Raw genomic sequence first — 71,279 nt, forward strand, 5'->3', positions numbered from 1 at the left:
TTTTGAAATATGAGAAGGACATGAGATTTGGGAGAGACCAGAGGTGGAACAGTATGGTTTGAATCTGTGTCCCCACCCAAATCTCATGTTGAATTGGAATCCCCAGTGTTGGAGGTAGGGCCTAGTGGAAAGTGATCGGATCATGGGGCGGTTTCTCATTAATGGTTTAGCACTATCCCTTTAGTGCTGTTCTTGTGATAGAGTTTGCATGACATCTGGTTGTTTAAAAGTGTGTAGCACCTCCACCCCACACTTCCTCCTGCTCCAGCCATGTAAGACATGCCTATGGCTGGGCGCGGCGGCTCACACTTGTAATCCCAGCACTTTAGGAGGCTGAGGTGGGCGGATCACGAGGTCAGGAGATCGAGACTATCCTGGCTAACACGGTGAAACCCTGTCTCTACTAAAAATACAAAAAATTAGCCGAGCACGGTGGCGGGCGCCTGTAGTCCCAGCTACTTGGGAGGCTGAGGCAGGAGAATGGCGTGAACCTGGGAGGCGGAGCTTGCAGTGAGCCGAGATTGCGCCACTGCACTCCAGCCTGGGCAACAGAGCGAGACTCCATCTCAAAAAATAAATAAATAAAGACTTGCCTGCTACCTTTTTTCACCTTCCACCATGATTGAAAGTTTCCTGAGGCCTCTCCAGAAGCCGAATAGATACCAGCATCGTGCTTCCTGTACAGCCTTTAGAACCATGAGCCAATTAAACCTCTTTTCTTTATAAATTTCCCAGTCTCAGGTTTTTTTTATGGCAATGCAAGAACACACTAATATAGCTGAGTTATTGGGGCCACATCAGTGGAACCTATTCAGTGGAGTCATGTGGGACCTGGTCATGTGGGACCTGGTCAGCAGGGCCTGGTGAATAGGTCCTTGTGAGTGGGGGTCTGGTCGGTGCTGACCTGGTCAGCAGCAGCCTGGTCAATAGCACCTGGTCAGTGGGGGCCTGGTCAATGGGGACACAATCATTGGAGACCTAGTCAGAGGAAGCCTGGTGAGCAGGTGCCTGGTCAGTGAGGACCTGGTCTGAGGGGGCCTGGTCAGAGGGGACTGGTAAGAGGGCCTGGTCACTTGGTGCTACACCAGTGTGTCCTGGTCAGCATGGGCCTGGTCAGCTGACATCTGGTCAGTGGGGGCCTGGCGAGTGTGACCTGGTTACTGGGGTCCTGGTCGGTGGAAACCTGCTCACTGAGCCCCAGTCAGTGGAAATCTGGCAGTGGTGGCCCAGTCAGTGGGGGTCTGTTCAGTAGGGACCTGGTCAGTGGGGACCTGGCTACTGGGGTCCTGGGTAGTGGGGCCTAGCCAGTAAAGGTCTGGTCATTAAGGACCTGGTCAGTGGGAACCTCATCAGTCAGTGGAGGGACCTGGTCAGTGGGGAGCTTGGCAGTGGGGTCTGGAATTGGGGGGCCTATCAGTGGGGCCTGGCTAGTGGGGCCTACTCAGTGGAGGTCTGGTCAGTGGGGTCCTAGTAAGTTGAGGCCTCATCAGTTGGGGCCTGGTCAATGGGGACCTGGTGAGTGAGGGACTTGTCAGTGGGGCCTAGTCAGTGAAACGTGGCCACTGGGAGCATAATCAACTGTGGTCTTGTCAGTGGGGGCCTCATTAGTTGAGGCCCAGTCAGTGGGGGCCTGGCCTTTGGAGTCCTCATTAGTGGGGCCTGGTCAGTAAAGGTCTGTTCAGTAAGGACCTGGTCAGTCAGAACCTCGTCATTTAAGGCCCAGTCAGTGGAGACGTTGACAGAGGGGGCCTTGTCAATTGGGCCCAGTCAGTGGGGGCCTGGCAGTGGAAGCCTCATCCATGGGTCCTGGACAGTGAGGCCTGGTCACTGGAGGTCTGATTGGGGGTTTTGTCAGTATGGCCAGTCAGTGGTGGCCTAGAAGTGGAGGCCTCATCAGGGGGTCCTGGCTAGTGGGGTCTAGTCAGTGGTGGTCTGGGGTCCTGGTAAGTTGAGGCTTCGTCAATTGAGGCCTGGTCAGTGGGGCCTGATCATTGGGGTCCTGGCTAGTGGGGCCTGGTCAGTAAAGTTCTGGGTCATTGGGGTCCTGGTTAATGGGTCAGTAAAGATCTGGTTATTAAAGCCCTGGCCAGTCAGAACCTCGTCAGTTAAGGACCTGGTCAGTTGGGACCTCATCAGTGAAGGACTTGGGCAGGTGGAACCTTGTCAGTTAAGGACATGGTCAGTTGGGGCCTCATCAGTGAAGGAAGTGGTCAGTTGGAATCTTATCAGTTGGGCCCAGTCAGCCTGGCAGTGAAAGCCTCATCCGTGGGTTCTGGATAGTGAGGCCTGGTCACTGGAGGCCTGCCTGTGGAACCTGGTCAGTGAGGGACCTGTTCAGTGGGGTCCTGGTTAGTAGGGGCTGGTCAGTAAAGGTCTGGTCACTAGGACTGGGGGGGGGAGGGGCTGGTCAGTAAAGGTCTGGTCACTAAGGACCTGGTCATTGGAACCTCATCAGTTAAGGACCTGGACAGTGAGGGCCTCATCAGTTGGGCCCAGTCAGTGGGGGCCTGGCAGTGGAAGCCTCATGAGTGTGTCTTGGATAGTGAGGCCTGGTCACTTGAGGCCTTACAGTGAGACCTAGTCAGTGAGGGTCTGGTCACTGGATACTGAGCTGTGAGGCCTATTCAGTAAAGTCTGGTCAGTAAAAACATGGTCAGTTGGAACCTTGTTAGTTGGTCCCTGTCGGTGGGGCCCTTGTCAGTTGGGCCCAGTCAGTGGAGGTCTCTCTGGTCAGTGGGTTCTTGGTAAGTCAGGCCTCATCTCTTGAGGCCTGGTCAGTGTGGACGTGGTCAGTGGAAGCCTCGGCACTGGGGGCCTTGTCAGTTGGGACAGTTAATGGGGGTCTGGTGACTTGGGACCTGGTTAGTGGGGGCTTGGTAATTGGGGTCCTGGGTAGTGGGGCCTAGTCAATAAATGACCTAGTCTGGTCATTAAGGGCCTGGTCAGTCAGAATCTCATCAGTTGGAGCCCAGTGAGTGAAGGCCTGGTCAGTGGGTCTTGGTTATTGGGGCCTAGTCTGTAGAGGTCTGGTCAGTGGGGTCCTGGTAACTCAGGGTCTCATCTATGGGGACCTGGTCGGTGGCGACCTGGCCAGTGGGACCTGGTCAACGAAGGTTTTGCCCATTGAACCTAATCATCAGGGCCTGGTCAGCTGAGACATAGTCATTGTGGCCTAGTCAGTGGGGGCCTGACAGTGGGGGCCTGTTCCATGGGGACCTTGTCAGCAGCAGCTGCTCAGTGATGGGCCTGGTCACTGGGGCCTAGTCCTTTTGGGCCTGGTCAGTGGAAACACGATCAGTGGGGACCTGATCATGGATGATCTGGTTAGGACTGACCTAGTCAGCGAACACCTTTCAGCAGGTTCTTGGCAGCAGAAACCTGGTCAGAGGGGGCCTGGCCAGTGGGGCCTAGTTCTTAGAGTCTGGCAGTGGGACCTAGTCGGTGAAAACCTGGCCAGGATATCCGGTCAGTGGGACTTGGATGTGAGGGCCTAGTCAGCGCGGGGAATAGACACTGGGGGCCTGTTCAAGTGTGGGCCTGTTCAGGCAGGAGGGACGTGGCCCAAGGGGACATGATGACTAGCAGCCCGGACAGTGGAGGCATGACTAGCAAAGACATTATCAGTGAAAGTCTCATTCATGAGGCCTAGTTAGTGGAGTCCGGGCAGTGAGGGCGTGTCACAAAGACCTAGTCAGTGGGGTCTTGTGCCCGGTCAGTGCGAACCTGGTTTTCAGGAGCTTGGTTAATAAGTAACTGAGCGGCGGGGACCTGGTCGGTGCAGCTCTGGCCACTGGCTGACTGATCACTGGACCCAATCAGTGGGGGCCTGGCTTGGCTGGGGGGTGGAGCAGCTGTCAGTGGGGCCTGATCAGTGACAACCTGGTCAGCCGGGGCCTAGTCAGGGGGAGCCCAGTCAGTAAGGCCTGGTCAGTGGGGCCTCATCAGGGGGGACTCTTCAGTGGGGATCTGATCATCAGGGCCCATTCAGTGAGGGCCAGGTCATGGCAGAGGCCCAGTCCATGGGGCCCTGGTCAGCAGGGGCCTGGTCAGTTGGACCCAGTCATCCCAGGACTGGTCCTCAAGGGCCACTCTGACTTCACGGGCTCCCCTGACCGTGCCAGTCCTCCAGCCTATAGCCAATGGTGTCCTTTATATCTCTCCCGGCACAGGCCCAGGACGTGGGGATGCCCGATGCTGGGAGGAGGCACAGGCAGCAGGAAGGAGAGAAGGAAGGAACTTCCATAGTATGGATGCCTACGAAGTTACAGCACGTGGTTCCATCACCATGTTCTCTGTTTATTTCCCACATAATTCTCTATTCTAAACTGGCCTCAGTTGAACACAAAACCATCTTTGTACTACCACAAATAGTTGGCCATGGCTCTTTGATAGCAGTTTTTATTCTGCTGTAGAAATTATCCTTGAACTGGAAAAAGTCCCCAATCCAACATCCAGTCACTCAACACTCTCATCTTTATAAAGAGCTGCTTCCAAATTCTAGATTGATTTTTGGAAAAAAATATATTGCACTCGTAAAAATTGCTGCATCTGTGATCTCAAATCTCTCCCTCGAATTGGATGGAGATGGTGAATTTCAGCCAAAGTGGCCAAAGAACTCGTGTCCCGCGCTCCTGAACGCCATCAGCCCCCGCACCTCCATCATTCCTCCTCCCACGAATCTTCTGCTCCCCGTGACTTTGGTAAGAGCTCCTCTGTGAAAGTGGAGGATGTCTGGGAATTTGATGCGTTGCCACTTGGACAGCAGTAACAGGTCCGAGACAGAATCCAGGTCCTGCCTGGGCCAGTCTGGGAAGAGCTTGATGATGGTATCGTAGGCACCTCTGGTGAAGGTGATGGGCTGGTTCAGGCCCACCCAGAAGGCCTGCTGGGCCCACTCCAAAGCCTGGCTGAGGCCACGGGAGGGCTGGCCCCTGCTGATGCTGCTTCTCAAAGCCCCCCACCTGCTTGCTGTGAACTCCGTGCCCTGTGGCTGAGCAGCAGCACCGTCATCCACCTTCTTGAGAAAGCCTATGAAGCTGTCAATCATGCTCTCCACCTCCTGCAGGTCGAGGGCGGTGGTGGTGGAGTGCTCAGTGTCAGGAACGAGCTGGCACCCACCACGTCACCTTTCTCGCACCACCCACCTCCCATGACCAGGCCATGTATCCAGTGTTCATCTTCGATACCCACATCCACTCGCCCAAGTGATGCCCACCTTCTCGCTGACCTGCTCTGCTTGGATCAGAGGCAGTTTTCTTATTTTCTTTCCTCAAGAGGTGCTGCGCCATACAGAAGGCCTTCTTGCCTTGTTTCCAGGCCTTCTCTTGGTGCCGCTGAGGCACATCAGGAAGTGCTGCAGGACGTGGCACTGCGCCAGCACTGGGCGGCGGGCCGTGTAGCTCATCCCGCAGATCGTGCTCTTCCTGTGCTTGGAGATGAAGTCCTCCTGGAAGCAGCCCGTGGCCCACTTCTCAGGTAGGTGGGGCACAGACATAGCCAGGAATGTCAGCAGACACGCATCCAGCCGGTCCAAGTGCTTGTTGCGTCATGCACTGGGACCTGCCTGTGCACAGTCACCAGCTTGCAGGAGAGGACGCTATTCATGCCCTTGAACTTGTTCTACTGAGCGGTGTTGCTGGTAGTGCACTGGAAGGAGTAGGGGTTCTCCTGCCACTTGAGGCCATAGAGCCACAGAGCCACGCACACCTTGTCCCCATCCTTCACGGAGCCCAGCGCCTCGCCAAGCACAAGACCTCCCTGCCTGACTTGACAGGTGGGGAAGCGGTTGAGACTGCGCCTCATGGTGGCCAAGCTGTTGCCACCACGGGGGCCCAGGGAGCCACTGAGGACCAGGTGTGAACCGCCACTAGGCTCATCCACCGTCATGGAGCTGCCATCCCACTTGTCGTCCTAGGCGTCATCACCATCACTGCCCTGACTGTCCTGGTTGCCATGAAAGAGCTGCTGAGGCCATGGCTGTCGGGCACGCCTGCCGTCTGAAGCCTGCACCGGCTGCTGAAAGGTATTCAGTGGTGGCACGTGCTGCGGCTGTAGCACTGGCTGGAAAGTGTCAGGAAGGGGTCTCAAGGAGGTGGGCAGCATACCGGGCATGGCCTCAAAGCCTCCCGACAGCATGTTGGCAGCGTGGCTGAGATGCTGGGGCCACCATCACCTGCCAGTCCCAGCTTGGAGTCATAGATCACCTGCCCGGCACAGACGAGGCTGAGAAGAGGCCACAGTCACTGTAGCCATGGATGCTCTTGAAGAGCCGTTGATGTCCTGCTCCCGCACAGGCTTAGCACCTCGTGTTCCTGCAGCAAGTTCTTGCCGGGGTTCTCTGACCTGAAATGGTACAACAACCGGGTGAGGTGTGCCATGTCCCCTGCGTGGCCATCCGTGCTGCAACTAAAGGCCCATGGCACCCCTGGTGCCTTCCCCTACCAAGTAGAGCTGGGGTTGAGGCCGGGCCCATCTGGACCTAGGACTTGTGCCCTGGGAGGGGACTCTGTCCAACAAGTCAAATCAGAGGCCATAGGGCATGCTCCTGGCTGGCCAGGGCTGGGAGGACACCACGTTCACCCCTCTCTCTGGCAGCCTGAAAGGGACCAGCTTCCCTGTTGAGAAGGACTTCATAATGCCCAGGAGCCATCTGGGGCTGCAGAGCAACTGGCTGGGAGCTGCCCTGGCTCCTTCCATGCCATGCTAGTCATTGCCCACCAAGAGGGGTCCAATGCAAGTGCCCCCATGCAAGGGACTTATCTCTGGACCTGCCTCTCAGTTTTCACGGGGCCCAGCAGGGCCTAGTGTTGTGGCCAAGATGGGGTTGCAGGGCTGGGCCCCACTGATGGTCCTGGGGCTGTGTAGGGTGGATGTGGAAGGGACAGAGCACAGCATCCCTGTTCAAAATTTTACAAACGGAAGCACGGATCTCTGACAGCCAAGTCTCTGGGCAGCTTCGGGAGGGAGTTCAGAAAATGCATGGGTCCATTCTGAATCCTCAGGATCCCCAGAGAGCAACCTGCTGTCCTGAGCTTTCTGGAAGCTCCTTCGTGCCCCTGGGCCTCAGTCTTGGAGACTGCCAGCCAGGTCAGTGTGGGAGAGGACCAGGCTTGCATTCCGGGGTAAGGGGCTGGCTGCATGGGCCCCTGGGGCTAAGCTGGTAGGCAGCGGCGGGCCAGCCCATCTCCCTTGCAGAGGGGCTATGCTCACAGAGGCCTGGATACCAAGGACTCTCGATCGGGTTTGGCTGAAAAAATAGCAGATGCGAGTGGTCAGCTTCTCCCCCAAGTCCATTAAGTCCTCACAAGGCTGGGCCCCACAGACCTGAGTTTCTGGTGTCCTTGGCATTCCTGCGTGGCTTCTTGAGTCTGACTCTGAGGACACCCCTGCAGGCTGCTGATCACAGAGCAAGGGGTGTGTGGATCCCTCAGGGCAAGGGGAGCCATTGGGGCACCTCATGTCACTCCTGGGGCAGTGGCTTAGGATTCAGGCTGGCTCCAGACTTCCTCCTTCACCTCCTCATCCCAGGGCTGTGAGGCCTGGGTAGCAGCCCTGATTCAGAACCAGGTGGGAGAGGCCTTGGCTGTCACCTAGCCCCCTTGCCACCTCACACGAGACACTGTCTCCACAGTGGGTGAGATGGTCCCAGGCACGGGGCCCCCTTTGCCCTCCAGGACCATCCACGCCATGCCTGGACTGGACCATTCCCACACCTGGCTGAACTCTTGGATCTGGCTCTGGCCAGGGCTCCTACCCGTGTCCTCTCCCCGAATCCTCTGGGTCAGTGACACTGATTCTCTTGTTCCCCTGGCTCAAGGCTTATTGCCCTGACATCCTTGGAGGGGCACTCTGGAGTGAGCGGCCCCTGCTCCTCTCGGCATCTGTTGATGTTGGGATGGTGGTTCAGGGAGCTCGCACCTCTCAGGTGAGAGGTCCTGAGCATCCTCTCAGGAGGGAGGATGTAAAAAGCATAGGGGGCATTGAGGGGTCTTTCTCTAGCCCCTGCCTGTCTGAGCAGCATGTCCAGTACATATGCGCTCAGCACCTGCCCAGAAGCTGCTTAGTGTAGAGGAGGAAAAGGCAGAAAAAGAGGTGCAGGAGGAAGGGCCAGGTAGTAGGGCTGGTGGGGCTGGGGCCCTCTCCACTATCGAATGCTCCAGAGGATGACTTTGGAGGGGACCTGGTGCTGGAGCCCACCAGGGGGTGGCAGGTCCCAGCACTGGCTCATCAGTTCCCCCACAAAGGCCTCAGAGTGCCTGAGCACTGTGGCATCCTCCAGGGCCCAGGCCTGGGAGAACTGGTCCTGAAAGAACTCCCTCCCACAGGCTGGACTGGGACAGGTTCATGGTCACTCAAAGGACAAGAAGGGCATCAGGCCGGGAGGGGTTCCTGGGAGGGGTTGGTGTCCACACCCCATTTCCAACAATGCCATCTCCCACTGGGCAGCACTGGGTCCTTCTGTGGCCACCCCTGGGGTCCAGCTGTGCACAGGAGGCCATGGCCTGGGGAGGCCCGGGCAGGGAGGTGCCCACCACACTCCCACCTTTCACATGGATCACTCATTTCAAGGGTGGGCTCAGGGTCTGGGAGAACTCACTATGCCCTGCCCAGTCCTACAGGCCAGGCCTGGCCATCCCTTCTGATGAAAGCAGAAGGTCATGGGGACAGTGGCCTCAGGCCAGCCAGGCTCTGTCCCGTAAGGTCCCCAGGAAACCTCAGACACAGGGGGACTTGCTTCTGTGAACCTTGAAGGCCATGGGCGCCATTGCCATTACTGCATCCTTCATCTTCAGGCTGAACCCGAAGGGGATCTGTGGGGACAGCAGGTGTGAGAGGACCTGGCCCTTCCAGGCTGGGAGCTGGTGGCCTAAGCAGGGCCCACTGTGGTTTCAGTCCCCTGGAGTGCCAGGAAGCCCTCCCCATGGGATGAGCTGCCACCGTGAGGCTGGGTCAGAAGAGATCTTGCAGCTCCCCACGGAGGGGACTCATCTCAGCAGGGATGTGGCTCCTGGAGGGAGGGGCTCCCCAGGGCCTTGGAGTTCCCTGGGCTCTTCCGAGTTTAGAACTGGCCCTGGCCTCTGCTGTGGGATGCCCCCTCTCGGGTGTTGCCTGGCTTGTGCACCCTGTGGGGACCCGCCTGTGCCTCCTGCTGGGTGGGGGTGAGCCAGGTCCTCCTGGGGAAGCCGGACCCCTGGGCTGGGGGAGCCAGGCAGCGCGGGGCAGGAGGGTCCCTGGGCTGGGAGCTTCCAGTGCCTTATTACCCCCATTTAAAGCACCAGAGGAGCCAGTGTAAACATGGAATTCTGGGCAGGCAGCTCATCCTTGTCCTGATGGGAGGAGCAGAGGCCCTCAGGGCCCCTTGGGCTGCCGCCAAAACATCCCTATTTCAGGCCCCTCTGCAGCCCTTCCCTGAGGGGCAGAACACTGGGCGGTCCCCAGGGAGCCCCGCCACACCTGCCCCCCGCATGGACCTTCGGTGGACACACTTCCCTTAGCCCATCTCAGCCAGAGCCCAGTCCCCGTCCCAGAGCCTCTGCCTGCTCCAGAGCAGAAAAAGGAAACCCAACTACAATCCCACAGAGAACTCCATATCCCAGGTCTGGCCCCTGCTGGGACTCGACCTCCTACCCCGCCATGAGGAGGAGCCAGAACCTCCCTCTACCCTTGATCCCCAAGCCTCTGGGGAAGAGCCGAGGGGACCGTCTCCTCACCAAGTCCTCATAAGCTTCGGGGATGATGTGCATAGCACATGTCCCAGGTGGGCTTAGAGTCTCTGGAGCCTGGCACAATTTGAATCGCAGAATCCTGAGAGCCCGCAACCTATCACAAAATCAAAGCCTGCTCCCAAGATGTGGATCCGTCAGCTGGAAGAGCTGGTACTGGCAGGGGTCCTCAGACCCCCAGGCCTCCCACCCTCCCATTTGGCCACTCCAGCATGCAGCCTTGGCCCAGGGCGGGGAGGGGCAGGAATGTCCCCTGGATCCTGGCGGGAGGAGCTGCCCAGTGGGGCCCTGAGCTGAGGTATTAGGAGGAGAGGTCTGCCGTGGAGGCCGAGAGGGAGGAACGTGGCAGGCAGGGGCCAGCAGGGTGAGCGGGGTGGGTGCTGGGGGTGCATTACTGTCTTCTGGACATTCGTGGAGTCAGGCTAGGGGACATGCGATGAGGAAGCATTACTGTCTGGGTTTCATCTGCCTGTCCAAGGGTGGCGAGGACGGCTAGGAGCACAGGCAGCCACCAGGAGGCAGGAGGACCCTCAGGGAGGTAAGCGTCGCCTGCGCAAAGTCGGGGCTGGAGGACTGAGGCTCCGGGATACAGAAGGCAGCCGCAGGGAGGCTGCGATGCCCTCTGCTGATGGGGATGAGAGGCATCTAACTCAGGGTGTGGGGGTCCCTATCCAGTCCCAGGCTCCTGCATGACCCACAGCAGGCAACATCCTAGAGGCTCCAAATGAGCTGGGGACACAAGGAAGTCTCCTTGCCTGGAAGCTGGGATAACCTAGCCAGGGTGACCGTCCCCAGGCCTGGCTGTGTGAGTCCCCGTGGGCAGCTGTCCACCTACCCTGTGAGGAGTGCCTCTCACCAGCCAGCAGCTGGGCCAGCACTCAGAAGATGTCTTTTCCGGGCAGATAGAGGAGAGTGGCAGCAATGCGCCTCATGGCCCTGCAGTAGCCCAGCTCCTGCAAGAGCCAGAGTCACCATGGAAGCATGTCACCTGGGAGCGCTGAGGTCACCTGAGAGGACTGATGTCATTGGGGAGGCCTGCCACAGGCCCTGGGGGATTTGGGGTGCAGCCTCTTCACCCCTCTCCTGACACTGGGTGTCAGGACTGAGCAGGTCATGCACGTCTCAGTTGACAAGGAGTCCAGAGAGACTCCTGTAGCGAGCGTCCAAGCTCACGTGGCTCGAGACGACATAGGAGAGGACCATGGATGTCCCTCCTCCTCAGATGCCAGGCCAGGGAGGCCACCGTGCCAGGCTTGGGACAGCATCTGTGAGCTAGGCTGGCCAACAGGGCGGGCTGGGGGCCCACTGCATACAGGGTCCTGGGAAGACCCAGAGGCTGCCTGCCAGGTATGAGAGGGAGGCTGGGTCCAGACCCTGTGTGTGCAGCCCATGGAGCCAGCTCAGTGGCTGTCCCTCCAGGAGTGATCTGGAAACTGGGGCACAGTGGGAGCAGGCACTTCGGGAACCCCCTCCCTGTCTGCTGTGCTCCAGTGGGGTTTGGGCGGAGGGGATATTGGATCCCTGCCAGTTTTCCAATGAAGAAACAGCTTCCGCGGGATCCACACTCATTTCGTGACAAGAGCGACGTCCATCAAGTACTTTGGGAACTTGTCAAAAATGCCTCCTGGGAGGACCATTCTGGGACACTGTCCAGCTCCTGGGCCTTGGGGCAAGCCCAGGAGGAGGGTGTCATTTCTTGTTCTGAGATTGGGGGTCAGGCTCAGGTTAGACCAGGAGTCTGTGCCTGAGCCCTCTCCATCTCAGCATGACCCCTCTGAGACCCTCCCTCTCTGCCTTGCTTGAATGTTCAAGCCAGCAGCGAGCTTGAGTCCTACCCGCTGCGTCTTCGTAGGTGTCAGATACTGAATTTTAAAGAAGCAATGGCACCCCCCGACCCAAGACACCCATGCCTATGAATATGGGAATGTGACCCGGGAATATTGTTGCCTGGGAATACTCACGGGATTAGATGCAGAATACGCCACCAGGACAAGAAAGACATGCTGCAGCCTAGAAAAGAGAGAAAAGAGGGCTTGAGTTCACACGGATGCTGCTTTGTTCTACCGTGTTCCAACAAAGAATCCAATTCCAGGTCCAGATGACATGCAGAATAAGCAGTGAGCTCTTCAGGGTCACTGAGTTTTATGAAATGTTTTGGTAAAAGTGGATTTTACTATTCCCGTGTTGAAGATTGTCTTGGTGGCCTTCAACTGTGAGTGACCGTGAATCAAGCTGTGGACGTGGCATGCAGGTTTTACATGGCCATCAGTTTTCAAATCAGTGGGATCAGTCTCTGAGACTCTTCTGGGACATGTGGCGCGAGTCCACTGAGTTTCGTGAAGAGCCGCCCAACGGGCTCCCAAAGGGGCTGTGCCCTGTCGCATTCCCACCTGGCAGGGACAAGGGTCCCCGGGGCCCCACATCGTCCTGGCATTTGGTGTTGTCAGTGTTGCTTGGGAAGGCTCCCGAGCCCCTCATCCTGCCGCCCTCCCGTAGGTCACCGAACTTTCCACCATTTCTCATGATTTTGTTCATTGCTCTCGGTCTGCTCGGGAGCCACTTGGGCTCTGGCCCCACATATCCCAGCCAGGCCCAGGGCTTGCAGCCAGGAAGGCACTCAGTCCATTGTGCTAGCTGCTCCCTGGGCCTGGAAAGCTTTTGGTGGCTCTGTCACCCCTCCTGGGTGACCCCTGCCTCTGCTCTGGTGAAGCTCCCATCCCTCTGGTTCACCCCATCTCCCCAGGAACTCTCCAGCCCTGCAAGCCTTACTTGACACTGTATTGTGGCCAGAACACCATGTGGTTTCGTAGTGTATGGCTGACATCCAGGTTGATCTGGTGAAAGTTCCCGGGGGGACCTCTTTCCCTTCATCTTCGTGACCTCCAGCGCAGGGCCAAGAAGAGGAAGCAGCCTCTGAACAGAGAGAAGACTCGCTGCCCCACACGGCAGTCGTCCACAGGCAGCCCTTAAGGAAGGAAGGAAGGAAGGTTGGTTGGTTTCCTTCTGCAGAAAGCTCCTCCTCTGGCTTGGTTCCTTACAATCCAACTAGTCCTGGAGCTCAGCTCACCTTTGGTGCTGGCATCACCGTCTCTGCCCAGGATGTCCATCTGACCACGCCCCCTCCACCTTCAACCCAGGCTCTGCGTTCCCTCCAGCTGGAGGCTTGGGCTCCCAACACAGCCTTGCCTGTTTGTCCTGCTCTGGCTGACTTCGGAAGGGTCATACCTCGTATTTCCACCAGTTCTCTGCCTTCACCTTCTCGACGTCCAGGAAGTGTGACCACACTTGGCCCCACATCTACGGAGAATGCCTTTATACACGCTGTCTGTCAACTTGGGACAGAACACTCTGGAGAAACAGGCTCTGGGGCAGCCCCAGGGAGGATGGGAGCCTGAGGATTCTGGAAGTCTCCAGCCTTTGACTTGATGGTTTTTCAGGAGAGGTGTGGTCTACCTAGGACCAGGCCTCCCTCCCACGATTCAGTTATGAATTCTCATCTCGACCTATTCCTTCAGTTCGCCAGGGAGTGTCCCTATTGCTGAGCTAGTGCTGGCTCATGCCCTGGCATCACACTGTCTCCTGCAAGTTGAGGTTTGCAGGGACAAACAGGAAAGCTGGTGACCAGACCTGCTGTCCCGGGTGAGGACAGTGTGTCACCCACCCTCTGAGAGGCAGGCAGTGCCAGGACCCAGCCATGGGAGCCCATCCTCCTGACTCTGTAGAGAGTGGCCATGGGGGCCCTCCCTCCCCATGTCACCTCCTTGCCGCTCCTATATCCCTGCCCGTCTTGAAGCATCTGGAGCCATTTCTCTGTGCCTCTCATCTCCTGACGTCTTTGCTGTCAACTATCACCACAATTTAGAGGAGCTGCCAAGGCTTCCTGGAGCAGACTTTGGAAGCTGTATCGTGGGCTCCAAGGCCCTGACGGGACTGAACCACAAAAAGAACCAGGAAAGGGCAGGCCCCGGGGACTGAGACCCTCTGACTGAACAGGCGTCCATGACCTGGCCTCATGACCTGGGACATGCCATCCTCAGGCCACAGACACCTGACTTTGGTCAAGTACCAGCCTCCAGGTGGGGTCCTGGTGCAAGCAGACAGCAACCCCTGAACCGTGACTGCAGTTCTCAGTTTGGAGTTTGGTCAAACCACCAATGGTGACAGAGTCTTGGAGTCAGGTACAGTAGGAACTGCCACCCCTCACAGGGACAGCCTGTCACTCCCACTCACCATCGCTGGTGCCCACAGGCTGCTGACCACCTGCCAAGTCCTCCTGCCCCTGGACCAGCCTCTCAGGCAGCAGGTCTTACCTTTGCCTCCAGGGCACTGATGGATGGCAGCTTTGTCTCACCGTAAGGCAACCCAGACAGAGCTGAGGGCCTGTGCTGGGCCGAGAGCTGTCCTCCTCCTCCCCTAGCGGTCCTAGGGAAGGACCAGCCATGTCTCTTCCCGCCCCACCCCTGGTCTCAGCCCAGGAGACACACAGGGAAGGTAGGAAGAGGGTCTCCCTGTGGGCTGACGCCTGTGAAGGGACAGGACCTGGGAGAAGAGGGGTGTGTGGGTGGGGCAGGGACCACTAGGGTCCTGTAGAGCATGGGCTTGGGCTACACAACGGGGCTGCCCCTCCTGGGCTAGAGGCAGTGCCCTCTGCGGGAGCTGAGAATGTCCAGTCCTGAGAAAGGACGTGTATGGCCCAGGGTGGGTGACTGGGCCCCAACAGCAGTCCTCGAGGGAGTGACCACATTACCAGGCCAGGATCCTGAGACCTGCCCAGTGCACTGAGGGTGCACCTGGGGCCTGTCCCACCTGATGTCCCCAAGTGCCCTGCAAGGTCTGATCTCCCAGCCTCCATCTACCTCCCCCGGGGGGTGGGGGCTTGCTTTAAGTTGTCTCCACCTTTCTGGATGGAACTAATATACTTCTTACATATATTGATTGACGTCTCATGTCTCCTTAAAATGTATAAAAGCAAGCTGTGGGCCAGGCGCAGTGGCTCACGCCTGTAATCCCAACACTGTGGGAGGCCGAGGCTGGTGGATCACGAGGTCAGGAGATTGAGACCATCCTGGCTAACACAGAGAAACCCCGTCTCTACTAAAAAATACAAAAAATTAGCCAGGGGTGGTGGGGGGCGCCTATAGTCCCAGCTACCTGGGAGGCTGAGGCAGGAGAATGGCGTGAACCCAGGAGGTGGAGCTTGCAGTGAGCTGAGATGGCACCACTGCACTCCAGCCTGGGCAACAGAGCAAGACTCTGTCTCAAAAAAAAAAAAAGACACAAAAAATTATCTGGGCATGGTGGCGGGTGCCTGTAATCCCAGCTTCTCAGGAGGCTGAGGCATGAGAATTGCTTGAACCTGGGAGGCAGAGGTTGCAGTGAGCAGAGATCGTGCCACTGCACTGCAGCCCAGGTGACAGTGTGAGACTCCGTCTCAAAAAAAAAAAAAAAGCAAGCTGTGTCCCAACCACCTTGGGCACATGTCATCAGGACTTCCTGAGACCATCACGGGCACATCCTCAACCTTGGGAAAATAAACTTTCTAAATTAACTGAGACCTGTTGCAGATTTTCCGGGTTCACCTCTCAAAGGGTAAAGAGTCATGCAAATAAGACAAGTGGCATTGGTTCCCTGACCAGGAATCGAACCTGGGCTGAAGTCGTAAAAGCCCAGCATATTAGCCCCTGTACCACAGGGTGGAGTGTAAGTTCAATAGGAACCCAAAGCAGGCAGTTTGAGCATTTAAAGGACTTTAACAGAGGAGGAGTTTCTACGCTAGAAAGGAGGTTGGCACGAGCTGGGGAGATGTGTCCTGCCTCAGTGAGGCCTTTCTAAAACCAAAACCCAGCCGGGCGCGGTGGCTCAAGCCTGTAATCCCAGCACTTTGGGAGGCCGAGGCGGGCGGATCACGAGGTCAGGAGATCGAGACCATCCAGGCTAACACGGTGAAACCCCGTCTCTACTAAAAATACAAAAAAATTAGCCGGGCGTGTTGGCGGGCGCCTGTAGTCCCAGCTACTTGGGAGGCTGAGGCAGGAGAATGGCTTGAACCTGGGAGGCGGAGCTTGCAGTGAGCCGAGATCGTGCCACTGCACTCCACCCTGGGGGACAGAGCAAGACTCCGTCTCAAAAAAAAAAAATAAAAATAAAAAAAATAAAAAAATAAAATAAAATAAAATAAAACCAAAACCCATCCCTGGGTGGTGAGAGTGGGAACAGAGGACTCACTGCGGAATCCCAAGGTGATCGGTGACTTTGTAGCTGTCAATATCCTCAGGCCCCGCGTCTGCAGGCACCTCCACTCAGCATCCCTGTGACCCAGAGGGGATTCAGGGTGAGGGGGCCAAGGTGAGGGGTGTGGGGGCATGAAGTTCCCAGCAGCTGGTCCTGGTCCTGCATCCAGAGGGAGCCCAGGACACTCCAACCAGGATACAGCTGGAGACGGGTGGCCTCGCCTCCCTCGAGGGACAGCCCGACCCGGACCTCCTCACACTTGTCAATGATGTCCCGCTCCTGCGCGGGCAGAGCAGCTGTAATCCTTTTCCGTGTCCATCCTGCGAGACAACATTGTCCAAAGGCCACACTGCACCTGGGTGCTTCAGAGAACACCCAAACCGCTTCCACCCAACTCTGAGACGCCGCTGGCCAGATGAACCCCATGCCACCACCGCTCTGGGTGAAAAGGGGCCAGACCTAGGGTCCCCATGCCTGCTGGGGTCTCTGAAGTCCCTGCCCCAGCCAGAGGTGGGCTTCTTCCTGAGGATTTGAGAACAGGGGGACCTGGACACAGAGGCCCATTGTCCCCAAATGCCCTGAATCAGGCACATACGGGAGGAACGGTGTCCATCTGCCGAGGGTGAGGGGCCTGTGGTGCGCTATTTCAGACACCTGCAGGTAGACTGGGGTCAGGGATCAGAGAGCTCCATAAGCTCAGCCTCCTGGGATCACGCAGGGACCATGAAGATGCCCAGTTTCTTACAGGGAACAAGACACCTCGTGATTGCTCCATTTCATCCCCATCTCCACTCCCTCTGGCCAGTGGTGCTGTTTCAAGAATAACACCAGCCAAACGGGAGAGTGCTTGGTTTGGGGTCAACGCAGCCTCTCTGCTCATGAAGATGTCTCAGGTGGAGGGACAGTGGATCCCAAGTTCTGAGCTGTCAATACAGGAAGGAGCCTCATGTTCTGGGGTCACAGAGAAAGAACGAGAACTCTGAGGACTTGGTCCTGGAGAACCCCAGAGGGCCCCATCCCGTGAACATTCGGAACAAAGAAAGGGCGAGGCCTGTAGAGGAACAGACAGAGGAAGGGCCATGTGGGGAAGAGCCCTAGTCCACGGTGAAGAGGAGGAATGATCATCACCCTCCAGCCAACCCTCCGGGGCGCCCTCATTTTCCACAACTGCCCAAGGACAGAGGGCTCCCCACCCCACTCCCAGACAGAAGACCCCATATGTCCAGTGGGTCCCACAGCGACCCCCACTGACTGCACCCGAAGTCTGGGTTGATGAGATCTTCTCTTGCAGGGACCCACCTTAGGACACAGACCTGGATGGAAGACCACCCTCCACCCCACCCACAGGGGTTCTTCCAAGGCCAGGCTCTGTCCTATTGCTGTCGAAAATTTTAGAAAGATTTGGGATCAAGGGCATAAGGGGCACCGCGTAAGGGAGTGAGTCCTACACAGCACAGGGCAGGGGTGAGAGCATGGCCCAGGGTCACATCTGGGTTCCTGGACCAGTGACCGCCCCTATAACCTCAGATGTCTCACCCGTCGCATGGGTATACTTGGGGACAGCACCCACCCCCTGGAGTCACCATGAGGATGAATAAGACAACTGTGTACATGGTCAGCACAGAACAGGCACTGGTGAGTGCCCAGGAATGACCCTCTTTGGCAGCTGCCCAGAGACCAGCATCACCCACCAGGTAGTGACTGTCCCCAAGTCAGCAGGGAAGGAAGAGAGCAGGTCATGCTCTTGAGTCAGATCTGGCAGCTGTTCGGAGATGTGCCTCTCGCCTAGAAAAGAGCCCTACATGCCCAACACTCACAGACACCGATGTGCCTCTGACTGCTGCATGACACAGCGGCAGGCAGGTGGGCGTTTGGCATGGTGATGTTTTGGGGTCACAGTACCCACAAAGGGCCGAGAGTCAGCATTCTCCACCCCCTGAACTGTCAACCTGAGTATGTGTGATGTGTCTGTGCATGTGAGCATCCCGCGTGGGTGAACACATGTGTGAGTGTGTGTGTCGCACTCACGTGCACACCCACGTCCTCATCACTGTCACCCTAGGGCCCATGGTCAGCATCAGAGCATCCATGGGCGCTCCTCAGTCTCTGCCCTCTCCACATGGGTCTGTCCTGGGGATGCAAGACAGAGTGGGGGCAGAGAGCTGAGGGCAGAGAGCTGAGGGCAGAGGGCTGAGGGCAGAGGGCAGAGAGCTGGCCCCTCCCTTGGGGGACTCAGGTAGTATGTAAAGTGCTAGGTCTGAGGGGCAGGCCTGGATTCAACTCACCTTCTCACCTCTTCCTCCCAGTAGACCTCTGGGGGGCTGTGACTCAGGGATGGAGGCAAGGAGGCATCAGGGATAAACTGTTTACCTGAGGTCACCCAGCCGCCAGCTGACCAGGCCCCACTGACCCAGTCCCTGCTGACCAGGTACCACTGACCAGTTCCCCAATGACAAGGCCCCACTGACCAGGCCTTGGATGACCAAGTCCCTGTTGACCAATCCTCCCTGACCAGGTTCCTATTTTTTTTTTTTCTTTGGACTTTACTTTTTTTTTTTTGAGACCAGGGCTCACTCTGTCGCCCAGGCTGGAGTGCAGTGGCACAATCTTGGCTAACTGCAGAGCTGACCTCCTGGGCTCAAGCAATTCTCCCACCTCCACCTCCTGAGTAGCTGGGACTATAGGTGCACACCACCACACTCAGCTACTCTTTGTATTTTTAGTAGAGAAGGGGTTTCACCATGTTGCCCAGGCTGGTCTAGAACTCCCGAGCTCAAGCGATCCTTCCGCTTAGGCCTCCCAAAGTGCTGGGATTACAGGCATGAGTCACCACACCCATCCCCTGACCAGGTTCCTAATGACAAGGCCCCCGCTGATCAGACCACTGACACGCAGTGCCCAAAGTCCTCTACCAGTGCCCCCCCTACTCAGCCCACAGACCCTCCCCTTCCTGTGGCTGCACCCGCAGGCCAGCCCGTGGGGGTCTTCTCAGGACAGGGCTCCTCATCCAGGACGCAGGGAGGGACAGTCAGCCTCAGGCTCCAGGTGCCCCCACAAGGCTCTCTGGGCCCATCTCCAAGGGGACAGTGAGGGGTCCTGGCACCACCTGGACATGTCACCTGGCCCTATTCCTGAGCCTTGGAGCCAGAGGAACAGAGAGATGTTTGTCAGACCAGTCTCCCCCTTCTGCTGGGCCTCCCAGGGCTCTTCCAGCAGAGCCTGGATCTAGAGACACAGTAGAGGCAGCATGGTAGCCAGCCCAAGACCCCCCAGGCTGGGCTGAGGACCACATACAGAGACTCTCCCCAGGCAGCCAGGAGACCTTTTGCTAGTTTCACCACACCTGAGCAGATGGGCGGCAGTTCTTCCCACTGGGGCCTAGTGAAGGTGCACGGCGGGAGGATGCTCTCCACCCCTGCTTCTAAGAAAAATGGCCGGTTCCAGGGCTGGAGCAGAGAAAATACAAGATAAGCTTGGAACATCTTATGTTAGGCCAGAAAGTAGGGAAGTGCTCAAAGGAAACCAGTGACAGATCAAAAACACATTAAGTCAGCTTGACATGATCACCACATCTGGGGGCATTTGAGCAGCAAATTAACATGCTTTCCTTCCCTTCTCCCCTCTTTGTTGGTTTTGTTTTGTTTTAGTTCTTTACCCACGTTGAAGGAATGAAAGAATAAGAAAGCCATCATTTGGGGCCAGGTAAAGTGGCTCATGCCTGTAATCCCAGAACTTTGGGAGGCAGAGGCGGGGGGATCACTTGAGGCCGGGAGTTTGAGACCAGCCTGGCCAACACAGCAGACCCCATCTCTACAAAAATGAAAAAATTAGCCAGGCATGGGAGCATGGGCCTGTGGCCCCAGCTACTCAGGAGGCTGAGGCAGGAGGACCGCTTGAGGCGAGGTTGCAATGAGCTACGATCACAATGCTGCACCCCAGCCCGGGTGACAGAGGGAGACCCTTTCTAAAAATAAAAAAAAATAAAAAAAATAAAAAAAAAAAGAGTGAAAGAAGAAAGAAGAATTGGGAGAAGTGGGGAGATTATCTCACACTTTAAAAAGATAAAACCACTACTGGGCATCTGGCTGAGAATATAAAATGAAGTAGAGACTAGAGAAATTATATAGATCACATAACTGATATAATAAACAAATTTATTAAACTCTTATTTATGTGTTATTAGCATAACTATTATGATAGTTTGATTTGAATTAAAATACACAATAGACAGGCACGGCCATGGTGATACAAACAGGCATATTTTTAGTTGAGAAGAAAGGCAACTCGGCTGGGCGCAGTGGCTCATGCCTATAATCCCAACACTTCGGGAGGCCGAAGTGGGTGGCTCATCTGAGGTCAGGGGTTCGAGACCAGCCTGGCCCACATGGTGAAACCTCGTCTCTACTAAAAATACAAAAATTAGCTGGGCATAGTGGTGCGTGGCTGTAATCCCAGCTATTAGGGAGGCTGAGGCAGGAGAATCACTTGAACCGGGGAGGTGGAGGTTGCAGTGAGCCGAGATTGCAGCACTACACTCCAGGCTGGGCAACAGAGTGAGACTCCATCTCAAAAAAACAAAGAAAGGCAACTCAATATTCTGCTGAGACACAACGTTCCATTACTTAAAAAGTTAAAGGCTTAGGAATATTATTTTAGCTTTGAGGTATCTGTATTACCACATTTAGAAAGAGTTCCTAAATTGGCTGGGCATGGTGGCTTACACCTGTACTCTATCCCAGCACTTTGGGAGGCTGAGGCACGTGGATCACTTGAGGCCAGGAGTTCAAGACCAGCCTGGGCAACATGGTGAAACCCCATCTCTACTAAAAATACAAAAATTAGCCAGGCGTGGTGGTGCATGCCTATAATCCCAGCTACTCGGGAGGCTGAGGCAGGAGGATCGCTTGAACCTGGGAGGCAGAGGTTGCAGTGAGCCGAGATCACACCACTGCACTCCAGCCTGGGTGACAGAGCAAGACTCTGCCTCAAGAAGAAAAAAAAAAAATGACAATACAAAAATGCTTTATTTAAACATTTTTTAAAGAGTTCCTAAATCGGCCAGGCGCGATGGCTCATGCCTGTAATCCCAGCACTTTGGGAGGCCTTGGCAGGAGAATCACTTGAGGTCAGGAGTTCGAGATCAGCCTGGCCAACACAGGGAAACCCCGTCTCTACTAAAAATACAAAAATAAGCCAGGCGTGGTGGCACGTGCCTGTGATCCCAGCTACTTGGGAAGCTGAGGCAGGAGAATTGCTTAAACCCGGGAGGTAGAGGTTGCAGTGAGCCAAGATCGCATCACTGCACTCCAGCCTGGGCAACAGAGCGAGACTCTGTCAAAAAAAAAAAGGAGAGAGAGAAATTGGTGAGGAGGGCATGACCAGCAGTTCAGTAATGGCAGAGAGAAAGGCAAACAGGGAAAAGGGCTAAAGTTGGAGAGCTAGCCTTACCTCACTCGAAGAGTTGGCTAACCTCACTCTAAGTCTCAGCCCAGGCATAATCTCAGAGCGTGATCCTTCTCAAAAAATAAAACGATAAAACAATAAATAAAATATCAATGCCTAGTATAGAATGAATCTTTTTTTGTGTGTGTGAGAGAGGGTCTTGCGCTGTCACCCGGGCTGGAGTGCAGTGGTACAATCATGGCTCACTGCAGCCTCAACCCTCCAGCCCCCAGTGATCCTCCTGCCTCTGCCTCCTGAGTAGCTGGGACTACAGGTGCGCGCCACCACACTCAACTAATTTTTTTATTTTTTGTAGAGACAGGGTCTCGGAATGTTGGCCTGGGCTGGTCTCAAACTTCTGGCCTCAACCAATCCTCCTGCCTCAGCCTCCCAAAGTACTGGGATTACAAGCGTGAACCACCATGCCCAGCAAAATTGTTAACTTTTGTGTTTCAAAGGACACCATCAAAAAAGTGAGAACACCTTTTGAGGTCCTTGTGCACTGTTGGTGGGAATGGAAAATGCTATGGCTGCTAGGAAAAAGTGTGGCCATTCCTTAAATAAATAATAAATACAAAGTAATCATATGATCCAGGAAGTCCGCTTCTGAGCATACCCTAAAAAACCGAAAGCAGCAACTCACATATTTGTTCACCCATGTTCATAGACATATTATTTACCACAGCCAAAGGTAGAAGCAACCTAGGTGTCCACGAAAGGATAAACAAGGCCAGGCGAGGTGGCTCATGCCTGTAATCCCAGCACTTTGGGAGGCCAAGGTGGGCAGATCTCTTGACCCCAGGAGTTTGAGACCAGCCTGGGCAACATGGTGAAACCCCATCTCTGCTAAAATTACAAAAATTAGCTGGGCATATTGGCACACACCTGTAACCCCAGCTACTCTGGAGGCTGAGGCATGAGGATTGCTTGAGCCCAGGAGGTGGAGTGCAGTGAGCCGAGATCACGCCATTGTGCTCCAGTCTGAGCAACAGAACAAGACTCTGTCTCAAAAAAAAAAAAAAAAAAAAAGAAAAAAGATAAATAGATCCAGAAAAATCCAGAAATGTGATATCTACATACAATAGAATATAATTCAGCATTAAAAAGGAGTAAATTGGGGACAGGAGAGGTGGCTCACACTCCCAGCACTTTGGGAGGCCAAAGAGGGCGGATCACCTGAGGTCAGGAGTTTGAGACCAGCCTGGCCAACATGGTGAAACTCTATCTCTACTAAAATACAAAAATTAGCTGAGAGTAGTGGTGGGCACCTGTAATCCCAGCTACTCAGGAAGCTGAGGCAGGAGAGTCACTTGAACCTGGGAGGCAGAGGTTGCGGTGGCTGAGCGCCACTGCACTCCAGCCTGGGCAACAAGAGCGAAACTCCATCTCCAAAGAAAAAAAAAAGAAGTAAATTGGCCGGTGGCAGTGGCTCACACCTGTAATCCCAGCACTTTCAGAGGTCAAGGCAGGAGGATCGCTTGAAACTAGGAGTTCAAGACCAGCCTGGGCAACAGGAGACGCACATCTCTACAAAAAATTAAAATTAAAATTAAAATAATTAGCCAGGCCTGGTGGTGCATGCCTGTGGTCCCAGATACTTAGGAGGCTCAGGATGGAGGCTTGCTTGAATCCAGGAGTTGAAGACTGCAGTGAGCAATGATCACACCACTGCACTTCAGCCTGGGCTACAGAGGAAAACCCTGTCTCTTAAAAAAAAAAAAAAAGAGGCCAGGCGCGGTGGCTCACACCTGTAATCCCAACGCTTTGGGAGCCTGAGGCGGGCGGATCACAAGGTCAGGAGATTGAGACCTTCCTAGCTAACACAGTGAAACCCCGTCTCTACTAAAAAAAAAAAAAATACAAAAAATTAGCCGGGCGTGGTGGCGGGCGCCTGTATTCCCAGCTACTCGTGAGGCTGAGGCAGGAGAATGGCGTGAACCCAAGAGGCGGAGCTTGCAGTGAGCCGAGATGCACCACCGCACTACAGCCTGGGCGACAGAGCGAGACTCTGTCTCAAAAAAAAAAAAAAAAAACGAAAGAAATCCTAACACATACTACAAGGTGAAGCTCGAGGACATTATGCTAAGTGAAATAAGCACGTCAGAAAAGTACAAATACTTTATGATGCCATTTACATGAGATTCCCACAGTCAAATTCACGAACTCAGACAGTGGAATGGAGGTTGCAAAAGACCCTGAGGGAAGAGGTGCACGGGGAGTTGTGCAACGAGACAGACTTCAGTGTTGCAAGATGAAAACAATTCTGGAAATTGGCTTCACAATGTGAATGTATTTAACAGTACTGAAGAGAACACTTAAAATGGATGGGAGGCAAAGAATACATTCGGTTTAAAGGCAAAACTCCTGGCAGGGAAAACCTGGACTGAAGCCAGGCCAGCTCAACCACGCCCCTTCCTGCTCCGCTGTCACTCAGTGATAAAGAGGCGGGGCCATTGGATCTGTCCAATCAGGACCTCAGCTGAAATGATGTGAGCGGGGCCACGCTGCGCCTGCGCAATGCGGACGTCGCCATTCCTGTCCCATGGCAAGATTGCGTTTCACCTGCTCCTGAAGGCCGAAGGTGGCTCTAGCGCATCCTTTGTCGCGCCGTGACCTGCAGGTACTGACAGATCCGTGGGGAGGACACCGTGACTTCCCGGATGCTGGGAAATGGTGAGTGTGCGGGGCCAGTGTCCGAGGGGAGGTTTCTGGTTGGAACCGTCTGTGGCCGAGGCCGGGGACCTCCTTGCAGTCAACTCCGGGGTCTGCAGACCCGGGGGCCACGGCGGGCGCAGTTTGGCCCTCGGTCCTCTCCGTGGGAGCTGGACCGGCAGCCGGGAGCCCCAGCGTCCTGTCCAGTCCCCGCGGGGCGACCTCGGCCCCCGGCCCTGGAGCCCTCTGTGGGCAGCTCTGCGCCCGCAGCCCCGCGTCTCCCCGGATTGTTCGGTGACAGCGGGAGGGTCCTGGGGAGATCCCATCTCGGTCTGTGGGGTTTGTGCGTTTAAGAATCCACTTGGCTGGAAACCTTACGATGAATCCACGGGCGCGTTTCCTCACTTGTGAGAACCGAAGCCTGGGCAGGTCCTTGCAGCCGGGGTCAGGTTCCTGTGGCTGTTCAAACGCCCCTGTCCTCATCATCAGGGACTGACCCCCTCTAGTGCTCCCAGCACTCAAGCCTGGGGATGTTTTTGACCTTCTGAATGTGGGCTTTCTTTTCGAACTGCGGGGAAGGGGACCCCTTATCTTAACTGATCAGAAAGTTTGTGTTTCTTCCCTTTGGACTCCTTGATCAAATATTAATTCTAGCCACCCTGAATTTCAGTTTCCCTTCGCTCTGGGTAATTTTGTTCCCTTGCGTGAATGTGTGCGATTTTTAGTTTCTTTGGCTTCTGGATGGAATTTATTGTGAGCTTGTTCAAGTTCTTTTAAATTTTCTTGTTTGTGTGTGTTTATCTGTGTGGTTTCTACCCAAGAGATTTCGCCTATGTTGCAGTGCCATGATGATGCAAAATCTCTGTATGTCATTTGTTCCATATAAGTGGTAAGCATTTTGTGTGTGTGTGTGTGTGTGTGTGACGGAGTCTCGCTCTGTCGCCCAGGATGGAGTGCAGTGGCGCAATCTCGGCTCACTGCAAGCTCCGCCTCCCAGGTTCAAGCCATTCTCCTGCCTCAGCCTTCCCAGTAGCTGGGACTACAGGCGCCCGCCACCACGCCCAGCTAATTTTTTGTATTTTTAGTAGAGACGGGGTTTCACCTTGTTAGCCAGGGTGGTCTCGATCTCCTGACCTTGTGATCCGCCCGCCTCGGCCTCCCAAAGTGCTGGGATTGCAGGCGTGAGCCACCGCGCCTGGCTAAGTGGTAAGCTTTGAGGTGTTTGTGAGAGTGATGTTTATGACATACACCACTTTGATACATTCTGATTGTAAGTGTATGTTGTGATTGTAATAGGTCAGTGTGTTTTTCTCTGAGCAATTATCTAGTGGAAGATTCCTAAGTCTAGAGTCATTGTGGGTAGTTTTTTTTTTTCTTTTTTTTTGAGATGGAATCTCACTCTGTCACCCAGGCTGGAGTGCAATGGCGTGATCACAGCTCACTGCAACTTCTGCCTCCCTGGTTCAAGCAATTCTGCTTCAGCCTCCTGAATAGCTGGGATTACAGGCGCCCACCACCACGCCCGGCTAATTCTTTTATTTTTTAGCAGAGATGGGGTTTCACCATGTTGGCCAGGCTGGTCTTGAACTCCTGACCTCAGGTGATCTGCCTGCCTCAACCTCCCAAAGTGCTGGGATTACAGGCATGAGCCACCATACCTGGCTGATTGTGGGTATTCTTTTGATGCTGATTTGTCAGTTTGGGTACCATATCTAGTTTGGGTACCATATCCTGAAAGGTATAGTATATAGTTTTTCAGAATGGGAATACTAATTATTTTTGTATAAAATAATCATCAATAGATAATGGTTTTTCTAAGGCGGTTATTTGTAGAATATGTCTTTTATCTGTCTGTGTACTTGGGTCAGAAGCTAGTAGTGAGTCTCCTTAATTCAAGTAGGCGTAATATATGTTACCTTGAATCTTCACATCCTGATGAGCATCCAGTTGAACTACAGCTGCTTTATGCCAGTGTTTTGTAAATAATTTTCCTGATTGTATTGGGTTTCTTTTTTTATATTTTCTTTCTTTTTTTTTTTTTTTTGAGATGGAGTTTCGCTCTTGTTGCCCTGGCTGGAGTGCAATGGCATGATCTTGGCTTACTGCAACTTCCGCCTCCCAGGTTCAAGCGATTCTCCTTCCTCAGCCTCCCTAGTAGCTGGGATTACAGGCATGTGCCACCACAAAATACTAAAATTTTGTATTTTTAGTAGAGACAGGGTTTCTCCATGTTGGTCAAGCTGGTCTCGAACTCCCAACCTCGGGTGATCTGCCCGCCTTAGCTTCCCAAAGTGCTGGGATTACAGGCATGAGCCACCGCACCCAGCCTGTATTGGGTTTCTTATGTTATTCCAAGTCTGAGTTAGTAAAGTACTTCACTTAGTACATTGGGTTTGCAGTCAGTCTTTCACCGTCAAGTTTCTTAATGTAAATAGATTGGTTTTTAAGGTGCCTACCTTGTAATTGATATTGTAATTAAACACCTTTTGATATTCTGTGAGGTCATTTATATGAGTTATCATTGATTGTATTTCATTGTCTGTGAGATAGAGGAGAGTATGAAAGTGGTAGTTGACATTTGGGAGTTAAGTTTGTGTTTAAAATCAAACCCTGCTCCTAAGAAATAAAACTGCGGGCTGGGCATGGTGGGTCATGCCTGTAATCCCAACACCTTGGGAGGCCGAGGCGGGCGGATCACCTGAGATCAGGAGTTCAAGACCACCCTGACCAACATAGCGAAATCTGTCTGTACTAAAAATACAAAAAAAAATTAGCCGAGAATGGTGGCGCACACCTGTAATCTCAGCTACTCAGGAGGTTGAGGCAGGAGAATTAGAATTGCTTAAACCCAGGAGGCGGAGGTTGCAGTGAGCTAATGCCACTGCACTCTAGCCTTGAGACTCTGTCTCAAAAAAAACTAAATAAATAAAGGTAGTTTGCATATATTGTAGCCAAGTTTGCCACGAATGTGAATTTAGTATGTGTTGAATTATGTCAGATTCTGAATGGTGCTGTGTCTGTTCATTCAGTTTGATTTGTAAAGCTTGTTGGTCTAGGTATGTGTAGCCGTTTTAGTAAATTATATTGAAAAATGGGTGAGGGTAAGGTTTTTCACCTGTAGGATGATGAAATATAGCTCTAATATATGTTAAAGTGGAAGCATATTAATGTTGTTTGTCCCTTAAAATATATGTCTCATTGGGTGGTGTTGATTCAGTACATTTTTTTTATAAGTTTCTCAGTTGTGGTGTTTAATTGGTACCCTTGAAAACAAGTACATTTAGGACAACTCTGTCTACATAATCTTCTGTTGTTGTAGCATGTGTTTCAGAAGTCGTGTGTGTAGGCCAGGCGTGGTGGCTCATGCCTGTAATCCCAGCACTTTGAGAAACCGAGGTGAGTGAATCACCTGAGTCAGGAGTTCGAGACCAGCCTGGCCAACATGGTGAAACTCTGTCTCTCCTGAAAATACAAAAAATTAGCTGGATGTGGTGGCAGGCGCCTGTAATTCCAGCTACTCGGGAGGCTGAGGCAGGAGAATTGCTTGAACCCAGGAGGCTGAGGTTGCAGCGAGCCGAGATTGCGCCATTGCACTCCAGCCTGGATGACAGAGCAAGACTCTGTCTCAAAAAAAAAAAAAAAAAAAAAAAGTTGTGTGTGTAAAGTGATCAGGATCAGTTAAGATTATTGGGTGGGCCAGGCACAATGGCTCACACATGTAATCCCAGCACTTTGGGAGGCCAAGGTGGGTGGATCACGAGGTTAGGAGTTCCAGACCAGCCTGGCCAACATGGTAAAACCCTGTCTCTACTAAAAAATACAAAAATTAGCTGGGTGTGGTGGCGGGTGCCTTTAATCCCAGCTACTTGGGAGGCTGAGGCAGGAGAATCGCTTGAACCTGGGAGGCAGAGGTTGCGGCGAGCTGAGATCGCGCCACTGTACTCCAGCCTGGGCAACAGAGCACGACTCCGTCTTGTTGGGGGGAAAAAGATTACTGAGTGTAATCTTTGTTTCCAATCTAATTCTACTAATGAGGATTTTTTTAGTTCTGTCAAAGAATTGTGGTTCTGTCAAATAAGTTTGACTTTTGGCATAATTATAACAAGGCTGGGGAAGGCAAACTTTCCCAAAAGTGGAAAGTTAAAGAATCATTATAGTATGTCTTATCCTATTCTATTATATATCACAGTCCAGTGGGTATCCCAGTGGCATTGGCATTTTTTCCCGTGGAGGTCTGAAAGTTGGGTATATGTAATATGAATGATTGGTGTGATAGCTGTGTCTGGTGTTGTACCATCTTTTAGATCTGCTTTGTAATCATAATCTTTACTTCCTTCAAGTCTGGGTTGGTACCAGAATTCATATCAAGTATCAACAAATGACTCGTAGGAGTATATATCATATTTAAGCTTGTCATGTTAGTTCTTCCAGTATATGTTTGTTTTTGTTTTTTTTTTTAGATGGAGTTTCACTCTTTCGCACAGTCTGCAGTGCAGTGGCTTGATCTTGGCTCACTGCAACCTTGCCTTCCAGTTTCAAATGATTCTCCTGCCTCAGCCTCCTGAGTAGCTGGGATTACAGGTGCCTGCCACCATGCCCAGCTAATTTTTGTATTTTTAGTAGAGTCAGGATTTCACCATGTTGGCCAGGCTGGTCTTGAACTCCTGACCTTGTGATCCACCTACCACGGCCTCTCAAAGTGCTGGGATTACAGGCGTGAGCCACTGCGCCTGGCCCCAGTATATGGTTTGACTGTGGTACTGGGATTAGTGTTTGGTCTGACAGATTGCTTTTATCTAATGATCTGTTTTGTTTTGTTGTTGTGTTTTTTTGTTTGTTTGTTTTGTTTTGTTTTGTTTGAGACAGAGTCTCACTGTGTTGCCCAGGCTGGAGTGCAGTGGTGCGATCTCGGCTCACTGCAACCTCCACATCCCGGGTTCAAGCGATTCTCCTGCCTCAGCCTCCCGAGTAGCTGGGATTATAGGCATGAGCCACCATGCCAGCTAATTTTTGTATTTTTAGTAGAGACGAAGTTTCACCATGATGGCCAGGCTGGGTAATGATCTGTTTTGATTGGCATGTCTGTTTCTGGTAACATTTTTCTATTATTATGTTTGCTGTCCATTGGTTTGAGATGTTATTGAATGCTTGATTATAGCTACATACATTGGTTGAGTCGCATTTATGTGGTCTAAGGGGTGTGTGGGAATACATGCCAAGCGTCTATAAAGGTGCATTGATTGGATGTGTGTGTAGAAACTCTTTAGGCATTCATTTCAAATGGTCTGAGACTACATATTATTAGTCCCTTGATTTTTCTGGCAGTTGTTCAAAAAATAATATATTTTCATCAAGTACATGTGGAGTGTGTTCTGGTAATCGTGTGATTTTAGGTGTGAGTTGGCATTGTTGGATATCTATGTATTCGAGGCTCAGGAATTTTTATGGTGGCTTTAGTAGGAGTGGTAGGAACAGAAGAAGTAGTAGTAGTAGTTGTCGTATCTGTTATATCCCTTTTATATTCTAAAATATTTTAGGCTGCGTGCATTCCCTCACACCTATAATCCCCGCATTTTGGGAGGTCGAGGAGGGAGGATGGCTTGAGACCAGCAACATAGGGAGACCCCATCACTACAAAAAAGAAAAAAATTAACTATTTTAGTCTATTTGTGTCAATCCTTTGTTTTGTATTAATTATTGGATATGTAATATGTATCTGATTAAATATAACACTGTAACAACTAAGATATAACAGTACTCGGCCTTGAGGTTCTAAGATGGCCAAATAGGAACAGCTGCAGTCTACAGCTCCCAGCATGAGCAATGCAGAAGACGGGTGATTTCTGCATTTCCAACTGAAGTACCGGGTTCATCTCACTGGGGCTTGGCGGACAGTGGGTGCAGCCCATGGAGCAGGGCAGGGCATCGCCTCACCTGGGAAGTGCAAGGGGTTGGGGAATTCCCTTTCCTAGTCAAGGGAAGCTGAGACAGATGGTATCTGGAAAATCGGGACACTCCCACCCTAATACTGCACTTTTCCAACAGTCTTAGCAAACAGCACACCAGGCACTCCCGTGCCTGGCTCGGAGGGTCCCACGCCCACAGAGCCTCTCTCACTGCTAGCACAGCAGTCTGAGATCGAACTGCAAGGCGGCAGCAAGGCTGGGGGAGGGGCGTCCACCATTGCTAAGGCTTGAGTAGGTAAACAAAGTGGCCGGGAAGCTCGAACTGAGTGGAGCTCACCCCAGCTCAAGGAAGCCTGCCTGCCTCTGTAGACTCCACCTCTGGGGGCAGGGCATAGCTGAACAAAAGGCAGCAGAAACTTCTGCAGACTTAAACGTCCCTGTCTGACAGCTTTGAAGAGAGTAGTGGTTCTCCCAGCATGGATTTTGAGATCTGAGAACAGACAGACTGCCTCCTCAAATGGGTCCCTGACCCCTGAGTAGCCTAACTGGGAGACACCTCCCATTAGGGGCCAACTGACACCTCATACAGCCAGGTGCCCCTCTGAGACGAAGCTTCCAGAGGAAGGATCAGGCAGCAACATTTGCCGTTCTGCAATATTTGCTGTTCTGCAGCCTCTGCTGGTGATATCCAGGCAAACAGGGTCTGGAGTGGACCTCCAGCAAACTCCAACCGACCTGCAGCTGAGGGTCCTGACTGTTAGGAGGAAAACTAACAAACAGAAAGGACATCCACACCAAAACCCCATCTGTACGTCACCATCATCAAAGACCAGAGGTAGATAAAACCACAAAGGTGGGAAGAAACCAGAGCAGAAAAGCTGAAAATTCTAAAAATCAGAGCGCCTCTTCTCCTCCAAAGGAACACAGTTCTTCACCAGCAATGGAACAAAGCTGGACGAAGAGAATTACTTTGATGAGTTGAGAGAAGAAGGCTTCAGATGACTGGTAATAACAAACTTCTCTGAGCTAAAGGAGGATGTTCGAACCCACCACAAAGAAGCTAAAAACCTTGAAAAAGGATTAGACAAATGGCTAACTAGAATAAACAGTGTAGAGAAGACCTTAAATGACCTGATGGAGCTGAAAACCATGGCACGAGAACTCCTTGATGCATGCACAAGCCTCAGTAGCTGACTTGATCAAGTGGAAGAAAGGGTATCAGTGATTGAAGATCAAACGAATGAAATGAAGTGAGAAGAGAAGTTTAAAGAAAAAAGAGTAAAAAGAAATTAACAAAGCCTCCAAGAAATATGGGACTATGTGAAAATACAAATCTACATCTGCTTGGTATACCTGAAAGTGACGGGGAGAATGGAACCAAGTTGGAAAACACTCTTCAGGATGCTATCCAGGAGAACTTCCCCAACCTAGCAAGGCAGGCCAACATTCAAATTCAGGAAATACAGAGAATGCCACAAAGATACTCCTCGAGAAGAGCAGCTCCAAGATACATAATTGTCAGATTCACCAAAGTTGAAATGAAGGAAAAAATCTTAAGGGCAGCGAGAGAGAAAGGTCGGGTTACCCACGAAGGGAAGCCCATCAGACTAACAGCAGATCTCTCGGCAGAAACTCTACAAGCCAGAAGAGAGTGGGGGCCAATATTCAACATTCTTAAAGAAAAGAATTTTCAACCCAGAATTTCATATCCAGTGAAACTAAGCTTCATAAGTGAAGGAGAAATAAAATCCTTTACAAACAAATGCTGAGAGATTTTGTCTCCACCAGGCCTGCCTTACAAGAGCTCCTGAAGGTAGCACTAAACATGGAAAGGAACAACTGGTACCAGCCACTGCAAAAACATGCCAAATTGTAAAGACCATTGATGCTAGGAAGAAACTGCATCAACTAACAAGCAAAATAACCAGGTAACATCATACTGACAGGATCAGATTCACACATAACAATATTAACCTTAAATGTAAATGGGCTAAATGCTCCAATTAAAAGACACAGACTGGCAAATTGGACAAAGAGTCAAGAGCCATCAGTGTGCTGTATTCAGGAGACCCATCTCATGTGCAGAGACACACATAGACTCAAAATAAAGGGATAGAGGAAGATCTACCAACCAAATGGAAAACAAAAAAAAGTAGAGCTTGCAATCCTAGTCTCTGATAAAACAGACTTTAAACCAACAAAGATCAAAAGAGACAAAGAAGGCCATTACATAATGGTAAAGGGATCAATTCAACAAGAAGAACTATCCTAAATATATCTGCACCCAATACAGGAGCACCCAGATTCATAAAACAAACCCTTAGAGACCTACAAAGAGACTTAGACTCCCACACAATAATAATGAGAGACTTTAACACCCCACTGTCAACACTAGACAGATCAACGAGACAGAAAGTTAACAAGGATATCTAGGAATTGAACTCAGCTCTGCACCAAGCAGACCTAATAGACATCTACAGAACTCTCTACCCCAAATCAACAGAATATACATTCTTCTCAGCATCACATCGCACTTATTCCAAAATTGACCACATAGTTGGAAGTAAAGCACTCCTCAGCAAATGTAAAAGAACAGAAATTATAACAAACTGTCTCTCAGACCACAGTGCAATCAAACTAGAACTCAGGATTAAGAAACTCACTCAAAACTGCTCAACTGCATGGAAACTGAACAACCTGCTCCTGAATGACTACTGGGTACATAACGAAATGAAGGCGGAAATAAACATGTTCTTTGAAACCAATGAGAACAAAGATACAACATACCAGAATCTCTGGGACACATTTAAAGCAGTGTGTAGAGGGAAATTTATAGCACTAAATGCCCACAAGAGAAAGCAGGGAAGATCTAAAATTGACACCCTAATATCACAATTAAAAGAACTAGAGAAGCAAGAGCAAACACATTCAAAAGCTAGCAGAAAGCAAGAAATAACTAAGATCAGAGCAGAACTGAAGGAGATAGGGACACAAAAAACTCTTCAAAAAATCAATGAATCCAGGAGCTGGTTTTTTGAAAAGATCAACAAAATTGATAGACCGATAGCAAGACTAATAAGAAAGAGAAGAATCAAATAGATGCAATAAAAAATGATAAAGGGGATATCACCACTGATCCCACAGAAATACAAACTACCATCAGAGAATACTACAAACACCTCTACTCAAATAAACTAGGAAATCTAGAAGAAATGGATAAATTCCTGGACATACACCCTCCCAAGACTAAACCAGGAAGAAGTTGAATCCCTGAATAGACCAATAACAGGCTCTGAAATTGAGGCAACAATTAATAGTCTACCAACCAAAAAAAGTCCAGGACCAGGACCAGACGGATTCACAGCCAAATTCTACCAGAGGTACAAAGAGGAGCTGATACCATTCCTTCTGAAACTATTCCAATCAATAGAAAAAGAGGGAATCCTCCCTAACTCATTTTATGAGGCCAACATCATCCTGATACCAAAGCCTGGCAGAGACACAACAAAAAAAAGAGAATTTTAGACCAATATCCCTGACGAATAGCGAATCAAAAATCCTAAATAAAATACTGGCAAACTGAATCCAGCAGCACATCAAAAAGCTTATCCACCATGATCAAGTTGGGTTCATCCCTGGGATGCAAGGCTGGTTCAACATACACAAATCAATAAATGTAATCCATCATATAAACAGAACCAAAGACGGTGGCCAGGCGCGGTGGCTCAAGCCTGTAATCCCAGCACTTTGGGAGGCTGAGGCAGGTGGATCACGAGGTCAGGAGATGGAGACCATCCTGGCTAACACGGTGAAACCCCATCTCTACTAAAAATACAAAAAATTAGACGGACGTGTTGGCGGGCGCCTGTAGTCCCAGCTACTCGGGAGGCTGAGGCAGGAGAATGGTGTGAACCCAGGAGGCGGAGCTTGCAGTGAGCTGAGATCGCGCCATTGCACTCCAGCCTGGGGGACAGAGCATGACTCCGTCTCAAAAAAAAAAAAAAAAAAACAGAACCAAAGACAAAAACCACATGATTTATCTCAATAGATACAGAAAAGGCCTTCGACAAAATTCAACAGCCCTTCATGCTAAAAACTCTCAATAAACCAGGTATTGATGGGATGTATCTCAAAATAATAAGAGCTATTTATGACAAACCCACAGCCAATATCATACTGAATGGGCATAAACTAGAAGCATTCCCTTTGAAAACTGGCACAAGAGAGGGATGCCCTCTCTCACCACTCCTATTCAACATAGTGTTGGAAGTTCTGGCCAGGGCAATCAGGCAGGAGAAAGAAATAAAGGGTATTCAATTAGGAAAAGAGGAAGTCAAATTGTCCCTGTTTGCAGATTGTATATTTAGAAAACCCATCGTCTCAGCCCAAAATCTCCTTAAGCTGGTAAGCAACTTCAGCAAAGTCTCAGGATACAAAATCAGTGTGCAGAAATCACAAGCATTCCTATATACCAATAACAGGCAAACAGAGAGCCAAATCATGAGTGAACTCCCATTCACAATTGCTACAAAGAGAATAAAATACCTAGGAATCCAACTTACAAGGGATGTGAAGGACCTCTTCAAGGAGAACTACAAACCACTGCTCAACAAAATAAAAGAGGACACAAACAAATGGAAGAACATTCCATGCTCATGGATAGGAAGAATCAATATAGTGAAAATGGCCATACTGCCCAAGGTAATGTATAGATTCAATGCCATCCCCATCAAGCTACCAATGACTTTCTTCACAGAATTGGAAAAAACTACTTTAAAGTTCATATGGAACCAAAAAAGAGCCCATATAGCAAAGACAATCCTAAGCCAAAAGAACAAAGCTGGAGGCATCACACTGCCTGACTTCAAACTATACTACAAGGCTACAGTAACCAAAACAGCATGGTACTGGTACCAAAACAGAGATATAGACCAATGGAACAGAACAGAGCCCTCAGAAATAATACCACACATCTACAACCATCTGATCTTTGACAAAGCTGACAAAAACAAGAAATGGGGAAAGGATTCCCTATTTAATAAATGGTGTTGGGAAAACTGGCTAGCCATATGTAGAATAAGGTGAGACATAGGAGATCTTAGAAAGGCTAAAGGTGATCTTGGAGAAACTAAGTCTCCATGCTGGGAGTGCACTGTTGCTGTCAGTCTGCAAATTATTAATCAGATACTGTGCTTGGCAAGCAGATGGTGTAATTTGTCATTTGTCTGCAGTGGTGTGTATGCTTGTGTTACCCTGGTTTATGTGGTTGGAATTTAAGTAATAACAAGACAGTAAAGTCACTCTGATGACTAGCAGAGGTGAATAAGAAAGGCGATAAGACCAACTGAGAAGCTACACAAATTTGTAGCCAGGTGGTTCTTTTTTTTTTTTTTTTTTTTGAGACTGAGTCTTGCTCTGTCGCCCAGGCTGGAGTGCAGTGGCGTGATCTTGGCTCACTGCAAACTCTGCCTCCTGGGTTCAAGCAATTCTCCTGCCTCTACCTCCCTAGTAGCTGGGATTACAGGTGGCTGCCACCATACCTGGCTAATTTTTGTATTTTTTAGTAGAGACAGGGTTTCACCATGTTGATCAGGCTGGTCTTGAACTCCTGACCTCAAGTGATCCACCCACCTCGGCCTCCCAAAGTGCTAGGATTACAGGCAGGAGCCACCGCACCAAGCCCAGGTTGTTGTTCTTAAGCAAGTAAATGAGTTATTCCAGTGATGGCTACAGGTGATGTTGAAGTTAAAAATACAAGGTGAGTGTCATGTAAAACTGGATTGAAGTACACCTTCAATTATTCTTATGGTAATATTGATGCAATCAGTGACTTGAAGAAAACAGTGTAGTGCCACTGTTGTAAAAGGTGTAACAAATCTAGGTCTAGTGACAATTTGGAGAAAAGTTGAAGATTTTGCATAATTCTTTTTTTTTTTTTTTTTTTGAGACAGAGTCTCGCTCTGTTGCCCGGGCTGGAGTGCAGTGGCGCAATCTCGGCTCACTGCAAGCTCCGCCTCCCAGGTTCACGCCATTCTCCTGCCTCAGCCTCTCCGAGTAGCTGGGACTACAGGCGCCCGCCACCATGCCCGGCTAATTTTTTATATTTTTAGTAGAGACGGGGTTTCACCGTGGTCTCGATCTCCTGACCTCGTGATCCGCCCGCCTCGGCCTCCCAAAGTGCTGGGATTACAAGCGTGAGCCACTGCGCCTGGCCGATTTTGCATAATTCTAAGTCTCCTCTTTTACCTGTAGTCAATAAGTATTTTCATATCCATGGGCCAAGATGTCCTGCTGGGAGATAGTGTTGTCATTTAGTCAAATGCTCCCCTTGTAAGGTGTAATCTTTGTATCATTGTCTTCCTTATCCTTTGTGACTATTAAGGTTGGTTGATTTAAGTAAGAGTAGGAAGGGCCGGGGGTGGTGGCTCATGCCTGTAATCCTAGCACTTTGGGAGGCCAAGGCGGGCAGATCATGAGGTCAGGAGTTCGAGACCAGCCTGACTAACATAGTGAAACCCCGTCTCTACTAAAATACAAAAATTAGCCAGGCATGGTGGCGCGTGACTGTAATCCCAGCTACTTGAGAGACCGAGGCAGGAGGATCACTTGAACCCGGGAGGTGGAGGTTGCAGTGAGCCAAGATCGCACCACTGCACTCCAACCTGAGTGACAGAGCAAGACTCTGTCTCAAAAAAATAAATAAGTAAATAAAAATAAATAAATAAAGTAAGAGTAGGAGGTTGTTCTTATGAACTCTTTCTCTTTTATTTAAATTAAAACATGCCGGGTTAAGAGCTTCTTGGGATGTGCTCATTTTGTCTAGGATTTTCAATTCTCTTTTTAGTAGCCTGTTTAATTTCCATATACATCTTGCTGCTGTGGGATTATAGGGTAAGTGGAAATTCCATTGTGTATCTCATTGATCTGATGTCACTTGTGTAGTCCTTGATGTAAAATGAGTTCCCTGATTATTTTTAATTTTAGGGGCTTCCAATTATTTTAGGAGCTCTTAGAAAATTGAGCTGCCCAATTTCCTGTCAGGGCATGGTGGCTCATGCCTGTAATCCCAGCACTTTGGGAGGCCGAGGCAGACAGATCACTTGAGGTGAGGAACTTGAGACCAGCCTGGCCAACATGGCAAAACCCCGTCTCTACTAAAAATACAAATTAGCTGGGCATGGTGGCAGGCACCTGTTATTTCAGTTACTCAGAAGGCTGAGGCAGGAGAATCACTTGAACCCAGGAAGCAGAGGTTGCAGTGACCCAAGATTGTGTCATTGCACTCCAGCCTGGGCAACAAGAGCGAGACTCCATCTCAAAAAATAAAAAAAAGATATGTTTTATGTTCCAGAATGTGGGCTATCTTGGTGAATGTTCCATGTGAACTTGAGAAGAATGTATATCCTGCTATTGCTGGTCTAAGTGTTTTGATTTTCAGTTCAGTCCAGTTGTTTGATGGTACTGTTCCGTTCAACAATGTCCTTCCTCATTTTCTGCCTGCTGGATCTGCTGTTGCTGATAGAGAGGTGTTGAAGTCTCCAGCTATACTTCATGGCTCCATGCATTTCTCCCTGCAGTTCCGTCAGTTTTGCCTCATTATTTTGCCACTCTGTTTTTATGCACATACACACTAAGGATTGCCTTGTCTTCTTGGTGAATTGATCACTTTGTTATTACATAATGCCCCTGTGTCACTGAGATTTCCAGGATGTGAAGTCAGCTTTGTCTGAAATGAACATAGCTATGTTACTTTTCTTTTTCTTAGTGTTAGCTTGGCATATCTGTCTTCATTCCTTTATTTTTAATGTGTCTATACCTGTATATTTAAAGTGTGTTTCTTTTCAACACCATATATTTGATCCATTATTGACAGTATCTGTCCACCATTTGTTGTATTTAGACCATTGATGTTTAACATGTTATTGATTTAGTTGTATTAATGTCTCCCTTTTTCTTTTTATGTTTTTCTATTTGTTGTTGTTCTTCCTTTCCCAGCTTCCATTCTTTTTTACCTTATCTGCTTTCATTAAGCATTTTACCTGATGCCATTTTTCTCCCCACTTAGCACATCAATTATAGTTTATTGTTGTTTTTTAAGTTTTAGTGATTGCCTTTGAGTTTGTAATACATGCTTACAAGTAACCCAAGACTCTTTTAAAGAACACTATACTACCTCACTGGTTGTGCAAGTACCTCATGAAAAAGTATTCCCAATTCCTCCTTTCCTCTCCTTTGTAACATTGCTGCCATACATATCATTTATTCATAAGCTGGACTTACCAAATATATTGTTCCTGTTAGTGTTTTGGACAAACTCATCTGTCAGATTGCAAAAAAGAGATTGTATTTTACTTGTATTTATTTTTTCTCTAATACCCTTCTTTATCATTTTTCTTTTTTGTAGGGAATTTTTTCTAACAGTTCTTTCAAAGCAGGTACGCTAGTGACAGATTATCTTTTCTTATCTCATAAAGCTTTTATTTCTCTTCCATTTTGAGGGATATTCTTGCTCTATCTAGAATTCTGTGTGGTCGGGGGTTTTGTCTTATGATGTTTTAAACATTTCACTCCAGTCTCTTCTTGCTTTCACTTTCTGTAAAGAGTCTTGGGCTGGCCCCAGTGGCTCATGCCTGGGAGGTCGAGGTGGGCAGATCACTTGGGGTCAGGAGTTTGACACCTACCTGGCCAACATGGCAAAACCCATCTCTACTGAAAATACAAAAAATTAGCTGGGCCTGGTGTTGTGTACCTGTAATCTCAGCTACTCGGAGGCTGAGGCAGGAGAATCGCTTGAACCCAGGAAGTGGAGGTTGCAGTGGGCCGGGATCGTGCCACTGCACTCCAGCCTGGGCAACAGAGTGTGACAATGTCTCAAAAAAAAAGAGTCTGACTTAATTCTTATATGTTTTTATAACAAAGATGTTGTTTGTTCCCCCTGTAACTTCTTTCAAGGTTTTTCTTTGTCTTTTAATTTTCTCCTTGAATATGATACACCCAGGTGTGGATTTGGGGGGTATTTATGTTGCTTGGCATTTCTGGATATGTCCTTTCATGTATAACATTAATTTTGGGAAATTATCAGTCATTATTGCTTCAGTTGTTTCTTCTGTTTCTTTCTCTTTCTTGTTTAGTCAGTACTATTATGTGTATGTTCCACTTTTTGTAATTTTCTGACAGTTTTTGGATCTTCTGATGTCTTTTTCCTCCTTTTCAGTTTGACGGGTTATACTGACAGTTCTTCAAGATCACTCATCATCTCTTCAGACGTTTCCACTGTGTTGATGAACCTGTGAGGCTGTTCTTCATTTCTGTTGCGGTGTATTTTATGTCCTTCGTTACCTTTTGATTCTTTGTTAGAATTTCTATATCTCTGCTTAAATTGTCTATTTTTTCTTTCGTATTGTTCAACATTTCCATGAGAACCCTTAGTATATTAATTATATTTGGTTTAAATTTCTGATCTGACAATTCCAACATCTCTTCTATACCTAATCTGGTTCTGGTGCCTGACCTCTGTCTTCTAATTCTGTTCTTAAAACCTTTTCGTATTTCATATAATTTTTGTTGAAAACTGGACAAGATGTACTGGGAAAAAGAAACTGAGGTAAATAGGCCTTGAGTGTGAGGTTTTAGGTTTATCCTACTGGGTTTTGTTTCTGTTTACTGTTTTCAGTAACTGTAGACGTCAGAGGTTAAAATTTCCTTTGGTGTCCTTGCTTTTCTCTCTTCTGTCATCTTTGGGGTTCTCTAGACACTTGTTAAATAAAGTCTGAAACATGCGGAAAGAAACAGTGCAATATTCTTTCATTGCAGTCACCTGTTTTTAAACAGAAACCCTAATGACAATAGTGGTAAGGTGTAGGTGGAAGGGAAACATGTTATAGTCCTATGATTTGATCTCAGTCTTTTAGTGAGCCTGTGCCGAGCTGCGATGTTTTGTGATTTGATAAGAAAGATACTTAGTCTTTGTATGTGATTCCTAGCACACAGCTCCTAAATCCCTTGAATTTCACAAGTGAGAAGGGTGAAAGGATCCTCCTTGTTTGCAAAGTAGCACTCTTAGGAGATCCTAGATGACTTTAGGATTAGGATTGGTGACCAGAAAGACCCACCCTTGAACTTTCAGCCCTAGCCCCCAGCCTCACAAGAGAAAAGAGGAGCTGGAGATTGAATTAATCATTAGCGTGTAATGATTTAATCAATCATATTTGTGTGTTGGGACCTTCATAAATATTGGGGTTCTGAGAACTTCCATGTTGGTGAACATATTGAGGTGCTGTGAGGATGGCACACCCAGGGAATGCATGGAATCATCCCACCTCCTCCCCATACCGACCAATGGGCCTCTTCCACTTGGCTGTTCCTGAGTTGTATGTTTTGTAATTAAACCAGTGATGCTAAGTAAATCACTCTCCTGACTTCTGAGGGAGGCCCTAGTGAATTATTGAACTATAAAGGGTGGTGTGGGAACTCCAGATTTCTGGTTGGCATGTAGAAGCATGGGTGGCCTGGGCACCCCACCGTGTGGCTTGCATCTGACATGGGGGCAGTCTTGTGGGACTGAATCCTTAACCTGTGGAGTCTGACTAATTCTGGGTACTTAGAATTGAATTAAATTTTAGGGCACAGTCGACGTCAGAGATTTGGAGAATGGTATTGGAAAAGACACCTTGTATTGGTGTTGGGAAGACGAAAAACGGTTCACCTTCACACATGCTTCTGTGTCCCTGCCCCCAGGTCACATAGGCTTTGGTAAAATCATAGTAGGTTGGGCTTTTGTTGAAATGGATTTTTTTGAGAACAGGTCTTCTTAAGAAGAACATTATGTTCTGGGAATATTACAAAATTGTTACTTTTCCTATTTGTCTCTCAAATTTTAGAGAGAAAACTTTGCCTTATGACCCTCAATTCTTTAATGGATCTAAGAAGAGTAATTGATTTGATGTTTGTTTATTTTTTACTTGCACGGCTGGGTTTGACAATTTCTATGTTCCTTACTTGTAAGACCAGAAATTGGAAGTCTCTGACTTCATTTTTTTGTGATGTTTGATGGATGATAGCTTTAAAATCTCATTATTGCCAGGCATGGGGACTCACACCTATAATCCTAGCACTTTGGGAGGTGGAGGCAGGCAGATCGCTTGAGTCCAGGAGTTCAAGCCCAGTCTGGCCAACATGGCAAAACCCTGTCTCTACTAAAAACACAAAAATTAGACAGGTGTGGTGGTGCACATCTGTAATCCCAGCTATTCAGGAGGCTGAGGCACAAGAATCGCTTGAACCTGGGAGGCGAAGGTTGCAGTGAGCCGAGATCATGCTACAGCACTCCAACCTGGGCAACAGCGAAACTTGGTCTCAAAACAAATGAAATAAAATAAATAAAATCTCATTCCTCCTTTTCTACTATGTACCCTACATCCAGATGTGGTAGGAAGAAAGCCTGGGTCACCCTCATTTGGTGCTGGTGAGACATTCAATCCACATTAGCCCCTGCTTGTATGCTTGAACTCCCACACTAGCCCACTCCCTAACCTCAGTGAAAACCCCCAGCCAGCCTATGCGACTCTTCCCAAAGTCCCAAGTAAACGCATAATAAACCCTCTCCTGGTATACAGATTTTGTAGAGGTCTAAGTTGCCATACATTCGTCCTCAGGCCTGAGCTCTAACTTCCCAGTAACCTCCTAGATCCATGAAATGTGAGAGAGAGAAAAAGGAAGAACTGAGCCTGTGATAAATATTACACAAACAAGTTGAAATTAATACTTCTGCACAGGAATATTTTCATTCAGCCAGCTGGATTTGCGTACTGATAGTGGAACAGGAATTAAAAGAAATTTTAAAAATGTATAAGCAAAAACTCAGTTGTATGTAAGAAAAACTAGTTCCCCCTGAGGAAGAGAAAGATCTGAAGTCCCTTAAAAATTGACTGCCTGTTTTTCTGTGGCTAGTGAGCCTTATATCTCCCTTTCCCAGGCATTGTGAAGACTGTTTCTCTAGCTGTGCAGCTGCAAGGTCACTAAACAGATAATCTCTAGTCATAAAACATGTTGTTGTTCCTTGAAAAGTAAGAAATAATGTAATACATGTTTTAATTGAATAACTGTCTTTGATTCTCGCTTCTGTAATACACTTCCCCCTGCACAAATCTCCTCCCGCCCCACAAAATGCTTAAAAGATAGCTTGACTCTTTGTTCGGGGCTCAGTTCTTTGGATGTTAATCCAACTGGGTCGGTGCACCTAAATAATTAAATAATTCCTCCTCAGCCCCTCAATCTCTCTGATTCCTTAATTACCCCACTGCAGTAGTGGCCTGGAGTCCTTCAGGACATGGCCAGCAGCTCCTTCTGACAATTTAGTTTTCCACAGGCCTCCTGGCCTCTCGTTTGTTGATGGGAATAAAAGAAAAGCCTACAGTTCTTGAAGGTGTATTTATTTATTAAAACCTTATCCAGATTGATTCCATGTGTAATGAAATGCTGAGTGATATGGTGCATAATAAGTAGGAAATGAGTTTTTCTTAAAAGGGATTAGTGGTCTTAAAATTTGTTTCATTTGTATAGCATTTCTCTTTTCCAGTGTGAGCTTGAGTCCACCTTTAGAGAACAATAAGGTTTCGTATGATCACAGTAAAAATTTAACAGTAATTGACCAGGCACAGTGGCTCATGCCTGTAATCCTAGCACTTTGGGAGGCCAAGGCGGGCAAATTGCCTGAGCTCAGGAGTTCCAGACCAGCCTGGCCAACATGGTGAAACCCCGTCTCTATTAAAAATACAAAAAATTAGCTGGGTATGGTACACACCTGTAGTCCCAGCTACTTGGGAGGCTGAGGCACGAGAATCATTTGAGCTCCAGAGGCGGAGGTTGCAGTGAGCCAAGATCGCACCACTGAACTCCAGCCTGGGCAATAAAGCAAGACTCTGTCTCAAAAAAAAAAAAAAAAAGAAAAAGAAAAAGAAAAAAGAAAAAAATAGAAGTAATTTCTGTGTGTTCATGACAGCATGAATTTTAGGAAGTCAGTGTGGACAGTCGTAGTTCTGACAGCCAAGTCATACACCAAATGTTTGGAGAACACAGAATTGTATGGGAACTTCTTACAAATCAAGTATAGATCCCCAGTACTGCCAGTCTTACCCACCCTCCTGCAAACATATGTGGAATGTTTCAGGACTCAGTCTCCTTTGAGGATGTGGCTGTGAACTTCACCCTGGAGGAGTGGGCTTTGCTGGATTCTTCACAGAAAAAGCTCTATGAAGATGTGATGCAGGAGACCTTCAAAAACCTGGTCTGCCTAGGTAAGGATATCAACATTTCTTTCCTCAGTTAAATATAGAACACAGAACAAGTGTTTCTTGCTCAACAGCTGTGTTCCAAGATTTGAAATGTGCAAAGGGAATCTTTTGGTGATTGAATCAGACAGAGTCACAGCTAATCATGAAACTAGACTGTAACAATTTTCTATAATTTCTAATAATTTATAATGGTCTTTCTGGGTATGCATTTTAGGAAAAAAGTGGGAAGACCAGGACATTGAAGATGACCACAGAAACCAGGGGAGAAATCGAAGGTGAGTTGCATCCACAGAAAAATAGTGGCCCATGGGGGAATTTCAAAAGAAAGCAAGCAAAACAATTAAGCACAGCTTCAAATTTACTTATTCCTAGAAAACTTTCACTGAAAATGTTTTCTTAAAAACATCATAGATGTTCAGGATGTGAAAAATAAATCACTTTGAAATAGCATTTAGAAACCCCTTCTATAAATATTATTATTTTGGCCAGGCACAATAGTTCATGTAGGTAATCCCAGCAGTTTGGGAGGCTGAGGTAGGAGGATCACTCGAGGCCAGGAATTCAAGACCAGCCTGGGTAACATAGCAAGACCTCATCTGGGGGAAAAAAAAAAGGCCTGGCACAGTGGCTCATGCCTGTAATCCTAGCACTTTGGGAAGCCAAGGCGGGTGGATCACCTGAGATCAGGAGTTCAAGACCAGCCTGGCCAACATGGCAAAACCCCATCTCTACTAAAAATACAAAAATTAGCCAGCCGTGGTGGCGTGCTCCTATAATCCCAGCTACCCAGGAGGCTGAGGCAGGAAAATTGCTGGAACCCGGGAGGCAGAAGCTGCAGTGAACCTAGATCGTGCCACTGCACTCCAGCCTGGGCAACAGAGCAAGACTCCATCTCGAAAAAAAAAAAAAAAAATTAGCTGGGCATGGTGGCACTCTCTAGTCCCAGCTGCTCAGGAGGCTGAGATGGGAGGATTGGTTGAGCCCAGGAATTCAAGGCTTCAGTGAGCTGTGATTGTGCCACTGCACTCCAGCCTGGGTGAGAGAATGAGACTCCATCTCTTATTTTAACAACAACAAAAAACATTGACTGTTTTGATCATAACTATGGTTGAGTCTTCTTCCAGAGCATTGAATATATTAACTTTCAAACAATTCAGACAGGGCAGATATCCTACACTTTTTCTGAAAATGGTTAAAATGTAATTCTCATACCTACTAATAAATACAAAATAATTAAAAAGCCACTAATAATGTGCTGCTCATTTTTTACAGATGTCATATGGTTGAGAGACTCTGTGAAAGTAGAAAAGGTAGCAAATGTGGAGAAACCACTAGCCAGATGCCCAATGTTAATATCAACAAGGAAACTTTTACTGGAGCAAAACCACATGAATGCAGCTTTTGTGGAAGAGACTTCATGCATCATTCGTCCCTTAATAGGCACATGAGATCTCACACTGAACAGAAACCAAATGAGTATCAGGAATATGAAAAGCAACCAGGTAGACGTAAAGCAGTTGGGAAAACCTTCAGTTATCGCCACTGCTTTCGCAAACGTGAAAGAACTCACACTAGAGTGAAGCCCTATGAATGTAAACAGTGTGGGAAAGCCTTTATATATTACCAGCCATTTCAAAGACATGAAAGGACTCATGCTGGAGAGAAACCCTATGAATGTAAGCAATGTGGAAAAACCTTCATATATTACCAGTCTTTTCAAAAACATGCTCATACTGGAAAGAAACCCTATGAATGTAAACAGTGTGGGAAAGCCTTTATATGTTACCAATCTTTTCAAAGACACGAAAGGACTCACACTGGAGAGAAACCCTATGAATGTAAGCAATGTGGTAAGGCTTTCAGTTGTCCCACATACTTTCGAACTCATGAAAGAACTCACACTGGAGAAAAACCCTACAAATGTAAAGAATGTGGTAAAGCCTTCAGTTTTCTCAATTCTTTTCGAAGGCATAAAAGGACTCATAGTGGAGAGAAACCCTATGAATGTAAAGAATGTGGAAAAGCCTTCTTTTATTCTGCAAGCTTTCGAGCACATGTAGTAACACACACTGGGGCTCGACCTTATAAATGTAAAGAATGTGGGAAAGCCTTCAACTCTTATAATTCCTGTCGAGTGCACGAAAGAACTCATATTGGAGAAAAACCATATGAATGTAAACAATGTGGTAAATCATTCAGTTGGTCCATTTCTCTTCGATTGCATGAAAGAACTCATACTGGAGAGAAACCTTATGAATGTAAACAGTGTCATAAAGCCTTCAGTTTTTCAAGTTCTCTTCGAGAACACGAAACAACCCACACTGGAGAGAAACCCTATGAATGTAAACAATGTGGTAAAACCTTCAGTTTTTCAAGTTCCCTTCAAAGACACGAAAGGACTCACAATGCAGAGAAACCCTATGAATGTAAACAGTGTGGGAAAGCCTTCAGGTGTTCAAGTTATTTTCGAATTCATGAAAGGTCACACACTGGAGAGAAACCCTATGAATGTAAACAGTGTGGAAAAGTTTTCATTCGTTCCAGTTCCTTTCGACTGCATGAAAGAACACACACTGGAGAGAAACCCTATGAATGTAAACTATGCGGTAAAACCTTCAGTTTTTCAAGTTCCCTTCGAGAACATGAAAAAATTCACACTGGAAATAAACCTTTTGAATGTAAGCAGTGCGGTAAGGCCTTCCTTCGTTCCAGTCAAATTCGATTGCATGAAAGGACTCACACTGGAGAGAAACCATATCAATGTAAACAATGTGGAAAAGCCTTCATTTCTTCCAGTAAATTTCGAATGCATGAGAGAACTCACACGGGAGAGAAACCCTATCTATGTAAACAATGTGGGAAAGCCTTCAGATTTTCAAGTTCTGTTCGAATTCATGAAAGGTCTCACACTGGAGAGAAACCTTATGAATGCAAACAATGTGGAAAAGCCTTCATTTCTTCCAGTCACTTTCGACTGCATGAAAGGACTCATATGGGAGAGAAAGTCTAAGAATATAAGCAACATTCTGAAGCCTTTGGTTGTTCCAGCTCCTTCTGAATACACAAAAGAGTTCATACTGGACAGAAGCTGTGTGAATACAAACATTGTTCTAAAGCCCTTGATTGTTCCAGTTTCTTTTGAACACGAAAGAATTCCCACTGGTGAGAAACCATATGAATGTAAACATTGTGATTAAGCCTTCAGTTGACCTAATTCATTTCAAAGACAGGACTCCTGCTGCAGTGAAATCTGTTTTTTTTTGTTTGTTTGTTTGTTTTTAAAGGCCAAGCTTGTTGGCTCATGCCTATAGTCCCAGCACTTTGAGAGGCCAAGGCGTAAGGTGGGCAGATCATTTGAGGTCAGAAATTTGAGACCAGCTTGATCAACATGGTGAAACCCTATCTCTACTAAAAATTACAAAAAAATTAGCCAGGCATGGTAGCGCATGCCTCTAATCCCAGCTACTTGGGAGGCTAAGGCAGGAGAATCGCTTGAACCTGGAGGCAGAGGTTGCAGTGAGATCACACCACTGCATTCCAGCCTGTGTGACAGAATAAGACACTGTCTCAAGAAAAAAAAAAGTGGGAAAATCTTCAACTGTCCTCTAGAGTGTGAATATATGAAAGGACTCAAGAGTGGGGTGAAAGTCTACAAATGTAAGAAATTTGGGAAAGCCTTCACACAGCCTTTTGAGCACACATGAGAATGTATACTGGAGAGAAACCCTATAAATATTAAGAATGTGGGAAATTATTCATCCTAGTTCTTTTGTTGTTGTTGATGATACAAAAATATTTTCATTTAATAAAGATTGTCAGGTTATATTTAATGAGAAAGAAAGCATCACGTAAACAGCCCAGTAATAAAATTCTATGATCTTATAAATTATAACATTTTTCTTTAAAATTGGAACATATTCTCATTATGCTTTCCAAAGGACATATTGATTTAGATGTGACTCATTCTTCAGTGGATTCTACAGAAGAAACCATATGAGAGCTAATTTCCAATTCAGCAACAGCATTTTTTACTTCTGTAGTTATTTTTTTCTATCCAATCTGGCTGAATCTTGGTTGAGTAGTTCATGCTGCTATTTGAGGTCTCTGGGTATGAGGTAGGGATCCTTAAGTTTTCTCTCATAATATGTTCTCTGTTGAGACCCACACTATTAAGATTTTCACACAAGGTAACTCTTGGACTGGCCTATAGTAAAAATGGAGTGTAAACATTTGACGCACTTCGTCTGTAGAAGTTTGGTGCAGACTGCTGCTAGTATCTCATTCGTTCCGTGGATGGACTTCTAATTTTTCTCTTTCTTGTCTTGCTCTTTCTTCATTCTCTCATTTCAACTTCTCTACATATTCTATATCACGTTCATTTCCATATGACTTTTCAGATTTACTACTTCTGTTACAGGCTTGCCAATGCACCACAGTGTAGCAGTTTTTTGTTTTCTGAGGTAGTATGTGGAGTTATTTGTCTTACTTCCAAGAAGATTAAGGAAGGCAGACACAAGGGTGAGATTGGAGCAGAAGCTTAATATGCAAAAAAAGAAAGCTCTCTGCAGCAGAGAGTGGAGCCCAAATGGGTTGCCCACTATGAGGCTGGGTCTGGGATTTTTATAGACTGGAAAGGGGAAGAAATGTGCTGACTAGTCTGAAGGCTGTCTTGGCAAAGCATGATTCAGCCTGGCCCAGGACCTTGGCCTGGGACCAATCAGAGGCTGAAGTGATGATTCATAGAGGCTAAAGAATGTTAAAAAAAAGGAAGTGCCCACCAGAACCTACCGGAGCCCACCAGCTATATGCCAATAAAAGGACTAGAGGCTATTTCCTGGAAGCCCACTAGTTATACAAAGGACGAAGGCATTTCTATGTTGGGCCTTGTTCCTTTACTTAAGTGGACTAAAGGTTTGTGCAAGTTTCCTTATCTGAGTGGGCTAAAAGTTCTGTCTGTGCAGCTGTGGGCATATCTCTAGGCATGTCTCCCTGTGCTAATTATTATTATTTTTTAATCCAATCAGAGAACTTGTTAAATGTGGAAATAAGGCACTAACCAGTGGGTCGGGGGCTCTCCAAAAACCCTTCCCTTGCTGTTTACCTAAGGCAAGCTAGCTAACTCCTCTCACTTCTTGTTCCAACACCTTTTTATTCTCAAATTCTTTACATTTCTGTTGTATCGTTTTCATAGATAATAATTCCTGTTGAAGAACTTGATTGTTTTCAGCCAGATATAGACATTTTGAAGATGCACCTTCCAGTTCTGCTGTAAGATTATCAATCTTATGTTTTATCTTTTTAATCTGAATATCCATTTCAAGTTGACTGGTTTTTAAATATCCATGGAAACGAAACTCTTCAGTTTCATATTCATTTAACTTCTTTTCTGTCATTTCTAAGAGTTTCTTGTGCATCCTAGTTCATTTTGAGACCACGAAACCATGCACACATTTAAGAGCAGCTTCTTAAATGTAAGCAATATGGAAATGTCTTCAATTACTTATGCAACCCTTTCCACCACCTTAGGACGAATTGAAGGACTGAGGAGAAAGGACTTGGGTCCCAACAGGCCTTTCTTGGAACCCCGTCTGAAGTTAAGAAACACTCCCACCCCTTAGCTCACATACGTGACTGCACAGAATTGAGAGGGCTCCCACAATCTGCCTTTAACTTTTCCTCAGTGTCCTTAGGTCAGATCTTTGGGGATGCTGTGGTTCTGAAAACAAAGGTGCATCCCATAGTTCTCCAGTGGGATCTGCCTGTGGACACCCTAATTCATGGCTGTCAGCATCATGTTATTCCAAGGCCGTCTGAAGGTCATGTCCAGCTCCGTTTCCCATCCAAACCCACACTGTAGATTCTTGCTGGTAAATGTGTTTAAAAGTTCACACTAAGGCCGGGCACGGTGGCTCATACCTGTAATCCCAGCACTTTGGGAGGTCGAGGCGGGCAGCTTACAAGGTCAGGAGATTGAGACCATCCTGGCTAACGCAGTGAAACCCCGTCTCTACTAAAAATACAAAAAATTATCCAGGCATGGTGGCACGTGCCTGTTAGCTACTCGGGAGGCTGAGGCAGAAGAATCGCTTGAACCCAGGAGGTGGAGGTTGCAGTGAGCCGAGACCACACCACTGCACTCCAGCCTGGGTGACAGAGAGACTCTGTCTCAAAAAAAAAAAAAAATAAATAAATAAATAAAAGTTCACACTGGAACATTTCTCTGTGACAATCCAGGTAGCTCTAAAGTGAGGGCTGAAGAAGCTGTGGCAGAATGTGTGTCATGCCCCTTGACCATACAGGATCCACTGTCCCATAACCACCAGCTCTGCACCAACCACCACAGAAGTCTCAAAACCAACAGTGGCATCATAAAGACATGCCCTACCGTGTCCCAGCTACAGAACACAGTCAGACGAGATCAGGCACATTCAGGGTAGTATGGCCATATACTGCAGGACACAATCAACTTCTTACCTTCCCTAATTTGCCCACCCCAGATCTTCTGGCACATTCCACCTGGCTTAGGCACTGACAACGACAAGGTCTTCTCTCCTCAGTGCGTGTCACGTGTGCTGCTGCAGGGCTGGTTTCATAGCCTTGCCTCCAAGGCCAGCACTTACTGCTTTGTGGAACAGAACCCACCCTGCAGAACTCCAGCCTTGTGGTATACCGGAAGCCGCCATATCAGAGAGGCGCCACCGGCCATGGAGCCGACTCGCTTCATGTCACTCCCAGAATGCAAGGTGTACTGAACTCCCAAGAAACTGTGTCCTGACAGCACCGAAGAGTTCCTCCTTTGCTGAGCTGTGCAGCCATGGTAGGTGTCAGGCCCTTCCTTTGGTGGAGGCAGTGCCCACTGTTACCTGGATAGCAAGTCAGAGTGTCCCGCCAGGGTTGTGGCAGGAATGAGGGAAGCCAGCTCACCATCCAACCTCACAGCAACTTCCTGTCTCTCCCTGGATACCAGAAGTGATATTTCTGTCACTTCAAGATGTTTAGTCTGAGTTTTGTAGGCCTCCATCATACCCCAACAGCAGATGTGGGTCAGGGGGCAGCCTTGCAAGGCTTGAGCATGGTGGGGTCTTGTGAGGCCATCTGGAGCAAGGTCTGCTGGCAGATGTGCCCTTAGTGAAGGTGAGGGCTACCAGGAAGAGCTCAGAGGAGGGCATGAAGCTGAGCCATGAGATCCATGTCTTTGCTGCCCCCACTGTGCTCTCAGTGGAAAAGCAAACTGACACACGGTCAAGTCATGAGGGATGTTTCTGGAATCACCTACAATTTATAACAGTTGAAGGGCTGGAGCAGCAGCATCAATCCATTTCCAGCCCTTACTTTTGCATCCTTGAACTCACATTTTCTACTTTTACAGAAAAGCACTTTTTAGAGCCTATATGCTCAAGTAGTGTAAAATGTCTTCCCCATCAGGATGGGCTAAAGAGCCACTTTTTGTGAGAGGCTTGGGGGCTGGAAGCACCTCTCTGCTACATGGGATGTGGGTGAGAACAATTCAGTCTTTGAAGATTAAGTGTATGTGAGCTTATGGCGAGGTTTGTGTACAACCTGTTTGTGTGTCTATTTGAGTCCTACAATTCAGTAAGTGTTTTTGTGTTTTGTTTTGTTTTTTGAGACAGAGTTTCGCTCTTGTTGCCCAGGCTGGAATGCAATGGCACAGTCTTGGCTCACTGCAACCTCTACCTCCCGGATTCAAGCAATTCTCCTGCCTCAGCCTCTGGAGTAGCTGGGATTACAGGCATGCACCACCATGCCCAGCTAATTTTTATATTTTTGGTAGAGATGGGGTTTCACCATGTTGGCCAGGCTGGTCTCAAACTCCTGACCTCAGGTGATCCGCCCACCTCCACCTCCCAAAGTGCTGGGATTACAGGCACGAGCCACCGCACCTGGCCGATTCAATAAGTATTAATCTCCATGATATAACAGGCTCTCTAGTTGGTATAATGAACAAATCTACACTAATATCCCTGTCTCCTCCAACCTGACATTCTAGAAGAGAAGAAACAAGAGAATAAGCAAACATATACAGTAGATCATAGTGGTTATTCCTCAGGAAGGAGAGCAACCTGGAGTAGAGGGGGCAGGCCTGGGGTCTGTGTGTCTCTGCAAGCATCTGTTGGTATCTCTGGGCCATTTTTATCTGTGAGTTTCTGTGTCTGTCTCTGGGTGTGTCCACCTGTGTGTACAGTGAAAATGGTTATGATCTCTTGTATGTTGGTCTGGGAGGCTGTGGGGCTGTGTGGATATATTTTTTAATCTAGAATTGCTTCCATTTCATTTTCTTGCCTGATTTCCCAGACAGCATCTCCCTTAACACATTGAGTAAAACTAGTTAGGGCCGGGCACAGTAGCTCATACCTGTAATCTCAGCACTTTGGGCGGCCAAGCGGGCAGACCACTTGAGTCCAGGAGTTCGAGACCAGCCTGACCAACATGGTGAAACCCCGTCTCTACTAAAAATACAAAAATTAGCTAGGTGTGGTGGCATCTGCCTGTAGTCCCAGCTACTCGGGAGGCTGAGACGGGAGAATCACTTGAACCTCTGGGAGGTGGAGGCTGCAGTGAGCTGAGATGGTGCCACTGCACTCCAGCCTGGACAACAGAGTGAGAACTCTGTCTCAAAAAAAAAAAAAAAAAAAACCTGTTAGAGCATACATCCTTTTTTTCCTGATCCAGTTTTTCACCGTCAAAATGATGTGGGTTTTTCATATATGGCATCAATTGAGATAATTGTCATTTTCCATCATTTTGCTAATGTGGTATATGACAATGATCAGTTTTCATATTTTGAACCATTTTTATGTTCCAAGAATAAATCTCACTTGGCTATGTTATGTAATGCTTTTAATGTTGCTTCCTATGGTTTGCTGGTGTTTATTTGAGGATTCCTGCATCACCATTCACAGTAGGAATTAATGCAATCTTCCTTGCTGTCAAGCCATTTCACACCTGCTTGTGAGCCCTGCCCTGAGACCTCAATTATGTAATAAGCCTTTTTATACTCACTCACTATGTGTCTGCCACATAGCCATGCGTGTCAACATCAGAACCACACGTTTTCAGGCGACACTGGCAGTTGGCACCATGAACAAGATGTCTGGATGCTGGTCACCACGCCACCGGTCTGTTCTCTCGTCTGGGTTGCTAACCTGCTCTGCTACCCGGCAGCCAGTGTGTACTTTGAGCTGCTGCTTGCTGCCCTGTGTTGCGTTGCTGAGGCCTAGCCAGCCTTGGTTCCGGATTCAGCTGAGCTAAGTCAGCAGTTTGCATAATTCCTTTACATTGAGGAGCAGAAGTATGGGATTGCAGCCCCTCTTTTTTTTTTTTTTTTTTGAGACGGAGTTTCGCTCTTGTTGCCCAAGGCTGGAGTGCAATGGCACGATCTCGGCTCACTGCAACCTCTGTCTCCCAGGTTCAAAGGATTCTCCTGCCTCAGCCTCTTGAGTAGCTGGAATTAAGGCATGTGCCACCATGCCTGGCTGATTTTTTGTATTTTTAGTAGAGACGGGGTTTCTCCATGTTGGTCAGGCTGATCTCGAACTCCCAACCTCACGTGATCCGCCCTCCTCGGCCTCCAGAAGTGCTGGTCTTACAGGCGTGAGCCACCGCGCCCGGCTAATTGCAGCCCCTCTTACACAGTCCTGGGTCATATGTTTTGGCTGGGACCTAGCTGTGGTTTTTTTGTTTTTTTTGTTTTTGTTTTTTTAGACAGAGTCTCGCTGTGTCACCCAGGCCGGAGTGCAGTGGCATGATCTTGGCTCACTGCAACCTCTGCCTCCCAGGTTCAAGCGATTCTCCTGCCTCAGACTCCCGAATAGCAGGGATTACAGGAGGGTGCCACCACACCCAGTTAATTTTTGTATTTTTAGTAGAGATGGGGTTTCATCATGTTGGCCGTGCTGGTCTCGAACTTCTGACCTCAGGTGATCCATCCGCCTCGGCCTCCCAGAACTCTGGGATTATAGGTATGAGCCACTGCACCTGGCCTAGCTGTGGCTGTGTATTTTAGAATGAAGCTGTGACTAATGCTGGGTATTGGCCTTCATCTAGGGTGCAGGCTGGTGGGGAGATTTTTTTTTTTTTCTGTGCAAGTTGTGGGCCCATCAGGTAGTTATTCCTGAAAAAGCAGTCATCTGAAAAACAGAAAGAATAAAAAGAGTGGGGACTGGGAAGCTGGTATTATATTGTATCTTGAGGTCCACACTCTCCAGGACCCTTAAATACCTCTGCTGCTGCTGCTGCTCATGCCTCTAATGCAACAAAGACCCGGATCCCCCAAGGTTGTCAGAAATAACCCTCATGGCATCCTTGTAGCTCAGCAAAGATGTTAGTTCAGACCTAAATAAAGCCCTGTGTCCTTAAACCACACAAAGCATCTCTCACCATGCAGGAGGCCCCTAAATGATAGTAGTTATTTGAAGATCTCTGGAGGAAAAAAAATACACATGCTGTAATAGAGAGGGCCCTCCCCTCCCCAAAGTATTTCCAGTGAGCAGAAAACAAAAAGTAAAGGAGAGCCGGGCGCGGTGGCACACACCTATAATCCCAGCACTTTGGGAGGCTGAGGTGGGTGGATCGTCTGAGGTTAGGAGTTCGAGATCAGCCTGGCCAACATACCGAAACACCGTCTCTACTGAAAATACAAAAAAATTAGCTGGGCCTGGTGGTGGGCGCCTATAATCCCAGCTGCTAGGGAGGCTGAGCCAGGAGAATCGCTTGAATCTGGGAGGCAGAGGTTGCAGTGAGCCAAGATCGCACCATTGCACTCCAGCCTGGGCAACAAGAGCGAAACTCCATCTCAAAAAAAAAAAAAAAACAGTGAAGGAAGGAAAATAGATTTTTGTTTTCTTTATTCCAACAACAAAACCTGAAACAAAAGTCCATAATTTGAGCCATTTGGAAATTCAATGTATACTAAAAGCGTCTGACAAAATTCATCCCTTTCTGGATTAAAAAAAGAACAACCTAACAAACTAGGAATAGAAGAAAAATACCCAACGTAATAAAAGCCATATTTGAAAACACAGCTAACACCATATTCAGCAGTAAAAGACAAAGCTTTTCCTCTAAGATCCGGAAAAAGGACACTCCTTCTGTTCGACACACCACCAGCCCTCACAGACCAATTAGACAATAAAAAAAAAAAAAAAAGCATCATATTGGACAGGAATACATAAAATTATCTCTTTTTGTTAATGGCAAGATCCCTGTGAATAAATCCCTAAAGATTCCATTTTTAGGCCAGTCGTGGTGGCTCATGCCTGTAATCCCAGCACTCTGGGAGGCCGAGGAGGGCAACTTGCTTGAGTTTAGGAGTTCGAGACCAGCCCGGGCAACATGGTGAAACCCTATCTCTACAAAAAATACAAAACTTGGCCAGGCACAGTGGCTCACACCTGTAATCCCAGCACTTTGGGAGGCCGAGGTGGGTGGATCACTTGAGGTCGGGAGTTCGAGACTAGCCTGGCCCACATGCTGAAACCCTGCCTCTACTAATAATACAAAAATTAGCTGGGCATGGTGGCACACACCTATAGTCCCAGCTACTCAAGAAGCTGAGACATGAGAATTGCTTGAACCAGGGAGGCAGAGATTGCAGTGAGCCAAGATCGCACCACTGTACTCCAGCCTGGCCAACAGAGACAGTTACAAAAAAAAAAAATATATATATATATATGTATATTATTACACACACACAAAAATACAAAAATCAAGTGTTGTGGCTCACACCTGTAGTCCCAGCTACTTGGGGGGCTGAGGCAGGAGGATTGCTTGAGCCCCAGAGGCAGAGGTTGCAGTAAGCCAAGATTGCTCCACTGCACTCCAGCCTGGGTGACAGAGCGAGACCCTGTCTAAAGAAAAAAGAAAGATTCCATTTTTAAAACTTAAAATTAATGTAGGTCTTCAGTATCCCTGGGGAATTGGTTCCAGTGTGCCCCTTGGTACCAAAATTTATGGAAACTCAAGGCCCTTGTATAAAATGGCACAGTATTTTTTTTTTTTTTTTTTTTGAGACGGAGTCTCGCTCTGTCGGCCAGGCTGGAGTGCAGTGGCGCAATCTCGGCTCACTGCAAGCTCCGCCTCCCGGGTTCACGCCATTCTCCTGCCTCAGCCTCTCCGAGTAGCTGTGACTACAGGCGCCCGCCACCACGCCCGGCTAATTTTTTGTATTTTTAGTAGAGACGGGGTTTCACCGTGGTCTCGATCTCCTGACCTCGTGATCCGCCCGCCTCGGCCTCCCAAAGTGCTGGGATTACAAGTGTGAGCCACTGCACCTGGCCAAAAGTTCTTTTTTCATAACCTACACTCATCTTCCTATATATTTTAAATCATCTCTAGGTTATTTATAATACCTAATACAATGCAACTGCTATGTAAATAATTTTTATAATAAGTCGTTTAGGAGATAATAAGGGGGAAAAAAGCACATATTCATTACAGACACAGCCATCCAATTTTTTTCTGAATATTTTCAATTCATAGCTGGTTGAATCCATGGAGGCAGAACCCAGAAATATGGAGGGCTGACTCTATGGGATTTCAGCAAAGGCGAAAAAAACAAAATCAGAGAAAAAAATAATAATGAATTGTGTTTCTACACACTAGTGGTGACCAGGCAGAAAAGAAAATTAAGAAAACAATCCCATTTACAATGGCACAAAAACAAATACTTGAGAATAAATGTAACCAAGAAAATAAAAGACTTCTACACTGAAAGCTACAAAGCATTGCTAAAAGAAACCAAAAAGGCTGGGCGCAGTGGCTCACACCTGTAATCTCAGCACTTTGGGAGGCCGAGGCAGGCGGATCACCTGAGGTCAGGAGTTTGAGACCAGCCTGGCCAGTATGGTGAAATCCCATCTCTACTAAAGATGCAAAAATCAGCTGGGCATGGTGGTGCATGCATGTAGTCCCAGCTACTCAGGAGGCTGAGGCAGGAGAATCACTTCAACCCAGGAGGAAGAGGTCGCAGTGAGACGAGATCACACCACTGCACTCTAGCCTGGACAACAAGAGGGAGACTCCATCTCAAAAAAAAAAAAAAAGAAAGAAAGAAAGATACAAATACCTAGAAAGACATCTGTGATATTATGAAATATTTATTTTGGTTTGTTCCTGTTTCCTTGGCCTACAGCTCCGAAAAGCCTTGGAATCAAAGTGATGTTGAGGTGACTAGTGACTGGGGGCGGTGCATAGCCTCAGGATGGGGTGGTTGCCAGGGGAAGCAACTGTGTGATTAGATGGTTGGGATACTCTGCTTCACCCCTGACTCCCCTGTGTTACTTGTCCAGGTCCGTGGAGTTTTTGAACAAAGAACTGAACAAAACACACAAAGGAACAAAACCCAGGACCGAAGCCGCAAAAGCAGGGATTTATTAAAGGGAGAAAGCACATTACAGGGTGGAAGTGGGCCTGAGCAAGCAGCTCAAGGGACCAGTTACAAAGTTTTCTGGGTTTTAAGTACTCCTTTCGAGGTCCCCATCAGTTACCCCTTATCTGGATGAAGGATTTGGCTGGTGGCTAGTTAAAGGCTGAGGTGAATTGGTGCCCTCTGAAGATGAAGGGATGGGCCGTGCTTGGCCCGCAGCCAATCCGGGGCACTTTCCATCTGAGATGTGGTGGAAGTGGGAGGGCTGGAGGGAAAGTAGCCTTTGATCCTTTACTGCTCCAGGCTTGGGGAGAAGGGTTTTTCCTTTTGGTTTAGCTTTAGGCCGTTGGCGTTAATTGGCCTTAGATTCTCTGCCCCCAGACCTTGGTGTTTTCCTTTGACCCAGCTTTAGGAAGTCAGCATGAATTGGCCTGAAGTTCCCTGCCTTACCTGGAGGAGAGAGGGGCTGAAGTTTTAAGTCTATCACCAATATCCAATGATGTAATCAAGCCGGGCGCTTGATTACATAATTTCTTCAGACCCCCAGTAAGATTTGTTTAATCCTAATGGTCCTATGAAGAATTCCAGGCCGGGCGCGGTGGCTCACGCCTGTAATCCCAGCACTTTGGGCAGCCGAGGCAGGCACATCAGAAGGTCAAGAGATCGAGACCATCCTGGCCAACACGGTGAAACCCCGACTCTGCTAAAAATACAAAAATTAGCCAGCCGTGGTGGCAGGCACCTGTAGTCCCAGCTACTCGGGAGGCTGAGGCAGGAGAATGGCTTGAACGCGGGAGGTGGAGGTTGCAGTGAGCCAAGATCACACCACTGCACTCCAGCCTGGTGACAGAGCAAGACTCCATCTCAAAAAAATTAATTAATTAACTGGCACGTGAGGTGAGGGCAGTCTTATGGCACTGGGACCTGAACCTGTGGAATCTGATGCTATCTCCAAGTAGCATCAGAATTTAGATCAGTTAGGGGGCAGCCTCCTGGTGTCTGCTGGAGAGGAATGCTCTGCAGAATTGCTTGCTTGATGTGTGTGGAAAGACCCCCCACATCTGGTCGCAGAAGTGTTGCATGTTATTGTTTGAGAATAAGAAAAAGAACTACTGTGTTTTTCTGTATTCTCAGAGAATTCCATGCTCATAGATCAAATGACTTTATATTGTTTTTTTGTTTTTTGAGACAGTCTCACTGTGTCTCCCAGGCTAGGGTGCAGTGGCGCGATCTTGGCTCACTGCAACCTCAGCCTCCTGGGTTCAACCAATTCTCCTGCCTCAGCCTCCCAAGTAGCTGGGATTACAGGCGTGCACCACCACATCTGGCTAATTTTTGTATTTTTAGTAGAGACAGAGTTTTGCCATGTTGGCCAGGCTAGTCTCAAACTGGCCTCAAGTGATCTACCGGCCTTGGCCTCCCAAAGTGCTGGGATTACAGGCGTGAGCCACTGCATCCAGCCCAGATGACTTAATATTGTTAAGATGTCTCCACTACCCAAAGTGGTCTACAGATTTAATACAATCTGCACCAAAATTTCAACTGCTATTTTGCAAAAATAGTATATATATATATACTCCCTGTTTTTGCAAAATACAAAAGGATGCCATTGAAATATCTGTACACACACACTCACCATCAGAGATCATAAGAGAAGTGCAAATTAAAAGCATAATGAGGTCGGGCATGGTGGCTGTCGCCTGTAATCTCAGCACTTTGGAAGGCCAAGGCGGGCAGGTCACCTGAGGTCAGTAGTTCGAAACCAGCCTGACCAACATGGTGAAACCCTGTCTCTACTAAAAATACAAAATTAGCTGGGCATGGTGGTACATGCCTGTAATCCTGGCTGCTTGGGAGGCTGAGGCAGGAGAATCACTTGAACCAGGAGGCGTAGGTTGCAGTGAGCTGAGATCACCCTACTGCACTCCAGCCTGGGCAACAAGAAACTCTGTCTTAAAAAAAAAAAAAAAGCGCATAATGAGATATTTCCTCACACCAATTAGAATGGCCAACATCAGCATAGCAGGCCAGGTGCGGTGGCTCACACCTGTAATCCCAGCACTTTGGGAGGCCGAGGCAGGCAGATCACGAGGTCAGGAGTTCGAGACCAGCCTGACCAACATGGTGAAACAAAAATTAGCTGGGTGTGGTGGCACGTGCCTGTAATCCCAGCTACTCCGGGGGCTGAGGCAGGAGAATCACTTGAACCCAGGAGGCGGCAGTTGCAGTGAGCTGCGATCGTGCCACTGCACTCCAGCCTGGGCGACAGAGCAAGACTCCATCTCAGTAAGTAATAAATAAATAAAAAGTGTTGATGAAGACATAGAGATATTGGAGTGCTTATGCATTGATGGTGGGATTGTAAAGTGGTGTAGCCATTATGAAAAACAGCATTGTGAAGAACAGGTTGTAAAAAAATGAAGGCCAGGCATGGTGGCTCACACCTGTAATCCCAGCACTTTAGGAGGCCGAGGCAGGTGGATCACGAGGTCAGGAAATCGAGACCATCCTGGCCAACATGGTGAAACCCTACCTCTACTAAAAATATCAAAATTAGCTGGGCGTGGTGGCACACACCTGTAATCCCAGCTGCTCAGGAGGCTGAGGCAGGGGAATGGCTTGAACCCAGGAGATGGAGGTTGCAGTGAGCCGAGATCATGCCACTGCACTCCAGCTTAGCAACAGAGCGAGACTCCATCTAAAAATAAATAAATAAATAAATAAAAGAAAAATAGTATGACCATATGATCCAGTAATTCCACTTATGGGTGTATATCACAAAGATTTTACAACAAGATCTCAAAGAGAAGAGAAAGAAACTTTGTCGGTCGGTACAACACCGATGAACCCTGAGGACATTAAGCTGAGTGAAATGAGGCAGTCATCAAACAATAAATGCGGTAGGATTCCGTTCATATGGACTAGCTGAAGTAGTCAAAATGCAGAAACAGTGCAGCAAGGTCGTTGCTGAGAATGGGGGCTGTAGAATGGGGCTGGGGTGGTGGGCAGTTGGAAGTAGTGTTTAATGGATATAGATTTTAGGTTTTGCGAGATTGAAAAGGTCTGAAGATCTGTTGCCCAACAGTGAGAATAGATTTAACACTGCTGACCTATACACTTGGGGTTAACATGGTATATTTAATTTTTTTTTTTTTTTCCAGACAGAGTTTTGCTCTTGTTGCTCAGGCTGGAGTGCAGTGGCGCGATCTTGGCTCACTACAACCTTCGCCTCCCAGAGTCAAGCAATTCTTATGCCTCAGCCTCCCGAGTAGCTGGAATTACAGGCACACACCACCATGCCCAACTAATTTTTGTATTTTTAGTAGAGATGGGGTTTCGCCATGTTGACCAGGCTGGTCTCGAACTCCTGACCTCAGGTGACCCACCTGCCTCGGCCTCCCAAAGTGCTGGGACAGACGTGAGCCACCATGACGAGCCGGTATATTTAATCTTAAGAGTTTTTGCCACAAGAAAAAAATAATAAATCTTCAAACCTTTTAAATTTAAAAGGAACTACTAAACAGAATTTCCATATGACATCAGTTTTTGTTGTAGGTAGAAATAAATAGAAACATATGTCCACACAAGACCTTGAGCATGAATGTTTATAGCAGTGTTATTCATGACAGCCAAAAGGTAGAAACCAATCCATCATTGAATGCATGGATAAAATATGTAATAGCCAGACAATGGAAAATATTAATAATTCCATCATAATCTAAATGATGTACAGGACCATACTACAACATGGATATCCCTTCAAAAAACTATAATAAATGAAACCCAGTTAAAAATTCCCCGTATGGTATGATTTCATTCACATGGAAGTCCAGAGCAGAGAAATCTGCAGAGAAGGCCGGGCGCGGTGGCTCACGCTTGTAATCCCAGCACTTTGGGAGGCCGAGGCGGGCGGATCACGAGGTCAGGAGATCGAGACCACGGTGAAACCCCGTCTCTACTAAAAATACAAAAAAATTAGCCGGGCGTGGTGGTGGGCGCCTGTAGTCCCAGCTACTCGGAGAGGCTGAGGCAGGAGGATGGCGTGAACCCGGGAGGCGGAGCTTGCAGTGAGCCGAGATTGCGCCACTGCACTCCAGCCTGGGGGACAGAGCGAGACTCCGTCTCAAAAAAAAAAAAAAAAAGAAATCTGCAGAGAAAGAAAGTCAACTGCTGACTGCCTAGGGCTGGGTGTTGAGGAAAAAAGATGGGAAGATGGAGGGAGTGGATACCTAAAGGGTACAGGGGTTTCTCTTTGAGGTGAGGCAAATCCACTGTGGTGATGATTGCATGTATCTGTGAATATACTATATCTATGAATTATACACTTTAACTGGGTGTATTGTGTAGGATATGCATATTTGAATAAAGTGGTTGAAATAAGTAAACTCATTAGGAGTTTTGGTCCAATTTGTTAACAGTATTGGTTTCCAGGTTTATGCTAAATTTACATACCCCTTTTTTGTTTTTCTTTTTTCTTTTCTTTTTTTTTTTTGAGACAGAGTCTTGCTGTGTCGCCCAGGCTGGAGTATAGTGGCACAATCTTGGCTCACTGCAATCTCCACCTCCCGGGTTCAAGCGATTCTCCTGCCTCAGCCTCCTGAGTAGCTGGGATTACAGGCGCGCACCACCATGCCCGGCTAACTTTTGTATTTTTAGTAGAAGCAGGGTTTCACCAAATATATTGGCCAGGCTGGTCTCAAACCCCTGATCGCAAGTGATCCGCCCACCTCGGCTTCCCAAAGTACTGGGATTACAGGCATGAGCCACCACACCCAGCCTTTTTTTTTTTTTTTTTTTTTTTGGTGACAGTCTCACTCTGTCACCAAGGCTGGAGTGCAATGGCTCAATCATAGCCCACTGCAGCCTTCATCTCCTGGCTCAAGCAATCCTCTCACCTTACCCTCCTGAGTAGCTGAGACTACAGAAGCAGGTGACCATACCCTGCTAATTTTTTCATTTTTAATAGAGATGGAATTTCACTATGTTTCCCAGGCTGGTCTTGAACTCCTGGGCTCAAGCGATCAGCCTCCCAAAGTGCTGGGATCACAGATGTGAGCAAATGCGTGTGGCCTGTTTTTCTTAAATATACCAGTGAGAATAGGAATTTGATTGCCTTGGAGATATCATGGCTTTTTACATTTCAAAATTCTCTTAAGAGTCAGGAGTGGTGGCTCAAACCTAGAATCCCTTTATTGTATATGGTGACATCACTGTTAGATGTCTGTGTTTCTAAACAAGGGTGACAGTTTTTTTTTTTTCAGGTGAAACTCATCCTTTTTATCAGGAATCCATTCCCATGATAACTAATCCACTCCCATGATCAAAACATGGATCCCTTCATGTGAGTTGAGCCCTCTTGGCTCATTGATCCCTTCATGTGGGTTGAGCCCTCTTAAAGACCCCATCTCTTAAAACTGTTACTATGGCAATTAAGTTTCCAACACATTAACTTTTGGGAGACACATTCAAATCATTCAAATCATAGCAAGTCCTATATATGTCAGTATGTTCTTTCTGTGAATGAGGATATTTCCCTTTATAACTATAGTACAGTGATCAAAGATTAGGAAATTTCACTCTGATACAACTCTGTTATCTAATCTCCAATCTTTATTCAAAATTTGGCAATTGTTCTAATGTCCTTTATTACTATATTTTTTCATTCTTCAGGATCCAAACCAGAATTATGTATTGAACTTAGTGTTCACTTCTCTTTATTCTCTCTCATATGGAACAGTTCCTCAGCCTTTGTGTTTTCCTTACTTGCTTCAAGGCATGACAACTCTATAATACGGTTGGAACATTCCAAGCCTCCACTCCAGATAAGGCCAAAAACAGAATTTGGCTGAGATCTTGCTGGGTACTTTCCCTTCTCTTTTCTGCTTTTTTTACTCCCTTAGAGGCTCTTGTTTCCCTGAAGATCATTCCTTCAATAAGTCACATTTCTCCAAATCCCTGTCTCAGGGTCTGCTTCTAGGGAACTCAACCTAAAAGAATATGTATTAGGCCAAGCTCATTCACTGTTTTATTCAAATATTCTATAGACACAACTTTTTTTTTTTTTTGAGTCAGGGACTCACTGTGTCACCCAGGCTGGAGTGCAGTGGCATGATTTTGGCTTACTGCAACCTCCACCCCCTTGGGCTCAAGCCATCCTCTCATCTCAGCCTCTCGAGTCACTGGGACTACAGACATGGGCCACTGTACCTGGCTAATTTTTGTATTTCTTTTATAGAGGCAGGGTTTTACCATGTTGCCCAGGCTGGTCTCGAACTCCAAGCTCAAGTGATCCTCCCACCTCGACCTCCCAAAATGCTGGGATTATAGGCATGAGCCACCACACCCAGCCAAGACACAATAATTTTTTAATCTCTTTTGTCTTTCAATTTCTCAGAGATATATGTTAAATATCCCTTCCTACCTACAACTATAGATTCGTTCATTTCTGCTTGCTGTTCTTTCAGTTTTTGCAACATGTATTTTAAAATCATATTTTAAACTCATTTTAAAATAATATTTTTTTTTGCACACAAAACAACATTTTCTAAAAGTACATACCAACAAAAAGATGTATATCAAACATATTAGGAAGGTTGCATATGGGAAGACGGGGAATAGAAATGGGGGGTGGGAATTAAAGAAAATAAATGAGAGAGGGACTTTGTATGGATCAATGATAATAACTCAATCCTCTATTTGACAAAGAAGGAGGAGGAAGAAAAAGAAAGTGGGATAAAGGATCAGAAAGGGAGGAAAATAGAAAAAATTAGAGTATGACTCCAGGGTAGGCCTGTTTTGTTGTCCCTTGGTTGGTTGGTTGGTTTGTCTGTTGTATTTTTCATATGTTTCACCATGTTGGCCAGGCTGGTCTCGAACTCCTAGCCTCAAGTGATCAACCTGCCTCGGCCTCCCAGAGTACCAGGACTACAGGCGTGAGCCACCACGTCCAGCCCCCACATTGCTTCTGGCCTCTGTGGTAGACCTCCCAGACGGGGCGGCCGGGCAGAGGCACTCCCTACATCCCAGGCGGGGGCGCCCAGGCAGAGGTACTCCTCACTTCCCAGACAGGGCGGCCGGGCAGAGACACTCCTCACTTCCTAGATGGGGTGGCGGCCAGGCAGACAGGCTCCTCACATCCCAGAAGGGGCGGCTGGGCAGAGGCGCTCCTCACTTCCCAGACGGGGCGGCCAGGCAGAGGTGATCCTCCCATCCCAGAAGGGGCGGCCGGGCAGAGGCGCTCCTCACTTCCCAGACGATGGGCGGCCGGGCAGAGGCACTCCTCACTTCCCAGACGATGGGCGGCGGGCAGAGGCGCTCCTCACTTCCCAGACGGGGCGGCCAGGCAGAGACGCTCCTCACCTCTTCCCAGACGGGGCGGCGGGCAGAGGCGCTCCTCACTTCCCAGACGGGGCGGCCGGGCAGAGGCCCTCCTCACTTCCCAGACAGGGTGGCGGCCAGGCAGAGTCGATCCTCACATCCCAGACGGGGCGGGCGGGCAGAGACGTTCCTCACTTCCTAGACGGGGTGGCGGCTGGGCAGAGGCGCTCCTCACCTCCCAGACGGGTCGGCCGGGCAGAGGAGCTCCTCACAACCCAGACGATGGGCGGCGAGGCAGAGACGATCCCCACCTCCCAGACGGGGCGGCGGCCGGGCAGAGGCTGCAATCTCAGCACCCTGGGAGGCCAAGGCAGGCGGCTAGGAGGCGGAGGCTGCAGCGAGCCAAGACCACGCCACCGCACTCCAGCCCGGGCAACACCGAGCACCGAGTGAGCGAGACTCTGTCTGCAGTCCCAGCACCTCGGGAGGCCGAGGCCGGCGGACCAGTCGAGGTCAGGAGCTGGAGACCAGCCTGGCCGACATGGCCAAACCGCGCCTCCAGCCAAAGGAGAAAAACCAGGGAGGGGTGGTGGCGCGCGCCGGCAATCCCAGGCAGCCCGCAGGCCAGGGCAGGAGAATCACGGGAGCCAGACGCAAGGAGTCTGCAGCGAGCCGAGTGTACTCCAGCCTGGGCCACAGAGGGAAGAAAAGAAAAAGAAAGAAAGAAAGAAGAGAAAGAGAGAAAGAGAGAGAGAGAGAAAGAAAGAGGGAGGGAGGGAAGGAAGGAAGGAAGGAAGGAAGGAAGGAAGGAAGGAAGGAAGGAAGGAAGGAAGGAAGGAAGGAAGAAAGGAAGGAAGGGTTTTTTTTATATATTCAAGATACTAGTTCTTTGCTGTACGTGTAGTTTGAAAATAGTTTCCCACTCAGGAGCTTATTTCATCATCTTAACTGGGTGTTTCTTTCTTTTTTTTTTTTTTTTTTGAGACAGAGTCTCACTCTGTTTCCCAGGCTGGAGTGCAGTGGCGCGATCTCAGCTCATTGCAACCTCCGCCTTCTGGGTTGAAGCAATTCTCCTGCCTCAGCCTCCCAAGTAGCTGGGATTACAGTCGCCCGCCACGCCCAGCTAATTTTTGTATTTTTAGTAGAGATGGGGTTTCACCATGTTGGCCAGGCTGGAACTCCTGACCTCAAATGATCCTCCCACCTCGGCCTCCCAAAGTGCTGAGATTACAGGCATGAGCCACCATGCCCAGCCTAACTGGGTGTTTCATAGAGCTAAAGGGTTTTTCGTACAAAATTTTATTTTATCCATTTTAAGTGCACCATTCTGTGGCATGAATTATATTCATAATGTTAAACCATAACCATGCCAGGTGCACCCCTGTAATCCTAGCACTTTGCCAGGTCAAGGCAGGAAGATTGCCTGCATCCAGGAGCTGGAGACCAGCCTGGGCAAAGGAGACCATCTCTACAAAAAATAAACAAAAAAAAAAATTTAGCTGGGCCGGGCATGGTAGGTCACGCCTGTAATCCCATCACTTTGGGTGGCCGAGGCAGGTGGATCACTTGAGGTCAGGAGTAGAGACCAGCCTGGCCAACATGGTGAAACCCTGTCTCTACTAAAAATACAAAAATTAGCTGGGCATGCTGGCAGGCACCTGTAATCCTGGCTACTCAGGAGGCTGAGACAAGAGAATCACTTAAACCCAGGAGGCAGAGGTTGCAGTGAGCCAAGATTGCACCACTGCACTCCAGCCTAGGCGACAGGAGTGAAACTCCATCTCAAAAAAAAAAAAAAGGCCAGGCCCGGTGGCTCATGCCTGTAATCCCAGCACTTTGGGAGGTCAAGGTAGGCGGATCACAAGGTCCGGAGTTCGAGACTAGCCTGGCCTACATAGTGAAACCCCATCTTGGCTAAAAAATACAAAAATTAGCCAGGTATGGTGGCGAACGCCTGGAGTCCCAGCTACTCAGGAGGCTGAGGCAGGAGACTCGCTTGAACCCAGGAGGCAGAGGTTGCAGTGAGCAGAGATGGTGCCACCGCACTCCAGCCTAGACAACAGAGCGAGACTCCGTCTCGAAAAAAATAAACAAAAAAATTAGCTGGGCATGGTGGCGCACACCCATAGTCCCAGATACTCGGGATGTTGAGGCAGGAGGATCATTTGAGCCCCAGAGGTCGAGGCTGCAGTGAGCAGTGATCCTGCCACTGCACTCAGCCTGGGTGAGACCCAGTCTCAAAAAAAATAAGAAAAAGAGGCCGGGTGTGGTGGCTCATGCTTGTAATCCTAGCACTTTGGGAGGCCAAGGCGGGCGGATCACAAGGTCAGGAGTTCGAGACCAGCCTGGCCAACATAGTGAAACCCTGTCTCTACTAAAAATACAAAAAAAAAAAAAAAAAAAAAAGAATAGCCGGGCATGTTGGCCCATGCCTGTAGTCCCAGCTACTCGGGCGGCTGAAGCAGCAGAATCGCTTGAACCCGGGAGGCAGAGGTTGCCGTGAGCTGAGATCACGCCATTGCACTCCAGCCTGGACAAAAAGAGTGAAACTCTGTCTAAAAAAAAAAAAAAAAAAAAAACTAGAGAGAAAAAGAGCAGTGTAAACTTTTATCTGGCCAGGTGCAATGGCTCCACCTGTAATCCAAACACTTTAGGAGGCCAAGGCGGGTGGATCACTTAAGGACAGGATTCGAGACCAACCTAACCCATATATCAAAACCCCATCTGTACTAAAAATACAAAAAATTAGCAGGGAGTGGTGGCTCAAGCCTGTAACCCCAGCTGCTCAGGAGGCTGAGGCATGAGAATTGCTTGAACCCAGGAGGTAGAGATTGCAGTGAGCCGAGAGCACACCATTGCACTCCAGCCTGGGCAAAAGAGCGAGACTGTATAGATAAGACAGATAGACAGATAGACAGATGATAGATAGATAGATAGATAGATAGATAGATAGATAGATAGATGATAGATAGATAGATAGATAGATGATAGATAGATAGATGATAGATAGATAGATGATGATAGATAGATAGATAGATAGATGATAGATAGATAGATAGATGATAGATAGATAGATGATAGATAGATGATGATAGATAGATAGATGATAGATGATAGATAGATAGATAGATAGATAGATAGATGATAGATAGATAGATGATGATAGATAGATAGATAGATGATAGATAGATAGATAGATAGATAGATAGATAGATAGATGATAGATAGATAGATGATGATAGATAGATAGATAGATGATAGATAGATAGATAGATAGATAGATGATAGATAGATAGATGATAGATAGATAGATATATGATAGATAGATAGATAGCCAAGTGTGGCTGATAGAGCCTGTGGTCCTAGTTCCTTGGAAGTTTGAGGCCGGAGGGTCGCTTGAACCCAGCTTGAGGCTACAGTGAGTCATCATCACGCCACCACACTCCAGATAGAGTGAGACCATCTCTAAAATAAAACAGCAGTTCCAATCCTTCAACACCCTGTTTAACTTACACTGGGCCACATAAACTTATTTAAACTGGTGGGGTCTCAGAGTTCCCATTTCTTTGTAAGTGATAAAGATTTAGTATTTTTTTAAGAGACCAGGTCTCACTATATTGCCCAGGCTAGTCACAAATTCAGGCCTCGAGTTATCCTCCTGCCTCAGAGGCCACAGGCACACACCACCACACCCAGCTAATTTAATTTTTTAAGATATGGGGTCTCTGGGACAGGCACGGTGGCTCATGCCTGTAATCCCAGCACTTTGGGAGGCCAAGGCAGGCAGATCACCTGAGGTCAGGAGTTCGAGACCAGCCTGACCAACAGGGCAAAACCCCATCTCTACTAAAAATACAAAAATTAACTGGGCGTGGTGGGAGGGGCCTGTAATTCCAACTACTCAGGAGGCTGAGGCAGGAGAATCACTTGAACCTGGGAGGCGGAGGTTGCAGTGAGCCGAGATCGCGCTGTTGCACTCCAGCCTGGGTGACAGAGCAAGACTCCATCTCAAAAAAATATATATCTACACATATATAAATATATAAATATATAATTTATTTATATATAACTATATATTAATATATAAATATATAATTTATTTATATATAACTATATATTAATATATAAATATATAATTTATTTATATATAACTATATATTAATATATAAATATATAATTTATTTATATATAACTATATATTAATATATAAATATATAATTTATTTATATATAACTATATATTAATATAATATATAAATATATAATTTATTTAAATATAAATAAAAATATATTATTTAATATTAAATAAAATACAATATATATTTATAGATAAACATAATATATATTATTTATATATATATATAAAATGTATCAGATGGGCCTTAGTCCCCGAGGAGGGAGGGAAAGCAGTAGGGATGGAGTGCCGGTAGGGATGGAGTGCCGAGGGCCTGGGCTCTGCCTGTCTGGGGGAATCCATTGGTGTCACTGGGACATTACTCTGGAGGGCTTGTGAGTTGGTTGTGTCTGCAGCTATATGTGCAGTGAGAAGGTCGTGATTTTATTTGTCTGAAGGGCTATGTGTGTATGACCATTTTATATATTTTTTATTATTTTATTTTATTTTGGCGACATAGTCTTGCTGTGTCCCAGGCTGGAGTGCAGTGGCATGATCTTGGCTCACTGCAACTTCATCTCCCGGGTTCAAGCGATTCTCCTGCCTCAGCCTCCCGAGTAGCTGGGATTACAGGTATGCGTCATGACGCCTGGCTAATTTTTTTTTTTTTTTTTTTTTTTTTTTTTGAGACGGAGTCTTGCTCTGTCGCCCAGGCTGGAGCGCAGTGGCGCAATCTCGGCTCACTGCAAGCCCCGCCTCCCGGGTTCACGCCATTCTCCTGCCTCAGCCTCCCGAGTAGCTGGGACTACAGGCGCCCACCACCACGCCCGGCTAATTTTTTGTATTTTTAGTAGAGACGGGGTTTCACTGTGTTAGCCAGGATGGTCTCGATCTGCTGACCTCGTGATCCGCCTGCCTCGGCCTCCCAAAGTGCTGGGATTACAGGCATGAGCCACCGGGCCCAGCCAATTTTTGTATTTTTAGTAGAAACAGGGTTTCGCCATGCTTGCCAGGCTGGTCTCAAACTCCTGACTTCAAGCGATCTGGCCGCCTCGGCCTCCCAAAGTGCTGGAATTGCAGGTGTGAGCCACCATGCCCAGCCCTTAATGATTTTTAAGCGTACAGATCAGTAATACCAACTATACTAACCTGGGGTTGCAACCAATCTCCAGAAAGTTTTCATCTTGCAAAACTGAAACTCTGTACCCACTGAATAACAGCTCCTCACTTCCCCCTCTCCTCCTTACCTGCTAGCAACTAACATTCAGTTTCTGATTTTATGAATTTGACAATTTTCCACGGATCATCTGTGTAGGATCACACAGTATTTGTTTTTTCGGGACTGGCTTATTTCTGCATAATGTCCTCAAGGTTCATCTATCGGGGAACCTGCCCCGATAATCACGTAGGTTCTTGTCTATTTTCCTAAGCGTCGGCTGGCTTGAGAAATAAAAGGACAGAGTACAAAAGAGAGAAATTTTAAAGCTGGGCGTCCGGGGGAGACATCACACATTGGTAGGATCCGTGATGCCCCACAAGCCACAAAAACCAGCAAGTTTTTATTAGGGAGTTTCAGAAGGGGAGGGAGTGTGCGAATAGGTGTGGGTGACAGACATCAAGTACTTAACAGGGCAATAGAATATCACAAGGCAAGTGGAAGCAGGGCGAGAACACAGGACCGAGGTGAAATTAAAATTGCTAATGAAGTTTTGGGCACCACTGTCATCGATAACATCTTATCAGGAGACAGGGTTTTGAGATCAACCGGTCTGAGCAAAATTTATTAGGTGGGAATTTCCTCTTCCTAATAAGCCTGGGAGCGCTATGGGAGACTGGAGTTTATTTCACCCCTGCAGTCTCAACCATAAGAGACAGGTACGCCCCAGGGAGGTGGGGGGCAGTTCAGAGACCTCCCCCTAGGTGCGCATTCTCTTTCTCAGGGATACCCCATGCTGAGAAAAAGAATTCAGCGATATTTCTTCCATTTGCTTTTGAAAGAAGAGAAATATGGCTCTGTTCTGCCCGGCTCGCCGGCGGTCAGAGTGTAAGGTTATCTCTTTTATTCCCCGAACAATTGCTGTTAGCCGGTTCTTTTTTCAGGGTGCCCACATTTCATATTGCTCAAACACACATGCTGTACAATTTTTGTAGTTAACGCAAATATTACAGGGTCCTGGAACGATATACATCCTCAACTGACAGGATTAAGACATTAAAGACAAGACAGGCACAGGAAATCGCAAGGGTATTGATTGGGGAAGTGATAAGTGTCCATGAAATCTTTACAATTTATGTTTAGAGATTGCAGTAAAGACAGGCGTAAGAAATTACAAAAGTATTAATTTGGGGAACTAATAAATGTCCATAAAATCTTCACAATCCACGTTCTTCTGCCGTGGTTTTAGCCAGTCCCTCCGTTTGGGGTCCCTGACTTCCCACAACATTCATCCATGTTGTAGCATGTGAAAGGATGTCCTTTTATAAGGCTAAGGAATATTACATCGTTTGCATATACCTTTTTTTTTTTTTTTTTTTTTTGAGGCAGGGTCTCCATTGCCCAGGCTCGAGCACAGTGGCACAATCACAGCTCATTGCAGCCTCGACCTCCTGAGGTCAAGTGATCTGCCTGTCTTGGCTTCCCAAAATGTAAGCCACTGCGCCCAACCAGTGTATCCTTAAAAATGAAGGGAGTTGTGGCCAAGCGAAGTGGTTCACGCCTATGATCACGGCACTTTCGAAGGCCGAGGCTAGTGGATCACAAGGTCAGGAGTTAGAAACCAGCCTGGTCAATATGGTGAAACCCTGTTTCTACCAAAAATACAAACAATTAGCCAGGTGTGGTGGAGCGTGCCTGTAATCCCAGCTACTCTGGAGCCTAAGGCAGGAGAATCCCTTGAACCCAGGAGGTGGAATTTGCAGTGAGCCAAGATTGCACCATTGCACTCCAGCCTGAGCGACAGAGCAAGACTCTGTCTCAAAAAATAAAAAATAAAAATGAAAGGAGTTGTGGCTCACACCTATAATCCCAGCACTTTGGGATGCTGAGGCAGGCAGATCATGAGGTCAGGAGTTCGAGACCAGCCTAGCCAATATGGTGAAACCCCATCTCTACTAAAAATACAAAAATTAGCCGGGCATTGTGGTGCACGCCTGCAGTCCCAGCTACTCGGGAGGCTGAGGCAGGAGAATCACTTGAACCCAGGAAGCGGAGGTTACAGTT

The 71,279-nt window shown here is 48.0% G+C and overlaps 1 protein-coding gene and 1 pseudogene across 5 annotated transcripts; both read left to right on the top strand.

The window, feature by feature from the left end:
* Positions 1-756: 756 nt before the first annotated feature.
* On the top strand, positions 757-5,859 carry LOC101178091 (annotated as a pseudogene).
* An 18,000-nt stretch (positions 5,860-23,859) lies between these two features.
* On the top strand, positions 23,860-50,902 carry ZNF14 (zinc finger protein 14). Of its 5 annotated transcripts, XR_004031983.1 has the most exons (5): positions 42,908-43,248; positions 43,460-43,520; positions 44,518-46,407; positions 48,437-48,513; positions 49,803-50,902. XR_004031983.1 is itself a non-coding variant. In XM_004092891.3 (4 exons), the coding sequence occupies exons 1-4, from the start codon at positions 24,066-24,068 to the stop codon at positions 46,253-46,255; spliced, it is 1,929 nt and encodes a 642-aa protein (XP_004092939.1). In that variant the 5' UTR covers positions 23,860-24,065; the 3' UTR covers positions 46,256-49,183. The 5 variants fall into 5 exon arrangements, 2 of the variants coding, with proteins under 2 accessions (XP_004092939.1, XP_030676172.1); XM_004092891.3 differs by lacking the exon at positions 49,803-50,902 and adding an exon at positions 23,860-24,068 and having other exon boundaries at positions 43,122-43,248; positions 44,518-49,183; XR_004031984.1 differs by lacking the exon at positions 48,437-48,513.
* Positions 50,903-71,279: the final 20,377 nt, after the last annotated feature.

Source organism: Nomascus leucogenys, chromosome 10 (assembly GCF_006542625.1).
Source record: "Nomascus leucogenys isolate Asia chromosome 10, Asia_NLE_v1, whole genome shotgun sequence".
NCBI classification, from domain to species: domain Eukaryota; kingdom Metazoa; phylum Chordata; class Mammalia; order Primates; family Hylobatidae; genus Nomascus; species Nomascus leucogenys.

Bases quoted from the DNA above. Each gene is read 5' to 3' on its own strand.
- ZNF14 (XM_030820312.1), top strand. From the start codon at position 43,113: ATGTTTCAGGACTCAGTCTCCTTTGAGGATGTGGCTGTGAACTTCACC. The intron at 43,249-43,459 runs GTAAGGATATCA...TATGCATTTTAG, and splicing joins CAAAAACCTGGTCTGCCTAG to GAAAAAAGTGGGAAGACCAG. The intron at 43,521-44,517 runs GTGAGTTGCATC...CATTTTTTACAG, and splicing joins AACCAGGGGAGAAATCGAAG to ATGTCATATGGTTGAGAGAC.